General features: G+C 35.4%; 1 protein-coding gene and 1 long non-coding RNA gene across 12 annotated transcripts; both read right to left on the minus strand.

The window, feature by feature from the left end:
• Positions 1–19,548: 19,548 nt before the first annotated feature.
• LOC18435100 (kinetochore protein NDC80 homolog) lies at positions 19,549–54,682 on the minus strand. Of its 11 annotated transcripts, none has more exons than XR_016058107.1 (6): positions 53,872–54,663; positions 47,006–48,128; positions 43,535–43,781; positions 30,073–30,180; positions 20,348–20,494; positions 19,549–20,209 (listed from the first exon to the last, which is right to left on the minus strand). XR_016058107.1 is itself a non-coding variant. In XM_088870284.1 (5 exons), the coding sequence occupies exons 2-4, from the start codon at positions 47,185–47,187 to the stop codon at positions 20,377–20,379; spliced, it is 486 nt and encodes a 161-aa protein (XP_088726410.1). In that variant the 5' UTR covers positions 47,188–48,128; positions 53,872–54,663; the 3' UTR covers positions 19,549–20,209; positions 20,348–20,376. The 11 variants fall into 11 exon arrangements, 9 of the variants coding, with proteins under 9 accessions (XP_088726410.1, XP_088726405.1, XP_088726411.1 ...); XR_016058108.1 differs by having other exon boundaries at positions 20,348–20,433; positions 47,006–48,147; positions 53,872–54,614; XM_088870284.1 differs by lacking the exon at positions 30,073–30,180 and having other exon boundaries at positions 20,348–20,433.
• Positions 54,683–55,764: 1,082 nt separating this feature from the next.
• On the minus strand, positions 55,765–56,814 carry LOC148781729 (uncharacterized). The gene is made up of 2 exons (XR_016056866.1): positions 56,679–56,814; positions 55,765–56,486 (listed from the first exon to the last, which is right to left on the minus strand). It is a non-coding gene; the product is annotated as an uncharacterized LOC148781729 (long non-coding RNA).
• Between the last annotated feature and the right edge of the window lie 15,275 nt (positions 56,815–72,089).

Raw genomic sequence — 72,089 nt, forward strand, 5'->3', positions numbered from 1 at the left:
GATGCTTAGATCGATGCCTTAGAAGGATTTTTTTTCTTCTCTCATTCTTTTAGATGGATTTATTATTATTAGATGAACAATGTTAAAAAGAAAGAAATGATTTTGAGTTTGTAAAGGCAAAGATCTTGAAATTCACCAAATGAATGGTCTAGATTTATTGTTTGAGGGGACTCATTCTGGCTATATCTAGAGTTCAAATTAAACTTTTATTTTTTAAGGGATTGATTATTGAGATGAAAAGAGTGTGTGCAAAATTTTGGTTCATACAAATACCACAAACACGGTTGTCTAGAAGTGTGGTTACATTATATTATAATACAACCGTTTCATGAGATCATTGCCTCATACTAAGGGATCTTTTGTACTCTCTTTCCTTCGAATACATGAACTCTTTCTCATGTGCTCTATAAATATTTGAGCTCCATTCTCTCTCCCAACCATTATCTCTCTCTCAACTCTACAAAACTCTTTCTAGAAAGGGGTGCGTGCCTCTATTAGAGAGAGAGATTATGTTCAATTTGGGGGCCAGATTATCATTGTGTTTAGATGGATCATGTAAATCTTTAGAGCTTCATATCGTTGCCATCTACTAAAGAAAGGGGCCTATCAAATTTGGGAATTGATAGGTTGATTGGCAATTTTGTTTTGTCATGATGGAAGTGTGGTTTTTGGGCTTTCTCACTCTATAGTCCCTCTCTAGGGGAGAGAGTTATGTGGAAATTTGGATGATATTTTTTGCATTTGAATCAATCTCTCATAACTTTAAGATATATATATATATATATATTATCCTCTCTCTCTCTAAAAAGAGGTAATTAGATATGTGCATGTTGTGCGTTCTCTCTCTAAGATAGAGTACATTTGTGTTGGATGTATTTTTGAGCCATCAAACGAGGGGAAATACACTTAGGAAGATCCGTTAACAAAGGCAAAGGATAATCCTAAAAAATAAGAGCCGAACCGTTGCAAAGCCCAAATACACTTGACAGATGGCAGGACATGGTACAAGGTTGATAAACATAATTTCATAATGTACTCGCATAATATACTTCAAATATCATATCAAGATGTAACATAATTACGACTTCCCATCCGAGGCCTTGATATGCCCTAAAAGTCCTAACAACCGATCACCGTATACATATGATGAACAATCATTCATAAAAGATCATCAAATAATTTTGATATGATTCCAAACTCAGGGATTTATACTCCTACAACTCCTATATGACTCTCCATATGATATTGGGGGAGTTTGAATATAATTTGACATGTCCTTAGATGTATCATTCATCAAAGAGGGGTTTGAGGACAGAAATATGTGAAACCTCATCAAATTATTTCAAAATGGGGTAATACTTTGTTGATATTCCTAAAAACCTTATATACCTTTGGTTCAAGAATCATAAAATTAAACAAATTGAATACATACTCCAAATCCGTCAGTCTCTACGATATGCCCTGTCATAGGCCTCCCTCCTGCCATCCTGCCGTACTTCCCGGGGGGAGGGCAACAGGGTACGGGACCGCGACCAGAGGTAGCGAATGCCACTTAGGTGGGAATGCGCTCTACGCTTTATAAAGAATGAATCAAAGCACACCATGAAAGAAAAAGAAAACTCTAAACACAGCCATACAAGGAATTGGACAAATCAAAACTAAAATTATACAAGCTCCAAAATTTATTACAACTATGTTCAAGGCACCAAAGGTTGCCCCAATCAGAAAAAATACATAGCTTCAATATAAAACAACTACGTGGCCCACAACCATCTACCACTTGCAATCAAAAGAAATCTCCTCTTCGAGTGCGGGTCTTCAGCCACTAGTAGCGATTGCCCAACCGTCTGTCCTTGACTCGCAAGCTATTATTCTACATTGAAGAATGTCAAAGCGGTGAGCTATAAATTTCATAAAGCAAATCAAGCATCATGCATTAATGCCTATACAATGTTATTTCTAATCTTTCCCAAGATTCATCCTGGCGTCATAACATGGAGCCATGTATCATAATTCATTAACAACATTGGAATAAGCACAAATCAGATAACAGAATATTATACATCTCATGAGCTAACAGTCTATCCAATCTTTTTATCAAGATAACTGATTAATAATTCAGATAAATATATATATTAATTGCAGGTAATCCTAACATCACCTACTCTCGAAGTAAAAGTCCTATCAATCAAGCCAAATCAATCCTGCTATTTGGGACTTTTACCATTACTTAGGAGCGAAGACAATGACAAATGGATGACCCATTTCATAATGTCTTTACACACACAATCATCAACACGTTTTGGGGCTTTTGATAGGCAAAGGCCTTGCAAGACACGACCCTATCATTTTACCCTTATGGCGAGAGAGCATTACTCTACCATTGGATGACCCAATGCGTAGTGCCCATATAGATTTAGGGGGTGCGACCCTCCCAAATATTTCACTCACATCCTAACTTCCGTCTTATCATGGAGAGTCAAAGAAAGATCTCAACTGTTAGCACAATTTACTTATCATATCACATTACACTACCAACGGGTGACCCGTTGCGTAGTGCCTCATATCACATCTCAGGCATGTCTGATTACAACCATGCATATTTACTATCATATAGGTATGTCCTATTATAACCACGCACATTCATACCATATAGGCATGTCTTATGACAACCATGCACATTCAATAACCCATAAACATTCACTCTTTCATAAGCATGTCCTACTACAGCCATGCATATTCAATAATTCATAACAGAACATGATTTTTAGCATGATAGCCTCTTAGAAAATTTTTCCTATCTTCCAATCCATAAGGAATTCAATCATGATCCCCGAGCCAATTTGAAAATAGACTCCCTCATATTTCATTTAAAAGTGGTTTAGGCTCATTTGGACATGATTTAGTCAGCAAACAGTTCATTATAACAACATGCAGAGTTCTGAAAATTCACTGCAACCACAATAGTGATACCTTCATAAAAAAAAGAGTATAACTTCCAAATCATAGAGAATTTCGACATAGTTCCGAAATCATTTTTGAAGTATACACACTCATCTTTCATTTAAAAGTAGTTTGATCTCATTTGGACATGATTTAGTTAGTAAACAATCTATTATAAAAACTTGTAGAGTTTTAGAAATTCATTGCAACCACCACAATGATACCTTCATAGAAAAAAGAACATAACTTCCAAATCATAAAGAAATTCGACATAGTTTCAAAACAATTTTTGAAGTAGACTCACTCATATTTCATTTGAATATGATTTAATCAGTAAACATTCCATTACAAAAACATGCAAAGTTCTGAAAATTCACTACAACCACAACAGTGACACCTTCATAGAAAAAGGAGCATAACTTCCAAATCATAGAGAATTTCCACATGGTTCCAAAACCATTTTTGAAGTGATTCACTCATATTTCATTTTTAAAATAGTTTGAACTCATTTGTACATGATTTGGTTAGTGAACAATCCCAATTAAAAACATGAAAAGTTCCTAGAAATGTAATTTATAGCTTTGGCATACCGTAGAAAATGACTAATAACTTCCTAACCAGAATGGGCATTAACACAAGATTTTTTTCCATTATTAAAATAGATGCACAGGGGTACTTTTTCATAAATTTTCATAATCAATATAAATACTTTCAATACTCAATCTATCATGTAAATAAGAGTCACAGTCCTGAAAAAATAGGGCCCATTCTAGCATAAATTCAATAGCATGCAACCACATCCTCATTCAAAAATCATACTTATGACCATGCTTAAATTTCATGCTTCACAAAACTATGGAGACATGGATGTTTGATCTACTTATATGTACCCAAAAAGTACTCCAAATTCTCCACAGATGTCAAGTTTCCAAGCTTCCCAAAATGGTTCCAAGAGGCTGAGATTCTAAGTGTTTGAGGAGAGAGCAAAAGTCCTTGGAGGGGTGAGAAGGCCAGTATTTATAAACAAAGAGGGGGAGGCAGCAGTCAAGTGGCAAGCAAAGGGCTACAAGTGTCATACATATGGTGTCCAAGTGGCTGACAAAGGCACACAAGTGGCTTACATGTACCACATGACACTCATACACTCACAGCAGAAACACTCATGGCAGTAACCTCTCTCTTCTGGCGCGCACGGTGGCACTCTCTCTCTCTTCTGGTGCGCATGGCGACATTCTTTCTCTTCTGGCACGCACGGTAGTGTTCCCTCTCTTCGTCACGCACAACAACATTCTCTCTTCATCGCGCACGGCGGCTTGCTCCCTTACATGCACGACAACATGCCTTGCACGCACGGCGGCATCCCTTGCATGCACGTCGGCTTGCTCTCTTACACGAACGATGGCTTCACTTCATCAATTGCCTGAAAACCTTGGTCCTTACATGCCCGGAGCGTCGCTTCCTTCGTGATGTTTAGGTCTTGATCCAAAACTTTTGAAAATTATAAATAAGGTGTAATACCCCTTCATTCATACCTGTCGATAGCCAAGGCTCATATTTGTCGTTTGTTACGCGTATGCATATACTCAACAACCATGATGACCTCCAATCACTAAAATTATGTTTGCTTCAATTCTCTATCAACCATGGGAGGGTGGTACTCTTTGGATCTCTCATATAAAAGCGGTTGAAACTATAATAGTAACATAAAACTATGCAAGACTGACGGACGTAAATATTTCCTAAGACATAAAGATTTTTGGTACCAAAATTTGTAGAGATGTCCATCATGAGCCACTCTTCAAGATTATCAACTTTTCAGGTCCATAATTTCTTGGCAGCTGCAATGGTCAGATTTGCTGTCAGAATCTACAACACAAAGGGTTAATTTTTGATGGGTCATATCTCCCTCAATACTCATCTATTTGATGTGAGACTTGGGTCGTTGGGTTCATCTTTGAGTCCTCTATTATCATAGAAATTTTCAGGTTCAAGTGATCCATCATCAAAAAGTGGCACCAGTTGAACCTAGATAATGCATACTGGTTTGACCGACGGCAAATGCAAATAACTATTTTTCCTTGATTTTCTCATGTGGGTCTAGGCAAATTAGAATTGTTTTAGGTTTAAATTCAAATTTATAGAGAAATTAAATTTGAAACAAGGTTAGAAGGCATCCCCTTGAACCATTTTAAGTGTGGTTACCACATTCAACTGATCTATGAGAGTTTTTGTTTCAGCCATCATGTTTCAGATAAGTACAATAGTACTCCATGTTTATATTGACGTAATCCGCACTGATCTCTAGGATCAGATCTGCTCAAATATTAGCAAAACTTGTTTAAATTTGAAAAAACGTAGAGAATGTGAGGTTGCATGACATATGGGCCCAAGAATGACACATATGTATTCGGATCTGATTCTTTCTTGGGTCTACTGGCCGCACTAGCTTCTAGATCTATGTATGTGTATTAAAAACTCTTTGAAACTTTACAAACCAAAAAATAATAGAAAATATAGAAAATAAAAGTAAATTAAAGATTAAAACTAGCTAAAATTAAATAAAGAAAGGTACTTACCTCTGGGAACCCGGAACCCATTATATCAGGCTGCTCTTCTGATTTGTGCCACCATCTTCTTTTGGATGCCTTTGCTTGCTGGAATTAGTAGATCGAACTTGAGAAGTAGTCGGGGAATTTTAAGTAAGGTCTACTTAGGCTTTTCTGAGGGTTTCAAAGGAATTTTCCAGTCTTTGAGGGTAGTATTTATAGGTTTGAGGTAGGGATAAGTTGAAATTAGTCCAACTCAATTAAGATAATGATTAGGTTTTTTTTCGGATTATTTTGGGGTACAAAACAGCCTCAAAAAGCTCTAGTTGTTTGCCAGATTGGGCCGTGCCCATCGAGCCACACGACGAGGTGTCTGGTGACCCGGCGACATGCGGAGCATCGGCCGGGCCTGTTTGGCATGCTCTTGTCGTGCGGGTCACCCCAGGCCCATTTAAGCAGGGTGCAAAGTGTTATTTTGCATAACTTTTTAATCGTAAGTCCAATTCGGGTGATTTTTGGACCATTGGAAAGCTCTCGGGGTGTACTACGACTTGGAATAGGTTTTGGGCAAGTTTGGAACAATTTTATTGAGTCTAGGTTGCTTATGGCCTACTAGAGTTTGTGTGGCGTTTGGACTCATAATCGAGATTTTTAAGAATTCTCTTAACCAGAATTTCGAGAGAGGCGTCTAGAACTTATCATCTACAAGATGCTATAAAAATCCTATTAATGCGGTGATGAGGGGAACTGATTGGATTGATCTTGCACTTCCTAAAGACTTATTCATGAGAGAGAGAACAAGAACGAGAGAGAGAAAGAGATTTTACTAGTTCTTACACATCTCAAAAAAGAGAGAAGCCAACAGATAGTGTTGATTTCTTGCAAGTAATGACATTAACAGAGAGAGATAAACTTGATATTCCTATAGTCAATGGAGGCCCAGGCCTATGAAGGAGCAGATCATTGACAACATCTCTATGAATAGTCATGCACGTTGGGGTTTGTGCCCCTGTGAATTGGTTTTTCTTCCATTTTCTCTTTATATATTCTATTTACGAGGTCTATATGTACTTCAAGACCAGAATCAATGGCATTTGGACCTGTATAGAGGTCTGATGCAAAATGTAGAAAGTTTCAGGAACTCCCCAATTGATGTAAAAACTTTTATTTTATTATATGATTTAAGAGTAAATTTGTCCCTCTGTGTTGTTAGTTCTTTGGTTCTTTAAATATTTCAGAGTCATGATAATATATCTTCTCTGACGCATTTAAAAGGAAGACCATTTGAAAGTATATCTATCATCCATCTTATAATGACTCTATAATGGCCACAGATATATATCAATATATATTATCACACCACAAAGCAAAAAAAAAATTATGGTCATTAGAGAAAAGATAGAGCACGTATGATGACAACCGCTAAAGGCCATAGATAAATATTTTTCCACCACCACCCCATGTTTGGTTCGCGTAAAATTGTTTTCTAGAAAACAATTTTATATGGAAAAATTCTCTCGTCTTGTTGAGTGTGGGAAATGTTTTACGTTAATTAGTTATCAATTGGTGTGAAAAGATGCGCTAACACTAATTGGTATGAAAATATTCCTACATTTAACTACATGAAATTTGTCAGAAATTGTTTTCTAAAAAAAAATTTCACGAGAACCAAATGTGCAATAAGATAAGAGTAATCCCACATTAAAGTGAATATAAAAGGAGTTGGGACCGGGACGGTTCTTTTTGGAGTGTGAGCTCCATTATAATATTTTGAGTGTGAGCTCCACTAATTATATTATAATTATTATATGCAAATTACATAAATTGTAATTGTTTTATGATCAATTTATTTATATTTTATTTTTAAAATAATTTTCTCATTTTATATATGTAAAAAAGTTTATATAAGATTGCAACCTTAAAAATGTAGAATCAAAGATGCACCTAAAAAATCCATCATAAAAGGTTGTGCGGATGTTGAAAAACTCTCTAATTGATCATCTCAACATCGAGATGTATGAATATGAAAAGAAGAAAAAGATTTCGAGTATGCGAAAAAGTGTATCTTGCAACACATTATCTGGACCATCCATTTTTACGATGTTGATGAGTTTTTAGATCTAGTTGATTTGAACTAAGAATTTTTTATATCAAAATTATATGTATAATAACATTAGAGGTGCACCTTAATTGGATTGTTGAAGGTTTTAACCTTATGGAAACCACACCCTTATTTAAATTAAATATAAATGTTAGTTGACTCGGGTCCGGTTATTTCTCGCCTACCCCGGGTTAGGTCTCGATTGGGTGTCCTTGGACCCGAATGGATTTGAATTCAAGTCAGAGTTCACCTAATAAAGAATTGGGTCGGGTCCAAGTTGACGACAACCTAGTCCCGACCCGACCCGACCCATTACCACCCTTATTCAAGTGGATACACCTTCAAAAATTCCAAGACAAGTCCATATACACCCCATGAACATGCAGCAAAATTATAGAAAAGCATCAATGCAATGACACATATTATAAACACTAGTTGACATGAGTTACACGTAAGAATGAAATATGAAAATACATAAAAATAAAATAAAAAATTTGACAATTTAAAAGCCTCTAGTAAAATATAAAAATTAATCATGATTCTTGATAAATTTTAAACTTCCACACTAAATAATATAGATTTAAGAAAAAAATTCATGAACAATACAAAGCTGAACTTCTACTTTGTAACATTCTAATATTTATAGTAATAGTAAAAATTCATTATGGTTAATTATGGATACATAATAATTCAAAAAATTATATTTGAGTTTTTAAAATGATGATTACTAGTGTTTATATTAAAATTTAAAAATTATATTTTTAGACTAAAATTTATTACTTTAATATGTAAAATTTTTAAGATGCATCAAAACTCTTAAATAGAATTATGGATTATGTGTGGAGCACCTAAGAAATAAATAAAAAAATACATAAAACAAATATCTTCATAATATAGAGGATAATATTATTTTGCTGGCCAACATGTGCAATGTATTTGTATGATGATCGTACTATCTCAAGATGATTATAAGTATTTAAAAATACCACGATATGTATCATTCATGCAATTAAATTGCTCAAATCATATTTGCCATAAATATAGTAAATCAAGATTTTTTCACTCCAAAAAGTTTATTCATAATTAAAAGGAAAAAAATATAGAAAAGCTAAAAATTACTTTGTTTTAATGCTCTCAATGATTGTGCTTGGCAACTCTTGCGGTTTTGATAATATTTAATGCGGTTTTCTAATGAATGATCATTTTTCAAAAAATTTACATGTAATATGGTCTTTATCATTTTTTAAAAAATTTATATATATATGTCTAATAAGATTTTAAATGTGGAGAGAGAGACACCCAATTAAGAAAGAAAAACCAAGTTAAAAGACAAAATGAGAGACATAGAAAAAGAGAGAAAGGCTAGGGTAACTAAAAAAAGAGAGAGAGGAAGGCTACCTTGTAAATGTGAAAAGAGAGAGGTGCATATATATCTAATGTGAGATCGTTCCAAAAATTTCTACATGCATATCTAATAGGATTTTAAATATGGAGAAAGAGTTAGGCCATAAAAATTTTCATGTATATCAATGTGGTTTTATATATGAAGAGAGAGTGAGATGACATAAAAAAGTATTTACCTACATCTCTCATAAATAATAAACAATAGATAATAAATTTGAAAACTAGACACTTAATCAATAAAATAAGCACGGTTGGATGATGAGAGATGTTTTTCCTCAAATATTTTCATCTCTATTGATAATTTTATATCATATATTTATTAAAACAGAGAAAAAAACTGCCTAACTTGTTTTTGCAGTTCATATATTAGGGTATCAAATATTTGCGGATATTTTACTTGGAGAAAAAGTTTGGAAGTTAAAAAGAACTTAGTCTAAATTTTAAAAAGAAATTAGTCTATCCCGAAAATTGTGTGATTGTGTATAGAAGTTCTCTCTCTCTCTCTCTCTCTCTCTCACAAATTTGGTTTTCTAAAAAAAATCCCCACGTTCCTCAAAAATTGAAAAAAGATATGTAAGAGACAAAAACACAATTTACGTCATATATAATTGAAAATAAATGGAAGGCATCTAAAGTTCTTAAAAATCTGACCGAAAGCTCTTAGAATTTGGGATTTATCTTACTTTTTATTTGATTAGATAATGATCAATTTTATAGACTACCACTAAATATGATACCATCTCTCTCTCTACAATGTCGAGATACAAAATATGGTGTATACTATTTTATGTGCATACTTTATTTTTCTCTTTTATTAAATATGGGATTGTGTCCTACAATCTCTATTGAAATATGGCCTCTTCTTATTTTGGTGACATGTGTTCACCTCTTAACTCTACTTAATTTAACTAATAGGAAAATCTACCTTGTGAAGTAATGATTCTATTTAATCTTTCTCTCTCTCACTCTCTCTCTCAAATTTGATTTTCTAAAAAAAAAATCTCATCATTCCTCAAAAGTTGGAAAAATATATGTAAGAGACAAAAACACAATTTACATCATATATAATTTAAAATAAATGGAAGACATCTAAAGTTCCTTAAAATCTGACTAAAAGCTCTTAAAATTTGGGATTTCGCGTGCTTTTTATTAACTTAGATGATGATCAATTTTATATATTACTACCAAATATGACATCATCTCTCTCTATAGTGTCGAGATACAAAATATGGTATATACTACTTTAAGTGGGCACTATGTTTTTCTCTTCCTCTAAATATGAGAATGTGTCCTGCAATCTCTCAAGAATTAGAGCCCTTTCTTATTTTCGTAACATGTCTCCACCCCTTAACTCGACTTAATTTAATTAATAGGAAATTTTTCCTTGTGAAGTAATTATATTATTTACCCTCTCACAAAATTAAAATAAATTTCAAGAGTACAAAAGCGTGCCCTTAAAAACATAATTTTTTTTAAGCATTTTTAAGAATAACTCTTAAGTGCATGGATTTATAATTAGAAATAAAACATATAAGGTAATTTAAATAATCATAAAAAGTAATAAGAAAGGGATTGTCACAAAAAATATTAAATGTATTTAAAAATAAATAAATAATAAAAGATGGATACTTCTTTTATCTCATCGTATCAATAAAAGATTTTTTTATATATCTAAAAACTCGTAATAATAATGTGAAAATTGGTCGTAATCTATTTTTCAAGCATAGAACTTTCTAAAATTGGTCATAATCTATTTTTAAGGCATACAACTATCACCAAAAATTTCAATTTTATCTTCAATTTATTAACAAAGTAAGATGATGAGTTATGGGGAATAATAAAAAGCATGAGAAGATAATGTAAAAAATAAAAACTTCTTTGAGATTATCAACAAATTACATTATAATATGCATGATGTTAAAGTTATAAAAATAAAAAAAATTAAATAAAAAAAAAATTGACGGACCTTTAAAGGCCTATAGCGATGTTTATTGCATAATTAAGCATAACGATTTCAATATCAATACCTGCATGCACAAAAATAAACAAATCAAAATATATGAGAATAGACAAATAAATAAAAAATAAAATCTAAAAGATATCAAACACAAACAAACAAAAATAATAATAAACAATGCATACTCTCTCTCTCTCCATATAATGGGAGAGGTTTCTCACTCCTCTCTCAACCAATTTCTCTCACGCCTCTCAATTATTATATATCATATAATTTCCACCATGTCTACTATAAGATATTTATTTAGATTTTAATTGATTATATCTCCCTATAATTTTGGCTTTAGTTGTGGCTCTATCTATCTACGTAATGTATTTAGTTTGATCATATAAATTTCCTAAAAAAAAGTTCTCTCCCTCTGTCCCTAGTATATACCACACATCGTACAGGGTTTGAAACATCTCACCAATAATTAAACGTGCGGTATTTGTTACCTTGTATCATTTCCCTATAAAGGCCATCAATCGACTGCAATCGATATGGGAGACTCAAATATCTATCAAGGAGTTCAATTTGGTTTTTTCAACCAAATTTATTTGTCATAGATATAGCTCTCATTTTCCTAGGGTATTAGTTGATTCATTAATACGAGAAAAAAAATTTCTTCTGAAATGAAGTTCAATAAGAAATGACTAGCTATTAACAATATAAGAATTACCTAATTAATGTAAATCATGAACTAAAGTAAATAGACTACCGTACATTTTCCCTTTGATCGGATGAAGTGGATGAGCCCCTTATTCCTCTTGATTGTTATGGGTCTTGCATCGCTAAATCTATTTATATTATCAGAGTCCTACATGTGCATAACATATGAATTAAAAGAATATGTACATATAAATTGGCAAAAAATAACCACAAGTGGAGATAATATATGTATTAACAAAAAAGATAATAATAAAAAAAACAAACATAAGTATATGTGCACCAAAAGTGCAAAATTAACATAAGTGTAACAAACACTAAAAACAAACACCATTAATATATGTACTAACAAAATTTCCCACAAGTGGGCTACAAATTAAAAAGACGGAGTAAGGAAGAGAAGTGTAAGTATATGCGTTCAAGTGGGTGCTTTATATGTTGCCCTGTTATGACCAATTCATTTGTACTGACTACAATGAATAGGTCGTATGGGTACTTCCTGTGACTCGATGTACTTCTTTTTAGATCGGCCAGGGGGACGCCTTACATGAGGTGGAAGCACTCTTACTCCCTCTGGAAGAAGTTGTCCACGTAAACTGCTCACAAACAAGTCGATCAAGGTAATAGGCATGATAGCTGCGGAATATGTTTCATAAAAATTTTGCAACAGTGAAATATTCTTCACAATAGTCAATGGGATCCTTAATCATTCCTTGAGGGCTTTACAAGCATGCTTGTAAGGCAAACATGCTATTTGTCAGCCCTGACATTTACATTCTCTTGCAATAATATTTACCTTATAATTCATGTTATCACCCATTGCTTATATATTACTCCATTTGATGTCACAGACTTTCACGGAAAGGGATTGCTTTATGATCTTTCTTAATTTGTTTTGAGCTTTCGAGGTAAGCGTTGTAGTCCAAGTTTCTACTTTCAAGCTGCAAGTGGCGATTATTTCTATGATTTGTCTCTTAACCAAGTCAACACGTTGGAAAACTGGCATATCTCATGCTTCTAAAATCCATTTGTTATATGACTCAACCACATTGGTTGTTTCTTGGTCATATCGATTACCCCTGAACTATGATGTGGCCCATTGGTTTAGTGATGCTTCTATGAACCACTTGAATGTGTCCTCAGAAAGTGATTTAATTTCCTTCATCTTATCAAAATACTCTTATTGCCTATATTGTCTACATGCTTTTATAAAGGCACATACAACTGCCTCTTAACATCATTAGGCATGTGTTTTCCATCTTTTATTAAATTCTCCATTAAATGACGTTCACAAAAGGCATGAAGGGCATTTTAAAAAAACTCAACAGGCATTATCAATTAGACCAGGATGTCTATCTGACAAAAAAGTGATTTCAGTGATGTTTAGAGATTCCATACATCATAAACCATAACACTTATCGACATGATTTCATGATCCGTTCCAACAGCAATCTTTAGAGATTCCATAAACCATAACACTTATCAGTACTTTCATCATCTACAAATGCAAATGCAACGGGAAATATTTGTTCTTCTCCATCGAGTAAGTTGACAGCACGTAGAGTCCCAATGTATTATGCCTTCAGTGATGTCCCATAGACAAATAGAAGTGGACGACATCCACTTTTGAAGCCAGGTATTGACTCATAAACGCTTAAGAATAATCGACGAAATCTACTACTTGGTCATGCTTATCCTGTCACAAAACTACCAGGATTCATCTCCATTACACAGTTTACATATGTTGGTAACTAGTTGTATGCCTCCTCTTGCGAACCATATATGTCTTTGATGGTCATTTCTTTTCTTCGTCAAGCCTTTCAATAGGGTAATTCTAACCCATAAGCTCAAGATAAATCACTCTTGATTTCTTGAACCTTGTAATATGCAATGTCATTTAATTTATTCTTGACTAATAATGCAACAATTTTTTGTGACGCTCTTCCTTATACATCATTGCTTTTCCCAATATTTTATGAGTGATCTCTTTTCTATGTTTTGATTCTAAAACATTTGTCTTGTCAACCTTCGCAGTATATATTTCCCATTTGCATCCAACACCCTTGTATTTTGCCATTATACGATACACTTCATTTTTAACGAGACGATATGTAAAATGATTTGCTATAGCAAACTTGCTAAGGGCTTCTTGGAAATCTTCTAAAGATTCAAACAGCTACCCTATCCCAACAAGTGTTTCCTCTCATGTGCTAAACAACCTTGGTGCAGTACATTGTTCTGAGCCAGAGACCAAAATATTAGACGATTGTGGGGGTCTGACCTCTTCGACTGCTATAATATTATATGACCTACTTTTACCGGTACGTTCACTCTCATCAAATAGATAGACGAACACTTGATTCTCACTTTCATGGGCATTCAACATCCTAACAATATCATCGTCAATGAATAGGTTCTTGATAAATCCTCTATTTCGCTAGACAAAATACCTCGGTAATATCAAGTGCATGTCAAGTGAGAAACACTCTGCTATGTATTTTTGCATGTCATCTAACCTAGTTCTACAGTCAGTGAAAAAAGTAAATGCATCACCACCAATATAATCTAAAGTCTTATCGACACTTATTCAGAGTTCGCCACTGAAAATGCAATAAATTAATATGTTGTCACCCATTTTCTTTTCTCTTGCACAACATTTGTAATAACTTACTCCATATATTATATATACATCTTAAATACTGGCCTTCAACTTGCCCAAGTTTGGTAAGCTCAAGTTAGATTTTCTAAAAAAGAAGAAACTACTACTAAATTTTAAAAAGAGCTAGGCTTATTGTTTTTTAATTACAAATTATATTTTAACAAGAGCTTGGCAAAATTTAAAAAATATTTTTGTAAAAAGAATCAGTACTAAATTTTAACAAAAGAAAGGGGATGGATCATCATCTACAGAATCAACATAAAACAAATATAGTAAAAAAAAAATCCAAATATTATTACCACAAATAACATTCAAACCCTAAAATGACAATAAAGAGAAATGACAATCTTCATAACAAATTAATTAAAAAAAATGCAATACATCTTAAGCCATGAGCAATCCATTCCTTCAATTGTTATTGACAAATTACATACAACCTATTTCGCCAAATAAAAACCTAACAACAGATTTTGAGGAAAGGTTCTGATACACATTTTAATAAGAAACAACATAACTTTAAAGACAATCAACAAGCTTCTGATTCACATTTTCACTTCAAACGATTAAGGAAAAAGTTTTCATATGCCACGCTTTACCCCCAAAGTTGAAGTTACAACATAAATATTACATAAAAAATGTTTCTAAATATTATATTGAAATACACTTTCATCCCTGGGGCTCAGAAATCAAGCTTGGCCTTTGATGGGCTCGTTTCAAGAGAGAGCAATGCTCTGTGGGACCTTTATAGTGACAGTGAGAGAGTTTTAGGACCTTCGATCATAGAGAGATAGGGAGAGAAAAACGTGGTCCTTTGTAGGACCTTGGTAGAAAGAGAGATGGAGAGACAAGCTGAGTCTTTTGCCTCGGTAGAGAGAGTGAGTGGGGCCTTGATAGAGAGAGAGGAAGATTACAAATTGGTGATGAAGCTTTATAGAGATAGAGGGAGAGTAAAAAAATAGATCGTGAGAGATAGTGGAGCCTTGGTAGAAAGAGAGGGAGACAAGAGCTCGTGCTACGCCTCATTAGAGAGAGAAATGACCCTCTTATTATACCCATCTAGAGAGATAAAATACACTCATGTGCCCTGAAAGAAAGAGAAACGGAATCGTGTTGTGTCTTGGTAGAAAGAGAAAGGGAAAAATTGAGAGCCTTAGCAAAGAGACAGGGGAAAATCGTGAGTTTGGTGGAGAGAGAAATGGGAAAATCGTGAGCCCTGGCAAAGAGACAGGGGAAAAATCGTGATAAGTCCACTTGGTGGAGAGAGAAATTGAAAAATCGTGATCCCTATAGAGAGGGAAAGAGAAAAATTGGTGAATGCTATAATTCTTGAGATGTAATAGTCAAATCTTAAAGAACAAAACAAATTTGAGATTTTCACCATATATTGTATCAAAATAAATTTTTGCATTAAGGAACTTTCATATTTGTAAAATGTCTATTCACAACTTAAAATTCACAGGAAGATCTATGTATATATACAACTTTGATAAAGCAAAAGATACATAGAAAAATATATCCATGACTACAAATTCTTTCAAACTACTGTTGTTGTACATATGCATAATGAGACAGCGATTACTCTGAAAAGAATTCACGATCGTTTGATGAGTTTGGCTACTTAGTAAGTGATCATCATTATCCTTAAAAAGTATCATGGTTGGAAAGAGTAAATATTTCCTAAAAAATATATATTAAAAATAATATGAGGAACAACATACATGGAGAACGGTTTCAAATTCATAAACATAGAAATTAACATAATTCAGAAGATTTGAAGGCATATTGAATCAGTATGGAAAGTGCATACATAAATCATTTGACAGATATGTTCAATATAATATAATTCGTAAGATTTCACAAAATACCCTACTTGTGTCCCAAGTAGGTCACCTATATACCCCATCAGCGTCTTAGATGGGTCCACTTAATCCCTGCACGCCCACCTATACCTTACCAGTGTACCGGATGAGTCCACTTAATCCCTACCGGATAGGTCCACTTATAGCTCCCTGGCGTACTAGATGCGTCCACTTAATCCCTACCAACATACCAAATAGATCTACTGATACCTCATCGGCGTACCTGATAAGTCCACTTGTATACTTAAAATATCTCTGAAACTCTTAAACATCAGGAAGCAATAATATCATATATTCCAAATATCATTGGATGCATTAACATGAATTCACTTGAAGCAATTTATAGCGATCGCTTTCACTGACATTTCTATAAGTAATCAGTCAAAGGTTTGGATAATAATTTCCGAATGGTAGCAGTTCTGAGAGACATTCTTGAAATATAACATGATAAACCGTCTCTTATCAACAGAAAAACTCTTATGGAAATCCAGAGTTAAATATTGAATTTTCAACTATCAAATACCCTTAACAATAAACGGAAATATCACAAATTTATGGAAATATAAATTCTTAAATAATTATTTTATTTAAGAATTTAATAGACAGAAATATTGCATAAATACAAATTATGTTTACAGGAAAATAGGGTCACTTGCGCGTAACACTTACAGTATCTAAGATTTGTACTAATAGACGAAAATACAGAAATAACAGTTTTTAAATAACTATTTTATAGAAAAATGATATCACTTGCGCTTAACACTTATAACATAAAAATGGATGGAATTATCACAATTTTATTAAAAACAAACTATTTTTTTCAAAAAAATGAGATCATTTATCTTTATATATCACGAGTTGGGTATGTTGTTACTGCCTCCAGACCGGAGTCAAGGGCGTCCATCTTTCCAACAACATTTAAATATTACTGTATGTTCCGATAGCCTCAACCAGAAACACAGAAACCAGTAGTGACGGTATATAATTATATGAAGAGCATAACCCAAGCATTCTCCAAATTCTAGAATATAGCATAGCCCAAGCATTTTCTCTCATCAAGTACGCATTTTCCTCTCAAGCCCTATCGGAGAATAACATGGACTCTACATCACAACCGACCTAGATGTTCCATTTTTAACGAGACCTTGAGTTTTATTACTGAAATTAGCATGAGCATATGCAAATACATCGGTTTATTTCTTCATATGGGTTTTCCGAGCTTTTTCTGGGCCATTGATTGCACCGGATGACTTGCTTTTAGTTACTTGAGACTCCATGGCAATGGTAAAGGTCTTGGGGTCTGTTTATACCTCTGATGGGCTTTCCGTGGGCCATGGATGGCAGGGACGTAGAGTGTGGGTTTATTTAAAGGGAAAAGTTTATATAGAGCCGAAGGCTCTAAACAATCAAATTTAAGCCTACTTCAAAAATGAGGTTGTTTTGATGCCCAAATATCTTCAAATTGATCATCTCGACATCAAAAAGCATGGACATGAGAAAAAAATGGATTTCAAGTTTTAAAAATAGTGCTTTTTGTAAAGCATTTTTGGACCGTCAATTTTCAAGATTTTCAAGTTTTCATAGATATGTCGATCTATACTATTTTTAAAGCTTTATATTTTATAAATAAACATAAAAATATATTTTAAAACTATCATAAAGATTTTCAATATTGAAACTACATTTCTCGACACTATTTGAAGGTAAACTCTAATTTGATTGTTTAGAACCTAAGCTCTATATAAAACGCACCCTTATTTAAAATGTCCAAGACTTCATGGTGCATACGTCCTTGATAGGAAGATGGCATACTTATTTAACATACACATCATAGTTGAGGTATCACGGAGCTAACACACGAGAGTAATAACCAGCCAAGCCACAGGGTGACAGTAAAAAGAGAAAACGACAGAAGCAAAAAGAAAGACCGGTCCTCTTGGGCCATGCTATGTAAATAGTCTACAAAACGAAAATATGAAACTTCTTCTAAACTAACGGTGCCATGGTGTCTTATTAACACGATAGATTATCATTAAAAAAATTATTTCTTCATATAAGTATTTTGATTTTGTTTTTGTTTTTATTTTTATTTTATTATTATTGTTATTATTGTTGTTGTTGTTGGGTTGATGTGTGACAGTCCCAGGTATTTGGTAGGGAAAGATTCAACATCACATCCCAACCACGAGGTCTATGTAGATAACTTAAAAGAAGGACAATTAGTGCCAATGATTTTGGATTTGTCTATATTGATTCTGGCCCCAAAAAGAGGTTCATAAAGCTTCAAAAACAACCAGCATATTGTAAATGGCTAAGAATAATTCCATTACGCCAGGTAAATAGGCCTTGGATAATTCCACAGTCAGCTATGCCTTGCAGCATTTTGCTAAAGATTTCAGCTATTAAGGTGAAGAGAAAGGGAGAAAAAGGGTCGCCCTGACATATGCCCCTAGTTGCTTGAAAATAACCGTTGGTTTTACCATTGACCAGAACAGAAAAGTGGTCAGTTGAAAGGCACCCAAAAATCCATTTGCTCTAGACAACCCAAAACTCATGGACTCCATGATTCTGTCAAGAAAATCCCATTACAACCTCATGGACTCCATGATTCTGTCAGGAAAATCCCATTACACCCTGTTATACGCTTTTTCAAAATCAAGCTTCGGAAGCCATGAACCCAACCAATTCCATCACCCTTTGCAATAAAATGGTAGCCCAACCAGCATATGTGCAGGCTAAAAGGCACCTTCCAACAAGCATATGAACTCCAAGTTGTACCTCAAGCGTCCTTGCACACACATTGCATGCTTCATATACTCCGAATAGGCCTTCTTGTTGGTTCTTGGAATACAATGAGAAATAGTATTCTCATATTCAAGTATAATTTTTCTTGTTCTATTCACCACCGTCGGACTCAAAATCTACTCCTATAAATAACACAAAACAAACCTTCGAAAAATATTGATTCTCGTATCTTAAAATAACATCTAGCATTCTTTTATTAAAAAAATACAACATAACCACCAACATTAATGCAAGAAAAGAGTTAAAAGTCAACGCAGGCAAAGTGCTTTCTGTCGATGCAAATCACTCGCTCATTAAAGCCAAATTACTACAATAACCTGACGACATCAGGGCAATAGCCAATCGCATCTTCGTGAGGTTCTAATTCTTTTGCTGTCTCGTATAAACGTAAAATTGATATTTAATTGATACTATGAATATCATGTATTTTGTGGCACTCGGACAATAACTTGATTCTTTGTATTCACAACTTTTTTTATCATTGATTAAAAAAGCCATATAGATATCAATTATCTTACAGATCCACTTCATTTTAAGTTTAGAAATTTTTTTTGCCCACCCAAGCAAGGTTTTTAATCCTTGGATCACAAATATCATTAAAACAAAAAATATTTATCCGGACATGCAGGCATTTACATGCAAAACATGACGAAACCAAATGAGTACCAAAACTCAAAATATTTGCGAGCACACATGAGAAGTCGATTCAAATCCCCCTTTACTTGGATGCATGACATAAAGTCATCATCATGTACTGCATAAAATAACATTTTGTGGGAACCACTGAGTGTCAACTGCACAGTGAAAGAATCAAGCCCCAAGTTGTCTTTTTTTGGTTAGCAGAGGGATTCGAACCATGCAATTTGTGCTGTTTCCCTCAACACTCGAACCAACAAGTCCCCAGATCCCAAAGTGCCAAGTCCTTTTCTGTTTTTTTTTAATCAGATGACAAATCTGGTCATTCATACATAGGAGAGATAGAGAGCACTTCTCATCACGAGCCCATACAGGGGACCCCTAGTTTCCCCATCTTGTCAACCAGGAGGCCTTGTGGGAATCTACAATCTCATTTGTCGTTTTATTTACGGCCCCCATCGTCTCTGAGAATGTCAACTCCATCTTCTCCTTGTGCTTTGAGATAGAGTCAACCAGTTGAAGGGGCTCGCCGCCACATATCTGGATTTCTTCTTCATATCTCTTCCTCACAGCCCTTAACTGTAATTTAGACTTCTGTATGAAAAATTGAGCTCATTAGATTCCTTGAACCAATCGTGCAATATAACTTGCTGCTTTCACAAAAATTTAGTAATTGTTGAAACAGAAAAATCTAATGGTCAAATCAATAGAAAAAGAATAAAAGAGCCATACCTTCAGAAACCCTTCAGCCTCCACTTTTTTCACATCCAATTGATGTGATTTATCCTCAATATCATTTTGGAGCCTTTTACCTTCTTCTGCACAGTGAACAGTGTATTCTTGAGTCTCTCGCCTTAACATCTCCTGCTTAGCCTCAGACTGAGGACATGAAACTTTGGTGACTAGGAGTAACAAAAAGCAAAGAGAAACCATGCTGTAAACAAGCTAAAAGAAAGAGAAGTGCCATCTATATTTTCATATGTGATTAGATTAAACATAAAATGAAAAAAAACTATATTTTCATGGCTACAACTCAACTGAGGTCTATACCCTCTCCTTGTGATATTTCAATGCTTCATTCTAGTCAAATTCTCACCCTCTCCACCCCTGAATTCCCCAAAAACCTTGGCCCGTTTGCCTCCACCAGTTTTATAGAGACATATCATCAATGTTCTCAATATGCAGTGGCAATGACTAGATGATGGAGAATTGGCAAGGCAACTTACTTCTTTATGGCTAGTTTGGATGTACCCAAAACTAAAAGATTTGTGGATTGTCGTCCAACAAGCTCGCCATAGGCAGTTTAGATAACACAACTTTTTAGATAGAAAGACAAATAACTCTACTCTCCCAACAAGGCAAACAACCTCAACCAAAAAAATACAGAGTCCGACTTGAAATTTTTGGGATGACAAGTTTTGTCTCTTCTTAAACCTCTTAGACCAAGACAACCAATCAGCTCCCTCCCTCACTCCCTCCCTCCTCCCCCCCCCTCCGCCCTCCCCCCCTCCCTCCCTCCCAGTGTTTTAAAATGCGTAATGCAGCCAAAAGCTGTAGGGGGGCCGATGCGGTCTGGATGCAAATGCATCGCAACAATGTGGTCAATAAATGTAAAAAAATTCTAAAAAGTCTAAAAAATTAGGTTAATGCATAAAAAAAAATATGGAGGTGATATATGTGATAATAGGTATTTTAGTTTAATGATTGACTCCAAAATTATTAGCAGTAGAAAATTTTGTATCCACTATCCCCTGATTGAAACTAGAAACTTGAAACTAGCTTCATAAAACATTCAACAATCAACAACCATAAGCACAAATTTGCAACCACAAACTTTAAAGTTACAAAATAGTGATATTACAAACCAAAAGTCCATGTCTCCATTAAGATTAAAGAGTTTTGAAGTCAAGCTCAAAAAGAGTTAATAGCTAATACAATCATCCATTCATCATAGAAATAGAATTCATCTTGAGAGTCAATTTTGAAATTTGAAGTCAATTTTTCAAATATTAATCAGAGAAGTCATCTTGAGAATCGTCATGTGCATCATCAATATCATCCTCGATCTCCTCTAAATTGGCCTCCTCCTCCTCGACCTCTGGAGCTAATGTGCGAGTGCAACTAGACCCAGCTCCTCTACTCCTTTGTGCTCTAGTGTTAGGTCGATCTTCTTCATTAGCCCCTGTTGCTAGCTCTACATCAAGTCATGTAAGATCAACACCCTGAAACACACGCTCTAGTCTTGGATCCATGGCCCACTCACTTGTGGAATCACTATCTGCTTCATACAATTGAATAGGGTTGAGCTTCGTGCAATTTTGATACCTCTCCCTAAACCGCTCATTATACCACACATAAACCAAATCATTCAACTTCTTCTGGTCCAACCTATTCTTTTTTTTTATATGGAGCTGTGGTAGAAATTTGAAATTAGATTTTAGATTAGAAAATTGAAATTTGAAATTGAAATTCAAGAAATAAGGATTAAGGAATAAGGAATTAAGAACTTACATGCTCAAATGTACTCCAATTGTATTCACAACTAAATAAGCTACATGTAAGATTCAACACTCGAATAACGAGACATTATAGATTTGGTGTCTCGCTTCTATATAATGCCCACCATGCAACTGTATAATATTTTCTAATTTAGATTATAGATAAAAATTAAGGGTAAACAAATAAACAATGGAACTATACATAAATTCATAGACAAGTAAGGGTACTTTTGGCCTCTACCTAGATCTGTAGTGTCCCTATTTCAAGTAGCAGTCTCTCTCCCAATGTTTCCCAAGGCTAACTTGAACTTAATCAATTCATGGCTCTAGATCTCATCCTGAATATCTTTGTCAGGCACCAACCTCTCAAGCACATCTAAGAACCCACCATTTATTATACGATCTGACTCAATGGATGGATGGGTGCTTGTAGTGAAGAGATGGGTTTTAGAAAGTAACCAGCTGACTGGAGGTGCATGTGAAGTTGGGTATCTCATCTCCTATTAATAATTTCAAGTATAGCCTTGCGCATATTTTCATCATCCTTTAAAATATTCTTTATCTCTGCTCTTGCCCTAGTGGCGGGCTTCACATCACCATCAACCAGTCGAAGCACTCTCACTAAAAGGCAAGCCACCTCCAATGCTAGAATTATTTGATTCAAAAAAAATATAAAATCCTCATCATGCTTAGGACTATGGTGTGATTGTAAATAAATCCAACAACAAACATAGATCTTGAAATCACCCCACTAAATAAGATATTGTACCCCTTTCCTTAAGCATAAGATTAACACAATGAGCTGCGCAAGGAGTCCAAAACATATGCGTCCTTTTCAAAGTCAAGACATGCCCAACTGCAGCATAATTGGCACCATTGTCAGTGACAATTTGTACCACATTTTTCTCTCCAACAAACTCTACAATCTCATCCATCAAGCCACATAAGTATGTAGCATCATGTGACTTGTCTGATGCATTAACAGACTTAACAAAAAAAGTACTTGTTGGACAGTTAACCAAAAAATTTATGAATGCTCTCGACTTCCCATCGGACCAACCATCACACATAATAGTGGCCCCATATTTCTCCCACCCGTCTCTTTGAGAAATCAAAATTTTGTTGACATCAAATACAACATCCTTCAACAAGGGATCCTTAACCTCATGTAGTGAAGGAGCAACAAGTCTTAGGCCATATTACCCAATTGCTTGGACCATACATGCAAAACTATCGAAAGTTATAGAATTAAAAGGAATGCCGGCCATATAAGATTGGGTTTACTCTTACATTCCCAGAAATTCTGGCTAAGTGTTTTTTTGTCAAAAAATACCACCCATTTAAGTATTTCCAATGAGAAAGCAAATCACACAATTTCTATCTTTCGGATTTTTTAGTTTAGCATATTTTCAAGCCGGATCCTTAGTACTAGAAGATTGGGCAGAAGACATTGCCCCACAAACAAGTATTACTGTACAAGAAATAAAAAGTTACCGATTATTGAAGCAGTGCTCGATTTCTTCATGGCCTCTAAAACCCCCGATTTCTTGTCACAAATTCATCTAAACATCCCCAGATCAACAACCAAAAGGTTCAAATCACTATCCAAGTATCAAACTATCCCCAAATTCAAGATCTCAATGAAAAAAAATTTCAGGCTAAATTTTGTTTTTATCGATTTGATCTCAAAAAATCCACGAAAGTGGCTGTAAATGCTCGTTTAGGGGTTTTAATACCCTCCCAAAGTGTTTCCCCCAATTGTTGATGGCTAAAAAGACCATTTTGCACCTCCCCGAGGAGCACAATTGAAAATTTTTTTGCAGAAAACGATACGGCCAGATGCAGGGATGACGGGATGCGACGCATATGCGCCCGCATAACTCAAAACCGCATATGCAATATGTGTAGATGCGGTGCCCACCGCATACCGTGTGATGCAGCCACATATGCGGCGATACGGCCACATATGCGGCGATGCGGCCACATTTTAAAACACTGCTCCCTCCCTCCCTCTCAATGTAGAGCTATATGATAAAGAGACCCCCTACAGACCCAACACACCCAACCCTCTCTACCTTTTACCTCACTCTCTCTGAATGACATTATCATAGAGCGTCACTTTACACCAAAAGAGGCCAGCAAATCGCCATACGCAAGCATCTCCTGCCTGCTCTCCGCACCATTACTATGCATCCTAAAAATTGAAGTTGGCGAGTATGGATCATAGCTTTGACCACCATTATTACCAGAAGTACCTGGCTTATGAAGCCCATCTGCTAGCCCACCATTGCCTCCATAGGTGAAGCCGGAAAACTAGGCATTTGGCTTTGCTGAAATGTTAGTGTTTGTGGCATGGCCTTATCAGAGGAGGACCCACCATGGTTGTGACAGCGGCATTGGGGCCTGGGATGTATGAGGCCATGACAGGAAACAAATCAGGGTATGGTAGTGGCAATAGGGTCGAGCAACCGAATTAGGATTGATAGCACACATGAACTTGACCTTATAGCTTGCTGGTTCTCCCTGTCCCCTGGTTTTTGTAGCCAATTTCTCCAGATCAATGGGATGAATTGTCGGAATCAGGGCACAGGGAGTAACAGTTCTCCAATATTTAGGGGGGGGAGAGATCCCTGGAAAATTGAGATTTTCTGGTGCATGGTCAGCTACAAAGGCTGCTGCAGCAGACTTGTTGGAGATCTTTTAATTAAGGTTTGGGCAAACATAGGGGAACAGAGAGATGGAAGACCATCTAGGGGAGTGAGGGGTTTAGGGGAGAGTTTTGGTGAAGTTGCTGACTTGAGGACACAAAAATTATTTTCAACACTCCAACAATATAATATTAGAGAAACTCATTTTTTTTTTTTTTTTTGAAGACGATAACTGTATTGTCTTAAAGATAGAAGTACAAAAATGTGCTTCCTTAAAGGCAGTAAAAAACAACAAAAAATTGGCTCCCCCCAGGGGGGACGCAATATGTAGCTCATCTAGGAGAGGCTTGAATAATAAAGAAAGGAAACTAGAGAGGATAGGCAGGGGGTAGAGTGGTTGCAAAATTTACAAGTAGCTTCTCCAAGAGGACCACTCATACTCCAGCTTGGGAAGCACCAGCCTTGGCAACGGTATCTACCTCTGAGTTGCTCTCTCCCCACATGTTTCCAGAGGGGAGAAAATGGAGTTAGCAATTGGGTGATTTCGTTGAAGATGTGAAGCAAATACCAAGGGCATTCAGAGGAGCCTGAGGCCCAGGTGATGCAGTTCTGGGAGTCCCCTTCGATTATCAGTACGGAGCTCCAAGAGGGGTTGTAAAGTTTGAGCCCTTCAAGGAGAGCAACTGCTTCAGATATTTGGTCATCTGCATGGCCAATTGATTTCGAGAATTGGTGCTTTCGGAAGAGGCCTCCAATTCCAGCAGGACCTGGGTTGCCTAACAAGCATCCGTCAAAATTCAGTTTCACTAGGCCAATCTCAGGGGGTCTCCAGAGAGACACGTGAGAGGATTGCTGAAGGTCAAGGTAAAGCATTGTCTGCCAGTTTTGATAGAAAGCCGAGGGAGCGAAGCTTTTAAATATTAAGTAATTGGAGGCCCATGAAATGACCTGGAATTTAATTCAATCGAGAAGGGCTGTTGGGGAAGAGGGTTCCCCCGAAAATTCTGCTGTTGCGTTTGATCCAAATGTTCCAAATTGAGGCTGCATTTGACACCTTCCATAGCACTGTGCCAGATTTTGTTCAGGGAAAAGGGTGGAATGATGAAAAGGGGGAATGGACCGAGCATGGAGTTGCCCATTGCCAACCAAAAAGTTGGAGTAGGGCACCCCACGTGGATGAACGAAATGGCAACGGAGAAAAAGGAGTGAATTGGTTTCTTCCGCCTCGTAACAAAGGATGCATTGATTGGGGATGGGTATGCCTCTTCTCTACAATTGATCTACCGTGACAGACCTCTCGGCAAGGGCAATCCAAGTGAAAATCTAGATCTTTGGTGGATGGGAGGGGGGGGGGCGCACGCTAGTAGACCACGCTTCAAAGGGGGAGGATAGGGTATGAGGGAAGTGGGGGGTGCTATAAACTTTTTGTAGAAAGACGAAACTAAGAAATGACTGTTAGGTGATGGGCACCAGATAATCTTGTCGAGAGCAGATAGAGCGAAGAAGGAAGATAGAGTGAATAAGAGTGAAGAGCCGGCATTTCTGCCTCTGAAGGTCAACGCCGGAATGTAGGAGACCATGTTCTACAGGCCCAATGATGGGAAGTGATCAGCTACCGAGACCTCAATAAAGATCAAGGAGGAAATAGAGAGGGGAAGAGGTCTTTGAGAGGGGATTGGCCAATCCAAAGGTCGTGCCAAAGCCTTATATGAGGGTCGGCTCTTCGGTGGAGTTGAGTAAGGGCTTTGAAGGGATGGAGAATACCGAGGAGAGTGCACCAAATGCTAGAGGATCTCTTTGAAACTCTATAAGTAGGTAGCTAAGAGCAATGATCGATGAGGTTGTACTTATGGCATATTACAGTCTTCGAGAGATGGTTGTCTTGGGTAGCAAAGCGCCACCACCACTTTCCCAAAAAAGCTAAGTTTGCTGCTTAAGAGCCCGAATGCCGAAACCTCCACAGTTGTGTTGTAAACAGATTTTTTCCCATGAGATTAAATGAATTTTCTGGAGTTGGTCATCTCCGGTCCATAAGAAATTTCGAATGAATTGCTCAAGACGAGAGCGAATGGAAGCTACCATGAGAAAGAGGGACAATTGATACATAGGCAAACTGGACACAAGGTTTCAAAAAACGCTAGGCGGACCCTAGGCGACTTGCCTAGCGCTTAGAACCTCGGGCGCCCTATAATGCAAATACTTACCGTTTTTTAATATATTTGCTATCCAAATGCACATATATGCAGATATTTGTGTCAAATTTTGTAATTTATTCTATTTGAAAATATCACAAGTTGGCAGTATACGTTTTTATATACTAACATATCACATATCTCAGGTTGAGAATAAACTTATTCAAAATTTCAACCCATACAAAACATTTAAAAGTCTAATAGGCCATTTATTGTAAGGTCTCCAACTCTCATATGCTCCACATTCCATATCCATAAAATAAACCATAATAACATCCAAGTCTCCAACTCTCCAAGTCTTCAACAAACTGACTTCCAAAACTACAAAAAGCCATTAAACTACACAACAAAATAGTCCAAAAAGACAAAAAATAATATAAACCACATAACACAATAAAAAATGTCCAAATGTCTAAAGCCCCAACCAAGATAATGCAATAAAGTTACTACAAAAAAAGAGAAAAGATATCAATAAGAATCAAAATCATCATCTTCATTGCTTCCATCTGCATCAGAATCGAGGCCGTCATCATCAAAATCATCCCCTCGTCAATATATCCCTCTTCTTCCAAAGATTCTTCTGAAACGGCCTCCTCTTCCTCTATCTTCCTCAAGGCACTCATTAAAACCTTCCATAATTATCCCTTTTGACTCAATATGCACATCGGCATAAAAGAATTTGGGGTTCAAGTACAACCCCGCTGGATGCAATGGTCTATGGAGTTGCCTATCCCATTTGTCATCTCTAATCTCTTAAATTGGGCCGTACTTGATTGCATCATTGCCCAAATTCTCTGCAATCTCATTTTTAGTCATTTCCCTTGCATCATATATAAAGCCCATGGAGGGTTTATCAGCATCAACCAAGCGCAAGACCTTCACCAAGAGAAGAAATACTAATATCACATGCTTCACCCCACGTCAAAAATATTTCGAAAGAACAATATCCCGTACCTTCTTTCCCTTGGCATCTCTAGACACTTACACCTACTCCACTCCTCTGAAGGAAACGTAGACCTTAATGCGATACTCCTCCTATACATACTCTGTAGAAGGTAGATAGTGGCAAATCTAGTGACCCCAGGCCTCACTAGCTCTCTCTTCTTTGTAAAATTGCGCATCATGCTCAGGGTAAATATGCGATTGTATATGAAGATTATAACTTCCTTAGCCGTCAAAAGAAGCCTGAAGCGTAAGTTCTACGCAATGTGCAGCGCAAGAAGTCCAAAATATGCGAGGCCTCTTCTGTTGAAGCAAATGACCTGCTGCTAGATTGGGAGCAGCATTATCTGTGATCACTTGAATTACAAACTCCTCCCCAACCTCCTCAATGCCCTTATCAATGAAAGAAAATATATAATGGGCATCATGAATATCATTGGAAGCACCAAGATCGCAAGCAAATTGTTTCAGAGGGACAATTTACTAACGAATTCATGTTATTCCTCCTGTCACTCCACATGTCTATCACTAAAGAAACCCCAAATTTAGCCCATCCCTCCTTATGGGTCTTGAGATATTCGTTAATATACTCAACTTCTTTCTTCAGTAATGGCTCTCTAATCGCATAAGGAGTTGGAGTTTTCAAACCTGGGCCAAATTGCCCAATTGCTTTCACCATTGTATGGAAGTTATTCAAGTGCACTGTGTTAAAAGAAATGCCTTCATGGTAAAACCACCGAGCAATATATTAAATCACCCTGCCTCTTTCTTCCTTCTTAGATCTATTTTCAATTGTCACTTGTTTTTTTCTCTTTCCTCCCTTGCCTTTCTCAATTACTGTCTCAAGGCTAGGTGTAAAAAAACTATCTATAAGCCCTCCCATACGAGGCTTTTTAGACCTAAAAGCCCTTTTGCTCTTAGAGCTTTGAGTACAAACCATGGCTACCTCTTCTTCCCTATCTTCATTCTCTTCTTCAATGTCAATATTATCATAAAAAACGTGGACCCCTCACTGTAATTCTGCTATATCCTTTTTTAAAAAAAAAAATTACTACTTTCACCTTCAATGTATTCAGAAATTTCTTTCTTTACAAGCTTTAGGACCTTCTTAAATGGATACCGGCAAGATGTTTCTTAAATCTATTTATGTCAGCATTAGAAACATGTCCTAAAACATAGCACATAATTTTATTCTTATCATTCTTATCCGGGTTGACACAATATTTCCACCCCGGATCTCAACCCCTAGTAGACCCCACAGAAGACATCTCAAATTGGAAAAATAAAACTCAAATAAAGATTACAAACTGACTTTTTCTGCCCAATCTTTGATCTTCGATGTTTGTTACCTCAATCGAGCTACTAAATACTAATCAACTCAAAAGTCTTCTAATGCCACCAATAGTACCCTAAAAATAATTTCAATGAGAAAAGAAAACTTTTTCAATCAACAAAAAATACTTTCAATCCTTAGAAATTACTTTAGATTCTCATAAATAAGTTTAGAGATTGAGGGTCTTTGGGGTTAAATAAACCCCATAATGTTTTTATACAAACTTGGTGGTCAAAATGACCCCCTTTGCTCTTTTGGGCGATGTTAAATATCAAAAAAGGGCTTACGGCCATGCTCTTTTGGGCGATGTTAAATATTGCAAAAGGGCTTACGACCCTGGGCGCCCTCCCAGTTACAACCATCCGTGTAGGGCCGCCTGGGTCTAGGCGTGCGGTTTTTTTGTTCAGGTCGCCTAGGCAAGTGCCTAAGCACCGGGCAGACCGTTTTTTAAAATACTACAAGCTTCTGTACTCGACCAAGTAAACAATACTACAAGCTTTTGTCAGAGCTTACGAAGCATTTGTACACTTATAATTGTGGTAAAAATTCGCCATAGCAAGACCTTAACAAACTTTCCTGAAAATAATTATAGTAGAGCCTATGGTCTAAGAAGGGTGATGACCTTAAACTTTCCCTTAATCCATCTCATGCCGGTAAAAGGGCTGGGTTGTGTTAAGTAGGAAGTCAATGTAAAATTTTTCCAAAATTTATCATGAATCTTGAACCGACAATATCTGCTTATGCTAGGGTGTTCCCCAAAAGATACACATTGTACAGAAACCCAGGTACAATGAAAAATGAGCAAGGGGTAGCTAGGGTGTTCCCTAGAAGCAACGTGTTGTACCTGACACTGGGTACAGTGAGAAATGAGCAAGGCTTAGCTCAAGCGACCCCCGAAGCGACGCGCTACCGCGCTATTGCGGTGAAAAGTAGGCAAGGGTCCCACGATATCCTAGACGAGCACAAGAAAAGAAGTTAGTCCAAGAGAATAGGATTCATCAAACCACATGGAATGTAGGAACGCTTACAGGTAAGAGTATGAGGTTAGTGGATACAATGAGACAAAGGAGAGTAAACATAGTCTGTCTACAAAAAACTACATGACAAGGAGAAAAAGCTAAAGAAATAGATGGCTATAAACTTTGGTATATAGGAAAGCATAATAATAAAAATAACGTGGGCATAATAGTAGACAAAGATTTAAAAGATGATATGGTTCATATCAAAAGAATAGGTAATATGTTCTTATTTACTAAACTTGTATTAGGAGAAGAGATAATTAATGTAACTAGTGCTTATGCACCACAAGTAGGATTAGATGATAGAATTAAGAGAGAATTTGGGAGGACATAGATGGAATAGTCCAAGACAGAGCAAATGGAGAGGACCTTTTTAGGAGGGGACTTAGATGGTCATGTAGGGACAGATAGTAGAGAATATGAAGAGGTACACGGGGATATGGATTGGGGAAAGAAATGAAATGGGTGAGACTATTCTAGATTTTGTTATGGCCTACAAGCTAGCAATAGAAAACCCTTACTTTAAAAATCGAGATGAACATTTAATAACCTATAAAAGTGGATTACATCAAAGCCAGATAGACCTCTTCCTAGTTAAGAAGGTAGATCGACCATCATGTAAAGACTGCTTATCTCAAAAGAGAATTTGACTACCCAACAAAGGCTCGTAGTTATGGATGTCTGCATCAAGACATGGAAGAGAAGGGGTAAAAGTAATGGGTGTCCAAGAACTCGGTGGTGGAGTTTAAAAAATGAGAACATAGATTTATTTAGCGATAAATTAGTTGAAGAAGGAAAATAGAACTCTGAATAAAGAAAATAGAACTCCAAACATGATGTCAATGTAATATGGAATAAGATGGCTGACAGTATCAAGAGAGTGGAAAAAGAAGTTTTAGGAGAATCCATAGGGTAAACAACTCCGATAAGGAAACTGGGTGGTGGAGTGATGAGGTTCAGAAGGCCATTAGCGAAAAATGATCACGTTATAAAACTTGACAGTGTAGTAGAAACGATCAAAACGTTCAGAAAAATATCAAAATGCTAAGAAAAATGCTAAACAAATAGTAAGTAAAGCTAAACTTAGGGCATAAAATAATCTTTTTAATAAATTGGGAACAAAAGAAGGTGAAAAAGATGTCTTCAAATTAGCAAAAATAAGAGAGAAAAAAGTAACGACGTAATCTATATTAAATGCATTAAGAGTGAGAATCAAAGGACCTTGGCAGAGGATGACGAGGTCAATCAAAGGTGAAGAGTTTATTTTCAAAAATTATTAAATAACGAATACAATGGGAACATACCAATAAAAGGAATTGTTGGTACAAATGAAGGTAGAGGTCATAAATACATTCGTAGGATTAGGATGTCGCAAGTGAAAGAAGCTTTAAAAAAGATGAAGATAGGAAAGGCTTTAGGACTAAAAGATATCCAATAGAGGTTTGAAAATGCACAGGGGCCACTGGCATTGACTGGCTGACGAAGCAGTTCAACAAGGTGTTGAAAACAAAGAAAATGCTAGACGAATGGGACAAAAGTATTGTGGTACATATTTACAAGAACGAAGGAGAAGGAGACACAAAGTTGTGAGAACTATGTAGGGATCAAGCTTATGAGCCATACTATGAAGCTCTAGGAGAGAGTAATTGAGCAATGACTAAGGCATGAAACGAGTGTATCTAAAAACCAATTTAGTTTATGCAAGGAAGGTCAACAACTGAAATTATTTTCCTACTTAGGCAATTGATTGAGAAGTTTAGAGCGAATGGAAAAGACCTCCACATGGTCTTTATTGATCTAAAAAAGCCTATGATAGAGTAACTCAATATTTGATTGGCGGGTATTGAAAAAGAAATGAGTATCCAGAAACTACATTGACTTGGTAAAAATATGTACGATGGAGCGCTAGCTAGTATACGAACAACTAATGGAGAGACGAGTGAGTTTTCAGTGACAATAGGTATACATCAAGAGCCAGCATTGGACCCATATCTATTTGTTTTAATTATGGACAATTTAACTAAGCACCTAGAGGATGAGGCACTGTGGTGTATGTTGTTCGCATATGACATAATTTTGATTGATGAGATCCAAAATAAGTCAACACAAAGTTAGAACTTTAGAGAGATGCTTTAGTAATAATAGGAGTAGAAATGAGGAAGTTGTTAAGATCGACGGCCACGAAGTACAAAAAAGACTGCACTTTGGATATCTTGGGTAGATAATCCAAAAAAATAGAGAGATTGAGGAAGATGTCGTACACAGAATTAGAGCAAGGTGGGCAAAGTGGAGATGTGCAACTAGAATTTTATGTGATCGCTGCATACCAATGAAGTTGAAGGGAAATTTCTATACGACAGCTGTAAGACCAGCTTTGCTCTATGGGGTGGAACGTTGGGCGGACAAAAAATAATATATTCATACAATGAGTATAGAGGAGATGAGGATGTTGAGATAGATGAGTGGCAAGACAAGAAGGGATAGAATTCAAAATGAATCCATTCTGGAGAATTTAAGTGTGGCACCAATAGACGATAAGATGAGAGAGAGTAGACTTAGGTGAGTTAGCCATGTGTGGTCGCGACCAAGTACAAAACCTATTAGAAGGTGCGAGTTAGTGCAAGTGGAATGACTGCAAGGGCAAGGGGTAGGCCCAAAAGGACGTGGTTGGAAGTAGTCCGAAAAGATATGTGGACTTATGGCCTCACTAAGGTATGGCTTTTAATACAGCAGCATGGCGGACCAGAATTCGTGTAGCCGACCCCAATGAACTAGGAAAAAGCTATAATGATGATGATGATGAATTATAAAAGAGTTATATATATACTTATAAGTTAAACAAAGCCACCTTCTATTTATTGCTTGAATCCATTCAAAAGAAAGTAAGAGAGGCCAATGGAACTCAAGTGATTAAGAGAATGCCACAGATTATGTTAACACGAGAAATTTTACCCAAAGAAACAAAGGTTTATAGCTTCAATTGGGAAATATGTATCTCAAAGCTAAATTTATGTACTACAACACTAAAGATGTGTATTTATAAAGTGATTAAGGAAAAAAATAAATTAACCAAATTATTTACAAGCACCTGATTTGAGCAATTTTATGGATATAACATTGTTTTATACCCAACCATCTAACATTTTGTATGATTTTATTTTACATGCAACATCTTCATAAAGTTTTACAATGCAATGTAGATGATGCCTTCATTACTACCCAGTTCCTGACAATGGCCTACATGTATACTGACAAATACTGTAGCCGCATAACTAGTAAACATAACAAACAATTCAAAGGATAGGCTCAATAGGTAAAATTAATTCCAAGATAGACAATAAAAACAATCATTATTTGAACTTTAATAAGCACATAATGAAAACTTAAGAACTTAATTGGTGATCAGCAGGTAGCAAATGTAGATAATAACAAAAGTAGGGAAATATGGTTTGATTTGTTTGCTAAGGGTGGGTCACATAGCAATGTAATGGTGAGGCCAAATCACTGTTTCAAAAAGCGGACCGCCCAGCGCCTGGGCTCCCCCCTGAACCCGCCTAGGTGCCCGCCCAGGGCGTGCGCCCCACCCAGAGGCAGAAATGAGGCTCATTGAAGGTATTTTTGGGTCCTTTTTTAATACTAAATGGGCAAAATTGTGGATTTTAGATTCATTTGAAACCTAAAACCCATTAATATATTATTTTTTGAGATAGATATATTAATATATATATTAATATTGTATTAATATTACAATATATTAATATTACAATATATATTGATATATCAATATATATTAATATTACAATATATTAATATTAATATTGATATATTAATATAATATATATATATATATATATTACAATTAATATTGATATTTACAATATATATTACAATATTAATATTACAATGATATGGAAATTCTTCTTTGTTAGATGTAGTTTTGTCTTTTGAAAATTGAGTTATTCAATTTTATGTCAATTTCTGATATTTAATGATTAATTTAACCTAAAACACCATAAGGCACTTTGCTCATAATCTTATCCTCTTATTCTACTAGAAGAAAAGAGTGGTAGCATATCTAGGTACCCATCATATAATAAACAATATTACATTAGTACCACATCATTTACCAAAATTAATAAATTTGAAGTACCAATTTTTTTTAATAATATTTAAACTAGGTGAGAGTTGTTAAAAAGTAATATGGAATTCGAATACAAGGATAGAAATTAGAAAACAAGGAAAAAAAAAATTCACATATTCTCCATATTTAAAACTTCGATTTTAATGTCATGTGCAACAACTTCAGATTCGCACTTCCCAAAAATTTGGAAATAACATTTCGCACTAGTAGAATCGCATTTTTGTGTAGCTAAGAATCACGATGTCTGCAATATAGAATCTTGATTCCAAACAATATGGATTCGCAATTTCTAAAAATTTGAAATCAACGTTTCACACAAGCATAATTGTATTGTTGTGTAGCTAAGAATCACAAAAGTCTGCGATATGGAATCTTGATTCCGGGCTTCCAAGAACCGAGATTCATAAACTAAATTGAGTCACATTTCGAGAAACTTGGAAACATGATTCCTTTCTTTCATAATCGAGTTTCGTCTTAGGAAACGAAGAATCAAGATTCTGAAACGGAATCGCTACCGCAGTGGGCGATCCCGGTAACTATATTTTAGCCTTTACCCAATTAATTGGGGTCGACATGTATGTATATATGCATATGTACATATATATACACACACACACATATATATACCAAAAACTCTTCTAGGAAGTTCGAATCCATTTCATTCGGGTATTGACCGGTCTTGGTTTGACATGGTTCACACGTTATTGGTTCCCAGAAGAGTCAATACCTCCATTAACTAAAACCCTTTCTGACCCTGCCTTTGGACTCATATCTTGTTCATACACAATCAATGGAGGCTTCCCCAATAGATGTTGCAATGTCTCCATAACTCCTTGTTTTACAAAGTTGTCCACCAACCAGTTCCACTAGCTAAAAATGTCAAACCAGTGTTTTAAAATGCGGGATGCGACCCTGATGCGGCGATGCAGCCCGGACGCGGGTGCATCGTGAGGATGCGGTCAATAAATGGAAAAAAATTCTAAACAATTCTAAAAAATCTAAAAAAATAAGTTAATGCATAGAAAAAAATATGAAGGTGATATATGTGATAGTAGGTATTTTAGTTTCATGATTAACTTCAAAACTATTAGCTGTCGGAGATTCTGTATCCAGTTATCCACTATCCCTGATAGAAACTAGAAACTTGAAACCAACTTCATAAAGCATTCAACAATCAACAACCATCAGCACAAATTTGCACCATAAGCACAACTATAATTAAGCACAACCATCAACAACCATAAGTACAACCATAAGCGCAAATAATGATATTACAAAATACAAATCAAAAGTCAAGCTCAAGAAAAGTTAATAGTTAATAAATAATAACTTAATACAATCATCTATTTTGAGAGTCAATTTTGAAATTTGAACTTTATTTTTTCAAATATCAATTAGACAACTCATCTTGAGAGTTTGTCATGGGCATCATCAATATCATCCTCGACAGCCTCCATGTATTCTTCTTCATCGGTCTCCTCTGATTCAGCTTCCTCCTCGACCTCTGAAGCTCATGTGCGAGTGCGACTAGACCCAGCAGCTCCTCTACTCTTTTGTGCTCTAGTGTTAGGTCGATCTTCTTCATTAGCCCCTGTTGCTAGCTTGACATCAAGCCATGTAAGATACTCACCCTCAAACATACGCTCTTGTCTTGGATCCATCATATTGCACATCCGACAACAAGGGCTCCCCCTCTATAATCCCTTGTGCTTTTCTCCATCATATTGCACATCTGACAACAAGGTTTGATAGTAAACTAGCTAGTACATTTTTTAAGTTTTCATATTGTCTTCCCACGGACTGAAAACAGGCTTTAACAAGTTATATAAAGCAAAAAAGGAGATTCAAGAGAAAATTTTTGGTTGGATTATTCATTCACTATCCAAAATTTCTTATACATATTACTCAGATAGGCATGAGAAATTTCCTATTATCCCTTGGGATCGAACCATTGATATGTGAACATCTTTACATTCACAAGTTGTGTTGCAATGTTATGTTGAGAATGCTAAACAATGCTCCAAGGACAATATAAATCTTAACAATCTCATGGAATAAATAAATAATAAAATAAATAAAATACCTAAAATCATTTAATGAGCTTTGCCTTTCTATCCCAAAAAATACACGAGCATATCAACAATTTTTATTTTTATTTTGGCTGTTAGCATGATGGACATTCATACCCTCGATAAAACACTATCTAGGAGCATTCTTAGGACCCTAAATTTTGGAGACGTAACCCGCTCAGCCTAGAAATTAGTTTCCAAACAATAAAAAAAATAGAAAAATCACAGGCACTCTATAAGTACTTGGAAAAGTAATGTCTTACTATTGAACAAAGACATTCCAATTTTTGGATGACCAAATCTAAGTATTTAGGAACTTAGAATCCAAATGCTTTTCTTTTTGGGAGTATCCCTCTAGCAAATCAATGGTAGGTCCCAAACGTTTACACTAGATAAATCTTCTTAAGTACTAAGCAGCTTGCACCCAAGGGAGTAAATGTAAAACATACTCCCATGGAAGCAGCTCCACAAATAAATCTACTCTCATGACCAAAAATGGTTGGGCGCTTGTAAGTCTCAGATACTCACCCATAAACATTCACTTACATCAATACACTTCGAAGTTTTCGATTTGAGTAGTCCTTTTCACCGTTTTGCCTAAAGGGATGGGCAGTGGCAAGAGTATCCAAAATCTATGAAAGATAAATATACAAATATAATGATAATGATAATATGGTAGAGAAGATAAATAAAGAAATAAGAGTTGCAACAAGCATACATACGAAGAAAAATATAATATATGAAGGAAAAAAATGTAAAATATACAAGAAAAGATATATGAAGGAGAAGATAGATAAAAGAACAAGGGTAGCAACAAGCATATATAAAAACAATATATCAAGGAGAAGTGTACCCCACAACAGGAAGTACTACACCGTATACGGATGAGAGAGCTCGTGTTAATTGTTTGGGGGGTGGAGGTGGAGTGAGGGAGTACTTGAGAGAGAAATAGGAGCTCAAAAATTTAAGTGCTCCTATGCATGAGAGAAAAAGAGAGAGATCACAATGGGAAGAGTAGAAAGAGCTCAAAATTTTAAAGAACTTAGGAGAGAGAGCTCATGTGTACAAGATAGAGATAAAAGTTGGGAGAGAGAATGGAGCTCAAATATTTAAAGGACAAGAGTATAAAACAATAAATTTTAGTCTTATATTGCCCAAGTAGTTAAATGGGGTGGGGTGGATGCGGCTATAGAAGGATAATGGTTATTAAAGCTTTAGCCCCACATTGTTTACGTAGTGAAATGGGTGGGTTGGATGAGTCTATAAAAGAAGAGTAGTTAGAGAGGGAGTGCATCACATTATGATGTACAGTAGTATCATACAACAAAGAAATTATACCTTATCTTTTGGATTATTGAAAATAAACCCCAAACTTTCCAAAACCTCATCGATACCTCTTTTCTCCACTTTTTGTATTTTTTTAACCAAAGTAGCCTTCACAGTAGCCTTAGATCCGTGATGACATCACGGTAGACTCACTACTGTGATGTTCATGGGGGGTCCAAGGTTTTGAGGCATCACGGCTATTGAAGTGTTGTGATGGCCGTTGAGAGGCATCACAGTACTTAAACAGTCGTGATGGTTGTTAAGGGTTATTATGCCCTCGTTAGGTAAGAGTATAACAGTTAAATTAGAACCATGATAGTCCAATAAATCATTATGGTTCTCTAAGTGCCCTAATGCTTCAAAACTACATTTGACTTAAAACCCGCAATGACCATCACGTTTTTCAATTGACCGTGATGCCTTCAAAGTTCTAAGACTATTGTAAGTGCTATTTTCGTCAACTCACCCAAAAAGGGGTATGGATAAAGTTTTGGAAAGTTTGGGGTTTATTTCCAATAATCTTAAAAAAGTATATTTTTTGACAATTTTTCTATATACTGTTATATAATAATAAAATATATAAAATAATATTATAATGTATTATCTATTGTATTAAGTGACAAGGGGAATAATATATGATATACAAAATTATAACCATATATTATAATATATCTATTTGGTTTGGGTCAGGTACGGTCAACCTAGACCAGGACCCAACCCAGAAACTATTGGGTCAACACTTTTGGACACAGACCTAGGGTGGATCGCCCCACCAGATTAGCAAGTTGAACGGACCCACCTGATAGGAGGTAGCTCGATCTTAACCTATTCAAGATTGAACAATAAATTTTGCAAGACCTAACCCCAGCGTGTTAAAAGCGAAGCCCCCAAGATTGAGAGAAGTTAACTAGGGTTCTCTAGGACATACAACATTTTGATTAATTAATATTTTTAAGTGCAAAACTTTATTACATATTTCAAGAAAGTCCAAAAACTCTATAATATTTTAATATTTTCTTCTTTGAGTGTAGTTTATAATCTTACTAGGAAATAAAAAACAAAGAGTTGATATTTCACTAAAACAAATATAAAAAAAAATGATTCATTAGGCATTATACTAATTTTTTGCATTTCTTGAAGTGTAAGTGTAGTTTATGACTTCATGTAAAGTGGCAACAATCCTCGCCATCCTAATTCTTTGAATAAAAAAAATATTAAAATGAAGCCCCAAATTATATATACATAAAAGAAAAAGTTGTTTACACAGCACTTGCATTGCCACATCATCTTGTGCAAATTAGCCATCAGATAGCCACAGCAAAGACGGTACCCTTCTTTGTCAGAGATTAAAGTGGGTCAAGGAAATTTATGTCAATAATCTCAATACATTAGCTTCTAACTCTAGGTCTTGTCTTAAGGAGTCTCTAAACACACATTGGTTGAACCAATGTCTAAGAACCTTCAAATATGATTCTAGGGAATCTGGATCTTGTGTAACTCATAATCTAATCCCTTATAGAAGGATATAGATTCTAAAGTTCAAAAATCAAGTAGAAGCATGATTCCCCTCTTGAAGTGTAGAAGCAAGACTCTGGAGAGGTATCGACCCCTTGATTGGGCAATCTCAATAACACCATGGGTCGCCCCAACCAGTTGAACAAGTGACAATTTAGAGGTTACCAATCAGGAAATCAATTGAATAGGTTGCCATGTGGAACAAACAATAATTAATGGCAAGGAAGGGCTGCATATAAACCTCACATACACATATATGCAATAATAATAAACTTTCGACGTCATGTCTCTTTCGGCCTCCCTCCACTCTACTTTCCATGCCCTTTCCTGGATGGACACCCTAGTCTGGACTCCCTCCCCCACCGGCTTTCTTTCAGTGGCTTCTTTCTACAAGTGGCTCCTGCAACCTCGCACTTTCCCCCTCAACCCCAACTCTGTTTTACCCAAAGTTTGGTCCACCATCGCACCTCTTAAAGTGCAAGCTTTTAACTGGATTGCCAGCTCTAAACGTGCTCTTACCGTAGACCATCTCCAAAGGAGAGGAATCCAAATTCCCAACAGGTGTGTTATGTGTCTCTGCGAGGAAGAAATGAACTCTCATTTATTTATCCATTGCCACATAGCCCTTGAACTTGGAGCCTTATCATCCAACTCTTTGGACTCTCTTGGGTCAACCCACCCTCTATACCGGCGCTGCTTACCTATTCCTTCGATTCTCACTGGCCGAAGTCGGGCAGAATCCTATGGAAAGCTTCCTTAACAGCAATTTTATGGGTCCTTTGGCTCGAAAGTAATTCCAAGATTTTCTGTGGAATTAAACGCGAAGTCCCAGCTCTTTTCCATAGGATTACTTCGCTGATTTTCTTTTGGGCATCCAACCACAGAGCTTTCGCTGGAATCTCGGCTGCAACCTTCCTTCGCGACTGGGAGAACCTCATACACCATTGACCCCCTCAGGTTTCAAGAGCCAACAATTGGTCGCTTCCCCTGGTTGGTATCATGATGCTCCTTGGGTAACCCAGGCCCAGCTAGAGCTGGTGGGGTTTTTCGCGAACATAATGGCAATATTTTGGCCCCCTACTCAGATTACCTAGGCCATGCAGACTCGTAATTTTCAGAGGCTACGGTCCTTTTGTTGGGCATCAAGAGGTCCAACCTTACCTGGGCTCCTCAGTTGCATATCGAGCGAGATGCCAAAAACATTATATCCTGGGGCTCTGGAAAGGCCACTCTTCTTTGGTACCTTGTCCATATTTTTTACGAAATTGAGCATATTTGCATGGTTATAGACGTCTCATGGATGCATATTTGGCGGACGTCGAACGACTTTGGAGATCTTCTGAATAAAGATGCCGCTCAGGCCAACCTCATGCCCCGTATAGATGCGACTTTTCATTGAGCTGCTTAGACAATGGTTTGGTTGCTGATCCATCTCCATTTCTGCTCTAGACTTCTGTGGGCACTCCTTTTTTCTTTTGCACAGTTTTTCTCTCGTAATCGAGTGTGTCCTATAAGCCCTCCTTTTTTGCACAACCCTATCTCTTCTACTTGGGGTTATATTTTAGCCCTTTATTTTTTGTACAGGTCCACTGCTTGGTGGCCATTTTTTGGTTGAAAGACCTGGTATATGGGTACTCTCGACTCTTATTGATGTACTTTTTTAATACAAATTGTTAACCTTCTCAAAAAAAAATAATGACAATAATAATAATAACTTGCTCAAACTCCTAGGGGAACGCTTTGTAACTTCCCTAGTAGGGTAGCCTTTGCGACATTCAAAGGCACAAAGCAACCACCAAATTCTATCTCCCTTGGTACTTGTCCCAAGACCTAGGGTGTACTTCACCAACAACCTTGAGTCACAAACTCAGGTAACTTTTCCAAATTCTATAAAAAGTTGACAAAAAATAGCAACAAAACGCTGGGAACAAATATAGGTGCCAATGGTGGGATTCGACCGTAAGTGAGTTGACAAGTCATACTACATTCATACAATTTCACTAAATGCTATATTATATCTACATGACAAAAAAAAAAAATAATTAAATCCGAGTTTTTGAGTCATATAATTTGGGAACTTGCCAAGTCAACTCGGTGAGTTTGTCCAAGTTGGTAAGAAGTTTTTAATCGCGGGACTGGTTACGAGGGTTATGGAACACACGTGTGAAACTGTGTAATACACTGTGTCTGACATCATGTATTTCTGCGTAATCTCAATTTCCTGATGTTTGAGAAAACAAGTTAAGATTTGGGCACCTCAAACAATCTCAATTTCCTCATGCTTGGGTAAATACAGATAATTTTCAGGCTTCTCAAACAATCCACTTCTAAGATAAGAGATGGCCAGCACTATTCAAAAGGCAACAACTTCCAGCATCATGTATAAGGGCATTACATTAATCGCCACAAAAGAGGCCCTACCACTCCATAGGGGCCATGTGATGGATGATGTCAGCTCAAACTTCGGGGCATCAAGAAAATGCTGAGAATAGTTGGGGTAGCTAAGAAAGATGGAGTAGTTGCCCTGCACCCGCAGCACAAAAGTAGTACCAAGAGATGCTAAAGGTCTTTTTTGCACAAGTAACTTCACAAAGATTTAAGTCTAATTCACAAATTCATTACAAACGGAATTCAAATTTCTTTTGATGCTCATGATTTGCATCCATAGGGAGGAAAAAAAAGTACGGACCAAATAGTATTGGGCAAGAAGTGAAGACGTTTTTGTAGTTGGATGATAACAACAAAGTGATCGTCCTAGGTGCATACGTCACCAAGAGGATGAGTATCTCAAGTCACAAGTAACAATCAATAGTCACCATTTTAGGATACTTAATATTGGTTTGTTAAGAAATACCAATATTCACATACGTTAATAGTGTCTAAGACAGATTACAAATATGAAATTGGTTCAGATAATTAGCAATGAGATTGCCAATGCTCGTGCTATCCCTTCACCTTCCCTTTCTTTACTCATCATGAGCACTATTACCTTCCGCTAGTGCTATTAATGATCTATCTCATATTCTATTGTATTCTCCATGAGTAAAAAAACAAATCTCCCAGAAACTTGCTTTCTTGATTCCCACTCACTTGGGCTATGAGTGGTTCATTACTATCTGATAAAGTACTATCCAAAACTGAAATTTGTTATTAGGTTGCCACATTTTTTTTCAAGGAAGCAGTGCCCAGATTCTTGAGCCTAAGAGAGTGGAAGCCCCAAAAGAATGTTTAAAGAAAAGGATTGAGGATCCAAATGGGTTCCTCGCCAGACAGAATTGAATTGCAATACCTATCCAGATCACGCGAATCATGGCGATCTAACAAAAATCTATAAAATAATAAAAGTTAAAAAAAATGGAACATTTAACTTTAAAAGAAAAGGTATACAGAGAATTGGCAGGTCCTTTTTTTTTCCCTGAAGAAACAGGGAATCGGTGACTCTACACTTCGAATCACCTTGTTCTCTGACAAAACCGGGTGATTCGTTTGATATCGGGTTGAGTTCAAGAATCGTAGGGAAACCTGGATCTGGGGTTTTGTTTTGGCGGCCTATCCGCCCTGACTAAACCAATTCCATCTAAGGGGAGGCCTTGGTCAATCATCTCATTGCCATTGATTGACCAAGGGAGGGGGAGTGGGAGGTGGGCCCCCCTCAACAGTCAGTGACAAGCCAAAACCACCTGAAGAACTCGACGCCCTCGTCGAGCTGCCGTGCAAGTACTCCTGGACTTTGTCTTCGAATTGCCAAAGAGTCGCATCCCGCTCCCAGCTAGCCTCACTCTCTGCTAGCCTTACCTTAGTGCTAAGAAGGGCTTCACACCTCAACGACTACAGTCCCTTGGGAATCCCAACTCAGATAGGGCAATTTTGATCCAGATCAGCAATTTTTAAACATTGCCCCAAAATGTGATTTCGAATAGAAGACAATAAAGTGTCATTCATTCTCTATTTAATATTTAAAGAACACGCACCAACAAAGAGATGTAATATGATATTTTGAATTATTCATAAGACATACAGAGCAGTATGATTGATGAAATACATTTGAAATGCATTACAGGAAGAACAATGAACAGTGCTTCTCTTGTAAGCGAAACAGTCATATATTCAGAGATTTATAATATAAACAGCAGAATCTAAATATGTTCAAATACAAAAGAAATCGAACTTAAGCCATACATGCACCAACAAAAGACAATAACTAGACTATCAATATTAAGGATCTGAAGCTGTTACCTCTTCTATCTTTGCTAGACGAATGGCATTGTCACTTTTCATTGCATCTTGTTGTAAAAATTTCTCATGCAACTGTTTCTGGAGGGCAACAAACTCTTCATACTTCTTCTTGCCATTTTTCTTGGAGTCATCACCAAATACTATTAGTGCAGGTTTCAGTATTGATTTGTAATCAATGCCCAAAACCTCAGCAAGTGATGATCCACTACTATTAAGCTTGAACTTCAAATCATTTCCAATCTTTAACCTGTCAACCAAGACAGATAACAAGCAAACCCATCACACCAATTCCCTTCATATCAGGATGAACAAACAACAGAAACAAAGTCACCCGAAACAAAGTTACCCAGATGACAAGATTGGACTGAATGCAATGTGTTCACTTTTTTAAGTTAATGATCATCAAAATGAAAACATACACAAAAGAGTTAAGCTAACAGGAATCAAGCAAAATTGTAACAAATAGGTGACGAGGATTCTCAAGATCTCACTAAGACACCCACTAATAAATACAAAGACTTTCCATTCAATCCCAGCTAGCTAAAATCCTAAAACATAAATAGCCATGTTCTCCTCACAGGGTACATAGATGAAGGCAAATTATAAGACACATTTAAGAAAAGCACTTCTCAAAGATGGTTCCATTGGGAAGTGACTTTCATCTTGTAGAAAAGAATGAAAAACTAAAAGACATGGTTTCTGTCCACAGAGAAGCTTAGAAAGGACAGAATCAAAATACTCACTACAATGTAAAAGTAAATATCAGGGAAACTACAGTTGTACCATTGTTGACTGAAATTAAAAGGCATGTTGGTATATCAACATACATACTTAATAATATAAGAAAAACAGTCAAAATACTTACCCATACCAGAATAATAATCCAGGAAGTTCTTGCAACAGAATAACAATTAATTGCAGAAAGGATGAAAGAAAAATCATAGAAGATCATCACTAATTCCAACTGGCCCCAAACAAATCGATATTTTAAAGAAATAGCTAGAGATAATGCCTTTAAAGCATGTCATTGTGGCCCACACAGTAATTGTGACCCCACTGATTATGGTGAACACTCAATGTTTGATAACCTCAAGGATGAAAGGATGCGAAATGCCTTGAATGCCTTTCTGGTTGATTAAGGGTGAGCCACATCCTAACTATATAACCATTGTGAAGAAAAAGGATATATGTAGAAAGGATTGGTCTATGGACTAAAAGGCACGATTTTAGACTCCAAAGTTAACATATTTACATTATTGTTTGGGCATTGATACTTGTGCCGGTGTGCAGATAGAATATCTTCCAACAAAATGGCCAAAATGACTGCTGATAAAATGGCATCATGCACCTTTCAGATATTTTTAGTAAGGTCTATGACCTTCCAAGAGAGTTTTCATCAATCAACCCTAGTAATACTAGTACCAGGTGTTCCTAATGAGGTCCCTTTGACCACCAAAAGTACTTAGCCAGGGGATTCTGCTGTTTCATAATAGTGACAACACTTTATAACAGTGACAATATGATTCCATGGGATTTTAACTGGGTAAGTTAATTAAATTACATTCGATACACATATATAATGCATTATTAATTTTTAACTGACATGAAATTTCAAGTTTCTATTATTTTTAGTAATTCCGGTTCTTTATAAAAGCAGAGAATATATGCTTTACACCAAAAACACAGAATCAGTTTTGAGCAAAGGCAGCAAAGTGAGAGAAACTAATCTAAAGGAAAGTGACTAGATAGTCTAGGAACTGTCATACATGTGGTGTAGAAATCTAAAGAAATCATAAAAATCAAATTCTTAAACCCATCAACACAATCCTGAAAGAAGATGTCAAAATTTGCAATATCAGGGTTTACGGACCTGCATGTTAAGAGCATGGGAAACCATAAAGGAATTCTTTTCCAAAATTAATTAGACTATCCTGGATTTTGAAACCATAGCATTTATGTTTTGCTACTCGAGCTACAGTAACAGCAAAAAAAAATGCAACACTAAAAAGAAAAAAAAAAGTCATTTGAATATTGGAATAAGGCCCAACCCTTCACTAACCCAACAAAGTCATTTGGAATATTGAAATAAGACCCAAACCTTCACTAACCCAACAAAAGGGATAATGTAAAGGAGACCGGTATGATAGCTCGGCTTGGATGCCTGTTGGAAAGATAGTGTCTTCATAAACTCCATGAATGTGACTAGCGTGTAGATTAGTGACACTGAGTGAAGAAACATGGAGGGAAACAACAGCAATGTTGCTTGCAATAAATAAATAGAGAGAAGCAACATAATTGTTACTCATCAAAAATAAATAGACAGAATAAAGGAGAAGCAAGCAGCAATTTTAAGAAAATGATTCCAATCATGATAAAAAAATTCAGCAGATTCCACTAGATCTCAGCCGAGCTCAGTCCCTTGACGAGTATAGTACATGACTTGGGAGTTGGCACAATAAAAAAACATTAAAAGTGTATTAAATTGTGCAATTAATGATAAATGTTTGAATTTTTTTTATGGTGATGAGTTTTTCTTGTCATATGCGTTGTTTTTAAATTTTTTCTTCTTTTTTTTTGGATAGTTTGAAATGTCTCCACCTACAAATCAATTTTTTTTCTAAATACATGTTTTATATTATTTTCTTCTTATTTGGACTTTTTATATTGTTTTTAGTTTTTTTTAAGCCTTTTTATATTTTTTTATTTTAGTTTATTTTTACCGCTTTTATTTTATTTTTAACAAATTATTTGATTTTTTTAAATTTTTTAGGGCTTGTTGTGGCCCCGTACACTACTCGATGGGTGAGACCACTTGGACTCGTCCAAGTTATAAACCCAGTTTCCAAGGCCGAGCTGATTTGTTAAACCTAGAATCAAATCTTGTAGCATGAGTACCATGTTGACAATTTTTTTTTTTCCTGAAACTGGAGTACCATGTTGGCATTGTTGACTGAAAATAAGAGAGGTGCTGGAGATATGGAAATCCAGAAGAAAAGCTATGATCAGGGATTGATTCCTTGTCCAATGGTACTCAAAAGAGAAAGAGAGAGAGAGAGAGAGAGAGAGAGAGAGAGAAAGAGGAGATGGCCTTATAGGAAATTACCGAGAAACCTTGATATCAGAGATCCAAGTTGCTAAGATACTGAGTTTCACTTGCCATTGCCACAAATATGTGTGTGCGTCAGAGAGAGAGAGAGATTGTGTAAAATAAGACATTAAGAGAAAAAGCAGTAGAATCACTTTATCATATGACTTTAAAAAACAAGTATTTTAAACAATTAACAAGAAATGGAAGTTCGATCATTCTCACATTCTCATCTTCTCCCTTGTTGATCAAGGGCTAGTAATGGGAATAAGTCACATACAGCAGGATCAGGAAAAAAGAGAGAGGGAGAGAAGATTAAGGATAGGTGAGAAGATGGAAACAGAGAGAGCAGATAGGTGAAAAGAAAGAGTAAGAAACTCTTGTACCTTTCAATGGCCTCGTTACAGTCCCCAACCAATCCAATCATCTCCTTAACCACCTTCTCTATCTCTTTCTCCATGTCCCACACCTTATCCTCCCACGACCCCCTGGCCAACTCTGCCTCCGCAATGTCCCTCTCCACTGCCTGCAGCTCCCTCCTCATTTGCTCCACGTCCCTCACACTCATTGCCTGACTCTCCACATCTCTCCTCAGCCCCTCATTCTCCTCCCTCACTCTCCTGCTTTCCCCCTCCACCTCTCTCAACTTCTCTCTCCTCTCCTCAATCCCCTTCTCCAGTGCCGCAATCTTCTCCAAATAGCTCTCCACATATGTCTCAAACTTATTCACATCTCCCCTAAACGACGCCTTTTCTCTCTCTAACTCTATTTTTTAAGGCCTGGATCGTAGAGCAGCTATCTGCCCCTCCGCCTCCTCCAGCTCGCGCTTACGCTCGCGCACCAGAGCCATCGCACTCACGCTTTCCTGCTCAACTTTCCTTAAGTACTCTTTGTCCAGTGCATTGACTGCAACCTCATCTCCCTTCATGAAGTGGTCATAGCTAAGTGCAATGTAGACGAGGAGCTAATTGAGGCCATGTGAGTTCGAGGAGATGTGGTCCTTGTATTTGATGGCCTGGACAAGCCAGTGCATAGAGCAAAGGCGAACAGGCCACAAGTGAGGGGAAGCAGGTGCTTTTAAATTGCTCTTGCTTAGTTTGAGGGAGCATCCAAGGTGGTGGAGGAGAGGGAGGAGGTCTTGGTCAAGATGAGAGATATTGAAGTCAAGGCAACTGGAGAGGAAACGAAAGGTGTTGGTAATTTCGCGGGCAGAGGCTCAGTGTCTTAAGGGGGAGCGGTGAGGAGAAAGATAGTCATTGAGGGAGCGGAGGGCAGCAGCTTGGTACGATAGGTCATTGACAAATGGGAAGGGTCTTGGGACCCGCCAACAGCGCTGCCATAGCTGCTAGTGGATGAGCGGCGTGGGGCGCGGCAGAAAGGGGGATCAGGTGGCAAGGGAGGGTCAGCCATGGATTTGCGGATCCACCTGTTCATAGGGGGTGGCACCGCGCTGGTCTTCTTCTTCATCTAGTCTTCACGTTGGTTTTCACCTGTTTGGCAATGGCAAAGCTAGAAACTGCCTGTAATACTGTTAATTATGTATTTCAATGACATGTGCAAATTGCAATCTTTTAATAACATTTTGTAATTAAATAAGGTCCCTTCCATTCATCCAATACAATTCCAAGCTTGTAAATAGATTCAAGGAATACTTTTGTTCTTGGAGCTTCATAAAAGTGTGAATCTAGCATTCGGAACCCACACCACTTTCATTCCTAAATGTTATGTTAGCTCCCTTACCCATGAACAGAGAAAAAATACTAACAAATTCGTTCTTCATAAATTGAATGCAGCAAAAGCACGTCAACCCATAGTATTGTTGTAACATACCACTGATTTATAACATGGCCAAATGACATAATTCGAATAAGTCTAGCCATACTATCAGATACACTTGACACTTCTAAGCTCTTATGGATCAAATGAACATAAGTCAAGCAACTACCATATGTTGGGTGAACTCTAGGCAAACAATGGACTTTCAAGTTGATTTGAAGCAAGCTTTCTAGGATTTCAGCCATTCAAACCCAAATTCAAGCAAAATAATGATCCAGATATAACAAAAGATAGCAAAGGACAGTATGGAAGCAGAGATGAACATACAAACATGCAATACAGGAACATTCTCTAAACTTTTTGGAGAGGTAGGTTGTTGAAAGTGAGAGAGAGATCCTCCATTAGTGGGTAAGAAGAGAGACCCTCATAATGTCTTCTTTGCCTCTTAACGCTTGCTCTCCTTTCTGTTTTTTTTTTTTTTTTTTTTTTTTTTTTTTTGACAACCTTAAAAAGAGAAAAAAAATCTCTAAGATCTCATCTTCAAATCAGCAAATCAACCTTAGTCTTTCTAAACTCCAACACACTTCTCTTCAATCATCTATTTAAAAGGTCTTGAATTTCTGTCTAACCCTCCCCTACAACAACAGTTCTCTTCATGTAAAAGTAAACAAGTTGTTGAATTTCTCTCTCTACTGCCACAAAATCACCCATCAATCTACAATCAACTAAGTCCTCGAGAGAAAAACAACATATTACTGCCACACCAGGATATATTGATAAGCAAGATCTTTCTCACTGTAACCAACTCTTCAACCAATCGAAAAAACCCATAAAATCAAAATTGATCCCAGTTCTTACTCATAAAATCAAAATTGATCCCAGTTCTTTCTTTCTATGAAAAGTCCAAAACAATAAACCTTTTCTCTCTATAATTGTTCTTCTTGCAGACTTTGCCCTTTCTTAGCCTTTTCTCTCGATCAAATGAAGAAAAGGTTTGAGACAGAAAGAGGATGGAAGAAAAAGGATAAAGGAGAGAGGAAGTGTAAGAAAATTTTTATCCATTCCATTTGAAGAAATGAGGACCATCTATTCCATTTTTGAAGAAAATTTTCATTCAATTCATTATGAATCAAGGAAATAAATCAGATTATATAGGAACATTCTCAGCTTTGCTATGTATCGAACATCACCAAAAACCATAGAATAAACAGAGGAATTCCAACCACAATTAAAAAAAAATAAAAGTGACAGATTCCAAACTGTAAACTGAAATTTTGTGTCTCCCATTTCAACCCACGAAATAAAGAACTAATGTAGCTCTCTCAATGTTTTAAAAAACGGTCTGCCCAGCGCCAAGGCGGCCTAAACAAAAAAACTGCACAACCTAGGCGGCCCTACATTGGTGGTTATACTTGGGCAGGTTAGGGGGGCGCCCAAGGCCGTAAGGCCTTTTTCGATTTTTAAAATCACTCAAAAGGGCAAAAGGGATCATTTTGACCGCCAAATTTGTATAAAAACATTATGACGTTTATTTTTAACCTCCAAAGTGAAGAAAAAAAAAAAACTCAATCTCTAAACTTATTCTTGAGAATCTAAAGTAATTTCTGAGAATTGAAAGAACTTTTTGTGGATTGAAAAAGTTTTCTTTTCTCATTGAAATTATTTTTAGGGTGCTATTGGTGGCAATAGAAGACTTTTGATTTTATTAATAGCCCGATTGAAGTAACCAACATCGAAGATCAGAGATTGCACAGAAAATGTCAGTTTGTAATCTTTATTTGAGTTTTATTTTTTCAATTTGAGATGTCTTCTGCGGGGTCTACTAGGGGTGTAGATCCGGGATGGAAATATTATGATAACCCGGATAAGAATGATGGGAATAAAATTATGTGCAATTTCTGTGGCTATGCTTCTAATGCCGACATAAATAGATTTAAGAAACATCTTGTCGGTATTAGAGGTGATGTTGCCCCCTGTAAGAAAGTCTCAGAGCTAGTAAATAAAGAAATTTCTAAATACATTGAAGATGAAAAGAGTAAAAAAAATTCAAAAAAAAAGAATATAGAATAATTAAAGTCAGGGGTCCATGTTTTTTATGATAATATTGACATTAAAGAAGAGGATGAAGACAGGGAAGAAGAGGTAGCCATGGTTGGTACACAACTCTAAGAGCAAGAGGGCTTTTGGATCTAAGAAGCTTCGTATGAGAGGGCCTATAGATAGTTTTTTTTACACCTAGCCCTGAGACAGTAATTGAAAAAGGTAAGGGAGGTAAGGGGAAAAAACAAGTGACAATTGAAAATAAATTTAAGACGGAAGATAGAGGCCGGGTGATTAAGTATATTGCTCGATGATTTTACCATGCGAATATTTCTTTTAACACTACTCGCTTGAATAGCTTCCATACAATGTTGGAAGTAATTGGGCAATTTGGGTCAGGTTTGAAAGCTCCGACTCCTTATGAGATTGGAGAGCCACTACTGAAAAAAAAAAAATTTGAGTATACTAACGAATATCTCAAGACCCATAGAGAGGGATGGGCTAAACTTGGGGTTTCGTTAATGACAGACATGTTGAGTGATAGGAGAAGGAGGAGTAACATGAATTTGTTAATAATTGTCCCTTGGGTACAGTTTTTTTGTGATCAATTGATGCTTCCAATTATATTCATGATGTTTATTATATATTTTCTTTCGTCGATAAGGGCATTGAGAAGGTTGGGGAGGAACTTGTACATTCAAGCAGTCAAAAATAATGCTGCTCCCAATCTAGCTACAGGTCATTTGCTTCAACAGAAGAGGCCTCGCATATTTTGAACTCCTTGCGCGGCACATTGCGTAGGTCTTATGCTTGAGGCTATTGGTGATTTGCCTACTATTAAAAGAATTCTTTTTAAGGCTAAGGCGGTCACAATCTTCATATACACTCACATACTTACCCTTAGCACAGTGCGCAAGTTTACAAAGCAGAGAGAGCTAGTAAAGTCTGGGGTCACTAGAATTGCCACTGCCTACCTAAGTCTACAGAACATGTATAAGAGGACGATCGCATAAAGATCTATGTTTGCTTTAGAGAAATGGAGTAGGTGTAAGTAGTCTAGAGATGTCAAGGGAAAGAAGGCACGGGATATTGTTCTGTCAAAATATTTTTGGCATGGAGTGAAGCATGCAATATTAGTATTTCTTCCCTTGGTGAAGGCTTGCTCTTGGTTGATGTTGATAAGCCCTTCATGGGCTTTATATATGATGCAATGGAAAGGTTTAAGAATGAGATTACAGAGAATTTGGGGAATAATGCAGCCAAATACGATCCAATTTGGGAGATTATAGATGACAAATGGGATAAGCAGCTCCATAGACCATTGCATGCAGCGGAATTCTACTTGAACCCCAAATTCTTTTATCAAATGCGCATATTGAGTCAAAAGGAATAATCATGGAAGATTTTAATGAGTGTCTTGAGAAATTAGTTCTCGATCCACATATCCAAGATAAGATATCAACTGAAGAACTTATTTGTACAAGTTTTCTTTGATGTCATTTGGAAAAGATATGGCATTAAGACAGAGAAACAAAGACGAACCAGGTAATATACTTTTGACTTTTGTTTTATAAATTATAATTTTCTTTCAAGTTTCAACTTTCTGATAATGTTAAATACCTAAATTAATTATAAAGGTTGCATACATATTGCAGCCCAATGGTGGAAGCAACATGGGAGTAGCACTCCAAACCTCCAGAAGATGGCTATACGGATTTTGAGTTTGACAACTACCTCTTCTAGTTGTGAGCGCAATTGGAATCCGTTTGAGATGGTATTTTAGTATTTTATAATTTTATATGCTTTTCTTATTTATAAGTTCATTTTTCTAATATAGATTCATAGAAGGTAAGAAGATCATAGACTCATAGTAGTTACTTATGCATTTTTCCTTATAGGTGCATACAAAGAGAAGAAAAACCAGCCAAAGAATGATCCTATCTCTTCTAAAGACATGGAGAATGCTTCAAATTGGCTAGTTGATGACCCTGGTACTGAGGAGGTCTTCCCTGGGGAGGGTTTGACATGGAAAATGGTCGAAGAGGCTTCGGGGAAAGCTTCTGATCCTAGGAGGGCCACTCGAGCAACTTCTTCTGCTGGTACTTCATACTCACGGAGGGAGATACAGGAAGAGGAGGCATATTTAGAAGAATCTTTGGAAGAAGGGGAATATGTTGAAGAGGGTGATGATTCTAATGATGACGGCGTCGATTTTGATGTAGATGGAAGCAATGAAGACAATGATTCTGATTCTTATTGATGTCTTTTGTCTTCTTTTGTAGTAACTGTATTGCATTATCTTGGTTTGGGCTTTAGACATTTGGACTATTTTTATTTTGTAATGAGGTTTATACTTTGGACTATTTTGTTGTGAGGTTTAATGGTTTTTCATAATTTTAAAAGTCAGTTTGTTGAAGACTTGGATGTTATTATGATTTATTTTATGGATATGGACAATGGAAAATATGAGAGTTGGAGACCTTACAATAGCCTATTAGACTTTTAAACGTTTTGTATGGTTTGAAATTTTGAATAAGTTTATTCTCAACCTGAGATATGCGATATGTTTGTATATAAAAAGTATGTTGCGAACTTGCAATATTTTCAAATGGAATAAATTATAAAGTTTGACAAAAATATATGCATATATGTGCATTGGATAGCAAATATATAAAAAAAATGCTAAGAATTTGCACTGCAGGGGCGCACGAGGTTCTGGGCGCCAGGCAGGCCACCTAGGAGCCGCTTAGCATTTTTTGAAATCTTGAGCTCTCTAGAATTAGTAAACTAGAATCACCAACACATAAATATATGAATCAAGGTTGCTGATTTTTTACATACATTTGGAGCATCATATATTATGAATCCATGAAATAAACCAGATTATACAGGAACATTCTCAACTTTGTTATGTGCAAAACATCACCAAAACCACCGAATAAATGGAAATCCAACGCACAATAAGAAAGAACAAAAACAAATCTTTATAGAGGAACAATAGCAAGAAGAGAAAGTGCCATACTGTAAACTGAAATTTCGTGGCTTCCATCTCAAGCCACGAAATAAAGAACTGATGTAGCTCTCTAGAATCAGTAAACTAGAATCACCAATACATAATTATGTGAATCAAGGTTGCTGATTTTTTACATGCATTTGGGGCATCAAATATTATGAATCAATGAAATAAATCAGATTATCTTGTTCACTTGTGTATGAAAAGAAATGGAGCAAGAAAGCAGAAAACAGAATAAAATACAGGAGATTTACAAAGGAGAAAAACTAAAATTTGTTTACGGTAGATTTACAACAGAGAAAAATAAGGAAAGCCCTAAACTCTTTTACAGGGTTTCCTAAAAAAATCCAGAGTATCCAGAAACCTAAATTAGTAAATTACAAAAAGAAAAAAAAAAGAAGGGAAAATCTTCATATAACTCACTTATTGCGAGGTTGCTGCTCTTGCTCGCACACGGTGCGAGAGCGAGAGATAACGGAGGGAAGGGAGGAGGGAGATTGTGAGAGGGGAAAGAAGAGCACCTCGCTAGGGTTTTTGATGGAGTGAAAATAACACGCAAGTTTTCAGTGAAAACTCGGGCACATCCCACCCGATGCGCAGACAGTTTCTTAAGAGCAAAGTGAAAAAAGAAATGGGTGTTCCGATTTCACCCCTTTACTCCATTTCCAAAAACGTACAGTAAGTGTGAAAGTCGGGCACTTTCACCCTGTTACAAAGTTATCAAACGCCTCCTTAAGGCGCGCCTTCTTCTCTCAATTAGAAATCTCCAACTCTTCGCTCTTCTACCATGAATCTCTTTCAAAACTCTTTTCTCCCTGAATTTGATTCTATGATTTATTTGCCCTGGTTAACGCCTTCTTCTTTTTGTTCGTCTTTCTATGTTGTTGGCTTCTGGTTCCTCTCTCTCTAAACTATGATTTTTTGGTATCCTTTCAAAACCCTCACTCCGTCTATCTCCTTCTTCTAATTCGAATCATGGATGCTCGTCTTTTGGCCTCCTGTTCTTCTCTCTCTCTGAATTCATTAGGATTTCTTCTCTTCCTTTTCTCTGTCATCCACTTTCAAATCTATGCATCGGGTTTGGCCATTTTCATTCTCGCTGCTCTGACGTGCTGTCACTCCTGCTTGTTTGCGAGAGGGAAATGGCATTCAAAATTGAAAAGATAGAGAAGGTGGGGAGAGGCGAAACCTGCTTTTGTACCGAACCCCGCAAACGTAGAAATGCGGTCTTCCTAATAAAACCTAATTTTGAGATGGATTTTAAGATTTAATTTTGAAGGACATGTAACATGAAAAAATAAAAAAAATAAAATTTTATACAAATCCGTTATGCTTTGCATTATTACAGATGTATCAAATAGTTTATGTTATTACATGTATGTCTGTTTTTTACCTTTTGTAATGTAATTTTAAAAAAAAAAAAGACTTTATCCTTTTTCGGATGTTGAATAACCAAATTGGAAGGTTTTTCGGATGTCCGAGATCCGAAAATAGGCCGAAAGTTTAATGTTCACATTCCTATTATTGGGTGTTGAACATCCGAATTGAATGGTTTTTCAAATGCTGGACATTTGAAAATGGTTTCGAATGTTGGACATCTGAAAATGTCATATTTTCAGATGATCAATATCCGAAAATATGACTTTGAATTTTCAGGAAGTCTCTGAAATTTCACAGTCATTTTCAGATGATGAACATCCGAAAATATGACATTTTCGGATGTCCAACATCCGAAACCATTTTCGGATATTCAACATCCGAAACCATTTTCGGATGATCAATATCATATTTTGGATGTTCAACATCTGAAAATATGACATTTTCGGATGTCCAACATCCGAAATCATTTTCACAAGGAATACAAAGTATCGACATAACCCTTCAATTCGGATGTTCAACACCTGAAAATGGGAATGCGAACGTTAAACTTTCGGCCTCTTTTCAGATGTTGAACATCCGAAAAACCCTCCAATTCGGTTATTCAACATCCGAAAAAAGGTAAAGTCATTTTTTTAAAAAAATTGCGCTATAAAAAGTAAAAAACGGACATACATGTAATAACGGAAACTATTTGGTACATCTGTAGTAACCCAACGTATAATGGATATGTATGTAATTTTTTCTAAATTTTAATAACTAAAATGATAATTCTACTTAGAAAATATTTTGACTATTAGTTTCGATTATTTTTAAAGGAAACACCAACCTACATGCATCTTTAAGATACATGCTTTACATTATCTTTAAAATATTAACTCATTGATTTGGGTTTATCGGTGAGTTAACTCACTGATTTGGGGTTTATAAGCAAAAATCGCAGCAAAAAAAATTATTTATATAGTCATTTGGGGTTTATCATCATAATAAACAAAAGAAAAAAAATACTCAATAATTTGAGATTCCTGCTCTGTGATGATGGCGATGGAGCAAGCGACTGCTACAAGTGAATCCCTTTCTCTTCATCAACTGAGGGTTTGCAAAGGGCAGCAACTATGAGCGTGAGTTTTCGTAGAGAGAGAAAGAGAGATGGGCCAAGGGAGAAGAGGGCTTCTACAAAGAGAGAGAGGGGCGAAGGGAGACGATTGGCTAAGATAAACAAAGCTTCCACAAAGAAGACAAGAGATGGAGAGAGATTGTCCTAGGGTTTTGCATAGAGAAGAGAGATAGAAAGAGAGAGAGAGAGAAAAGAGAGCTTTATATGGTGAGAGGAACCAGGAGTAGAGAGAGATAGCGAAGAGAGAGCCGTTCAGCAAGTCATCACGCGAGGAGCAAGCTTTATCTAGAGAAACATGTTTTTTGTTGAACGTCTTCAGGACAATGTCCACCCCTTAACTATTGCTCGTATATGCCTAAAACAAGGCCCAATCAAAGCCTCTAATATGAATGTAGTATATGCCTAAAACAAGGCCCAATCAAATTCTCTAATATGAATGTAGTATATGCCTAAAACAAGGCCCAATCAAAGCCCCCAATATGCCCCAACTCTGTTTTCCATTGAAAACCACAACTGAGGTTGCATCACGTAAGACTATGTGCACCTGTACAAAATTTCAGCACGTGTATTATAAATACAAGAATCTAGAACTTATATAAACCCATACAACAAATACTTTTATTATAATATCAAGGTTACAAATTCAAAACATGTAATATGCCATCGAAACAAGGAAAAGCATAAACTATAATAGAATGCCCGAGATTACTTCAACAAGATTTACCAAACTACATACCAGAACTTCACCTAAGATAGTGCAGATCAGAGGGCCACCTAAGCTTCAAATTTGGGAAGAGGGTTGGTTTCATTCACTTGAAGATGACTTTAAGGTTCAATGGAGGTAATGGGGTGAAGTGGTGCAGTGGGTGACAAGATTAGGGCAAGTATGACGTACACAACACTATGCTCAAAATACTAGCACCATAGGTCAAGCTTCAATGGCCATAGCCATCACAAGTGAGGTGAGAAGGTAACCAAGGTGCGGCGTGGGGCCTAAATAAATTGATGGACTAACTTTTAACAATGCAAAATAGACTGATGATAGATGAAGTGCTCAAAGTTCCTATTTATATATATAAGTGAGGTTTATATGAGGTGTCAACAATAATTATTGAAGTAAGGTGTACCTCAAAACTATGCCGAAAATGCAACTTTGGTGCCGCAAAGCCTTGCAATGTTATGAAAATCTATTGTTTTTGCTAATTATGAAATTTAAAGTTCCAGAAAATGGTGATGATGAAGCAAAGCTACAAATACTTTAAAATCTTTAAAGTAGACAGTCTAGATAATATATTAGAAGATGAACACTTTTTAGGACTAGAAATCCCCTTTTTTCATATCAATAAATCTCAAGGTTGAGATGGCCGATTTAAGGGTTTTCCAGCATTGGAACAACCTTCTCTAGTGGATTTTTAGGTGCACCTTACTTGTACAATATAAAGTTGACACCTTATAATCTTTTTCTTTTATGTATTGCAATTAAGATTTAGTGGGATTCTAGAACTTTCTTTTTAACTTGGAGTAATGTGGGCCATTGATTATGGAGATCTATAGAGTGAAGAGATGCTTCATATAAATTATCAATTTTTGGTGAGCTATCGTTATTCAAGGTGGAGATTGACGCCTTATCCTCAAGCCATTTAAAACCTAATTCTATTAATTCAAAACCATATAAAAAAATGATTTTAATCAATCTAAAACACAAAGGTGGGAGAGAAAATATAGAGAACGAGAGAGAGGTGGAGCAGCACGCTAAGTCTATCACATCTCTCGCCTTTCACATGAAAGAAGAGCGAGAATTTTCTTAAGAGTTCTCTCTCTTTTTTCTTGACTTCTCTTTATTACTTTAACTAACTCACAAATTGAAGAAATTTAGAGAATGATATTTGTGTAAAATTATCCGCACTTATAGAGAGGGATGTGGGTTCTATTTATAATAGTGATGTGTTTATCTTTGACTGACAAAAACCAAGGATGTAATTATAACAAATCTGTATAGATATGAAAGCGATTACTATACAAAGCGATTACAATATATCATGTTAAATCTTTATCTTTCTAGAACATTATATGTATCATACAAATCCTTATCTTTCTAGAATATTATCATTCTTATTACTCCCCCTCAAACTATGGTCAATGTGAAACATAGACAACTTGTTTACTATCGAATGATGTTGCGATGTAGGAAGACTTTTTATAAAAATAATAGCAAGTTGTTTGGTAGTTGAAACATAATTAGAGGTAATCTCTCAACTTTCAACCTTTTTTCGAATAAATGATAATCCAGTTCAATGTGTTTGGTCCGTGCATGAAGAACTAGATTAAAGGCAAGCTTTATTGCACTCTAATTATCACAACAAATAATTGCATGTTGTATTTTAATACCCAATTCTGATAGAATGTGACAGTACTAAGTGATTTCAGCAATCGTAGCAGACATAGCTCACTATTCTGTTTCTAAACTTGATGATGAAATAATCCTCAAGACACTAGAGATTCTGCAAAGAAAATACAAAATCCAGTTACTGACCTTCTTGTATCGGGACTTCCAGCTCAATCTGCATCAGAATAAACGATAAAGCTAATGTCTTTGACTAATGAAAAAGAAAAGACCATCACCCAGGGTACCCTTTACATATCAGAGAATCTTTTTAACTGCTATGAAGTGCATCTCATGATGATCATGCATAAATTAATTTGACAACATAGGTGATATCAAGTTCAGCGAATGTAAATGTACTATAGACCACTAATAAGACTTCTATATTTTTCTAGATCAATAAACACCATCTCTAGTAGATAATTTTTTTTGTTGTGCCCATTGGAGTTGGTGATGGTTTACAATCACTCATTCCAAATTTTTCTAATAGGTCTAATGCATAGTTGTGTCAATTTCATACCTTGTCTCGCGCGTCCAACTTCCACATCTAAAAAATATTTTAGATTTCAAAGATCCTTAGAAAATTGTGCTCCGAGAATTATCTTTAGATGTTTTATTTCATCCTTATCATTCATTGTTTCAATGATCATCAACATAGAGAAGCACCATTACCAGCTTGTATCATTTCTTTTTGAGAAATAGGAAGTTGTTTGCAATACTTCAATAATAACCCTCTACAAGAAGAACTTTGCAAAAGCTTTCAAACCAAGCTCGTGGGGCTTATATGAGACCATATATCGCCTTCCTTAATCTACATACAAGATCAAAATCTTTGGATTCTCTATACCTTGGTGGTTGGTCCATGAAGACTTCTTCGTGGAGATCACCATACAAAACATCTAACTGATGTAATCTCCAACCATAGAGATATGTCATTGTTAATGCTAGTATGACAATTCCCATATTCATAAATGGACTAAATATTTGTTCATAGTCCAACCCATATTTTTTATTATAATATTTAGCTACCAATATAGCTTTGTATCTTTCAATAGTACCATCAGACTTGTACTTGATTTTATAAACCTATTTACATCCAACAACATTATCATCTTTTGATCTGGGAACAAGATCTTAAGTGTGGTTTTGACAAAGAGCAAGCAATTCCTCATTGATGACCTCAATCCACTTGGGTTTTTTTGTATCTTCTTTGTAGGTACTTGGTTCTGTATGTTTAGTAAGTTCAATGATAAATAAATAATGTTTAGGGAAATGTTCGCATATGATGCCAAATCTTATATCTGAAAGAACCTTCATGGTTGAACACCTCTAGAGAACCGACGTAGTTGATTATTGTGGGTTGGTGTACTTGAAGTACTTTCTAAGGAGAGATTAACATTGTCATCATTGCTCGGTACTTGGCCAATAACTGCATCTGTCAAGAACTTCATACTACCATGTAACAATGATTAAGATCTAACCAATAAAGTGTCCTCGATAGGCAATATAATAAAAGCAAATAAAGGTTGTGGGTCATTCTTTTGGCAATTTTTCTTTTCATCCTTGTACAATTGTCCCTCATCAAAGGTCATAGGACAAGAAACATGTATATTCTCACTAGCAGGAGAGTAGTATCGATATCCTTTATGCTTGTCATTGTACCCTATAAAAACATATTTTTCTACCGTCACAGAGAGTTTCCACCTTAAGGATTTATCAATATGAATATAAAACATGCAGTAAAAAACATGCAAAATTGAATTATCGAGAACTTTTCTTATGAGCACGTGACATGGGGACATATTGTTTGGATTGACAAAGGTTGGTAACCGATTAATAAAAAACACAACTATATGAAATGCCTCACTCAAAAAATGCACCAGTATCCCACTACAAAATATTAAAAACAACCCCAATTCACTGATGTGTCGGTGTTTTTTCTCTACTACACCATTCTGAACAGGTGTATGTGGATAAGAAAATTGTTGTTTAAGACCATGAGTTTGACAGAAGAATCTAAAAGCATGAGAAGTAAATTCACCACTGTTATCACTATGAAGGAATTTAATTCGCAGTCGATAATGGTTTTTAATGAAGTCTTGGAAGGATTGAAAAACTTGAATAGCTTCAAATTTGGATTTTGGAAAATATATTCATGTAAAGCGATTGAAATCATCAACAAAACTAATATAAATCACCCATGCCTGTATCTTCAATGTATCTCTTTTTCTCAAAAAAATCTCATTTGTTCACCCACATCTCTCTCTCTCTTGATCTCTAGACCATTCTTCTCTGTCTTCAATCCCTGTTAGAGAGGAATCTTCCCTCTCTCTCTCTCTCTCTCTCTCTCTCTCTCTCTCTCAAGATGATTCCTCATCCCATAACTACTTCAACTCCTCAAGCCCCAACCGAAGTTCCTCAACTTGAACGTTCCTTCTTTAGTAAAGGAAAGAGATACGATATTTAATCTCTCTCTTTCATTATAACTTTTCCTAACCCAATAATCTTGGGTACCTCATTGCTCATCATTCCCATTTTCTCTCTCAAGAAGCACGCTTTCGCATTTCTTTAAAATTGTTTTCTCTCTAAAATCAAAGAATCTATCCCTCTCTTTAAGGTTTAGGAAGCCCCTAAAACTTGATTCAAAAGCTCTTTTTGAATATGTAGACCCCAAAACGTATATATGTCTTCCTCTTTAACCCAATTTTCAAAACCGTATTCATTACTTCCGAATTCCCTCTACAACTTGCAAAGAAGAAACCTAGTTTCCCGTGAAGAGGGCAACCTCTGAAACTTTGTAACTTTGAAAGTTCAAATCCCAATTCTCTCTCTCTCTTCATTTTTCTTTCTTTAACTGAGAAAGCTGTGGCCATCGCAAAGACGAGAAACGTTGTTCTCTCTCTAACCCTATAAACTGAAACTTTCTCTCTATTTCCTTCTATTCAAATCATATAAATCTATCATCATCTCTAAAGTTGCATATTAAGTCTTTCTCTCTGTAAATCCACTATCTACCTTTTGTTTTTCTTAAAAAATTCTCTCTCTGAAAAAACTACTTCTATCATGCCTTCATTTATCCAATTTTTGTACTTTTTTCTTCAACTTGTGACAATCAAGCTCTCCAATGACAATTTTCTAATATAGAAAGGCTAAATTATTCCTATTGCTAGATGTCAAGGAATCATGGACATCTTGATGGTTCTACACCAGAGCCCTGTAAGTTTATCCTCTTTGATAAAAATGCTCATAATCCAGAATATGAACAATGGTATGCTCGTGATCAACTCTACGTTATCCCTTGATATTCTAGCACAAGTTCTTGACATTCTTACTGCAAAAGATCTTTGGTCTACCCTTTACGATCCCTATGCGCAACAATCTGATGTGCGATTGATGCATCTTGCACTAAGGTTCAAAATTGCAAACGTGTGGCACAATCTATTCAAGAGTATTTAAATAAGATAAGAAAAAGTTCGTTATTTATTACATAGGCTTGGTAAGGAATACAAACTGTTTGTTACTTCAGTTATGGCTCGACTACCACTCCCATCATATTCTCTCCACCCTCTCCTACTTGAACATGAGTTATTGTTCAATCTTTCCCTTCGGGAAACATTGACTCACCCACTCGATTTGGACCCACACATGAGGTTTTTATACATCCTCTCAAATGCCCAAAGGGAGAAAAAAAGGAAGAGGTCATAGAAGAGGAAGAGGAATTCGTCGTGGGAATTTTTGTGGTGCTCAAGGTGGTCCACCACACTATATAGGTTGAGGAAGATGACTTTAACAACACCACCAATACATCATATAAATAGGACTGGTGTTGAATCCTGTCAAATATATGGTCGCACAAACCATCTCGCTCGTCAATGCTATCATTACTACTCTCGACAGAACTCTCAAGACAACCCTAATACTTTGACTCATTCTCTTAGGTCTAGTTCTATCACCACCCCGTTTGAGGCAAGTTGGATTCTAGTTACTGGAGCTATAAATCATGTAGCTGATGATTTAGGTATGGATGTTATTTCTTATAATGGTTCTTATCATATCATAGGGGTCATGGTTTTTTAGTTCCCATCTCACATATTGGTAGTGCCTCTGTTGCTTCGTCCATGAGATCTTTAAAAGTGCTTAATATTTTTCTTGCGCTTAAATTTAAAAAAAAAAAATTTCTTTGTATCTCAATTTATTGACCACTTTAATTGTTCATGCATATTTACACCCACTCTCTTTTGATGAAGGATCTTCGATCCAGGAAGCTCCTTGCTAAAGAAAAACGTCGGGGAAATCTCTTTCTTAAAAATGATGAAGTACATGCCTTGTTTGTTGTCGTCCTAACCTCTACGTAGTCTTAGAGTATGCAGAGCTATGACATCATCGGTTAGCTCACACCAACTACACCATAGTAGACTATTTGAATAAATGCAAGGCTTTGTCTTCTTTATGTAATAAAGTGCCAAGCAACATTATTTGCAAAGGTTGACAGCTTGAAAAACATCACCAATTGCCCTTTTTTTGTGCAAATAAATGTACTTCTCGCTTTCTTTAACTTGTTCATGTTGGTTTATGGGAACCATCTGATGTTACCTTTCTCTTTAGCTCTGATACCAAGAAGAAATTTAGAGAACGATATTTTGTGTAAAATTCTCCACACCCATGTAGAGAGATGTGGGTTCTATTGATAATAGTTATGTGCCTATCCTTGATTGATAAAAACCAAGGATATGATTACAACAACCATGTACAGATATGAAAGAGATTACCATACAAAGAAATTACAATGTATCATGTTAATCCTTATTTTTTTAGAATACTATCTGTATCATGTTAATCCTTATCTTTCTAGAATATTTTAATTCTTATTAGACATGTTGTAGCCATAAGTGATGTATCATTGTATATTATGATATGCATCTAGTATTGGACCAATGACACAAATGCCTCTTGAATATTTAGTAATTGAATATTTAGTATGGAGAGTAAAAATTGAATATTTAGTATGGAGAGTAAAAATTGATAGTTTTCCTGAAAATTACAACTCTCTTGAGCAGTTTGGAAAATTACAAGTCTCTTGAGCAATTAGGTGTATCTTAGCTATCACCCTCTAAATTTGTTACAATTTTAAACTCGATTACAATTAATATTTGTCTCATTTGCTACATATGCCCCCACCAATACTTGAGTAGGAAGCTCTCAAAGTTTCTCTAGAGAGAGATAGAGAGAGATGACTGCAAAGGAAACACATACAATGGAATTGGATGGCATTTGTCTATAGAACCTACTAGAGAGAGAGAGCTTTTTTTTTCTTCCATGGAATGAGTTGCATGGTTCCAATGGATACTACCTATGACTTAATGGTTGTGACTTAATGGTTGTATCTTTATGTCTTTCTTTCTTCTATAGTTATTTTATCGTAAGGTTTTGTATTTGAAATTTCATTTGACTATAAAATGAATGTAATGGTCAACAAACACTTGGATTTGAAACATATTGTGAGTATTGTCTACTTTGAAAAAATAATAAAAAACTATAATGTAATATTCCCATTTGGTGAAAATATAAAAAAATATACTTTTAAGAATTTTTGAAAGTGTGTGTGCGTGATCATTTTTTTTTTCATGGAATGGGTTGCATAGTTCTAATGGATACTGCTGACAACCGAATGGTTATATCTTTATATCCTTTCTTCTTCTATTGCTAAGTTATTGCAAGATCTTGCATTTGAAACTTCATTTGATTATGAAATAAATGTAATGGTTAACAAACACTTTGACATGAAGTATGTTCTAAGTATTTACATATTTTGATAAAATAAAAAAAAAACTATAATAAAATACCCCCATTTGTTGAAAGTATTTAAAATATATTTTTAAGAATTTTAATAATTTTTGAAAATTTTTAATGCCAGATTGATCGTATCATCGATTCATAAATCTGAACTAGCTTCTTAGAAAACCAATTGTCTGGCCGATCCAGATTTTTAAACATTAGCTTCAACTAAGCACCATATGACATTAGTCTTCTCTTGCATGGTGTCAGTCAAACGAATAACAATAATCGTTTAATCAAAATATACTAATTTTAATATTGAGAATATATATGATAGATTTATTTTTCACCAAACAACCCCTTGGTATATGGTACACTTTCCTTGAAATATTAGGAAGGAAAATAAATAAATAAATCCTTAAAATTAATAATAACAATTTAATAAGCTAACTTCTAGAGAAAAACAAAAAAAAGAAAAATTTTTAAATCTATTAGGGCCATATGTTTTGATTCCTTAGATCTTATCTATGATTTTTTTTTAAGCTCCAAAGATTCCAGGGACTCTTGAGAACTTAAATAAAAAAAGAAAAAAAGGTTACACATTTTTTTAAAATGAAAAAGTTTATGTAAGGATGAGGCCCTAAACAATCAAATTAAGGTGCACGTAAAAAAATCACTAGAAGACGTTGTTTTGATGCGGAAAAATCCTTAATTTGATTATCTCGACCTCATGATGTATGGACAAGAGAAAAAATGGATTTCAAATCTTGAAAATATTGTATCTTGTAATGTATTATCTAGACTATCAATTTTCAATATTTTCAAGCATTTATAGATTTGCTCGATCTATAAAAAATTTATGAGAAAATATAGAATGAGACCATGTACCTTTGTTATAAGGTGATCACATTAATCTTGACTAACGAAATTGGGTGGCTACAATTATTCCATTGGCCAAGATCAAATTTCAAAAGAAATTTTTTCGAGCTTTGTGACACATCCAAGCTATCAAACTTCACATCTGATGTAAGTAATTATGATATCTTTTTATCAAAAGTAAATGGTGCCATTGTGTATTATCCCATAATTTATTTTCAAGCCATCACAATGAGATCTAATACTTAAACAATTGAAACTCTCCGAAGATGTATCTTATTTTGATTATTTTAGGTTTCGGCCTCGTACAAACCCCACTTTTTTTAAAGAGTAATGATCTTATAGGACCCTCTCCCACCCATATGTGTATAACTCCAAATGATTACATTTAATGTTGGCACAAATCTCTAAAAAAATTATCATATGGGTGTGGGATTTAACTTTTTCAGAGATCCATACCAACTTTAATGATGATATTTTGGGGTCTTATACATATGGATGGGAGATAATCATTTTTCTTTTAAAAAATACTTTACATAATTTTGCTTAAGTTTAGGTTGCTCCCACGCATGCACGGGCTATATAGCATACAAAGTACAACTTTGCAGTAAATTTAGGTTGCTCCCACGTGTGCACGAGCTATAAAGCATACACAGTACGACTTTGCAGAGAATGGGGAAGGTATGATTTTTCTACCATGTGCGAGTGTGAGTAGAAGTTTGTACAGGCCTTTATAGCTTGGGTTGTGTCAAAAGTTTGAGAAATTTTATCTTAAAATATGAGCTTGGTCAACCAAATAAATATAGCCATCCAATTTTATATCCAATAGTCAAGATTAATTGTGACTTTGTAATAAAGATAAATGATTTCATTATATATATTTTACTTATTCATATTAATTATTGAGATTTTAAAAAGCTATATAGTTAATGATAACAAATATTTTGTAATTTATATTTTATTTTTTAAAATATTCATCCGGATTTTCAAGTGTAGGTTTATTTTTATAAACAAAAATTAAATAAAAATAATCTAAAATTATTTTCAATATAAATAATCGAAATATCTCTAAATTTATTTTGAGAGAAAATTACATATATATCCGTTATACGTTACGTTATTACGGTACACCTAATAGTTTCCATTATTACTCATATGTCCGCTTTTTATCTTTCAAAAAAACACACTTTTGCCCTTTTTTAGATGTTCAACATTCGAATTTATGAAAATTGCAGATGTTCGACATCCGAAAACAGCTGGCTATTTCGGATGTTGAATATCCAAAAGTTTGAGAATTTTGGATGTTGAACATCCAAAATTTTACGTGCTAAGACTTCCCACGCACAAGTGGAAACTTATATATTTTTATTTTTATAAAATTTGGACAAACTGATCATTACAAAAACATACCCCTTTTTACTGTCCCTTAATATAATAACCCATAAAGTTGAAGAGATTGACTCACTATTTGAACGTGATTGGTACAGTTTTTACTCTTTCTTTATACTGTTGATTAATTAAAGTTTATTTATTTGTTATTATTTAGAATATTTAATATTGTTAATAACATTTGTTGTGTATTTGAGATTAATAAATGGAATTTGTTTAATATTGATGAAGTTGTATTTTTATATAATTATTTGTTGTTTGTATCATGTTGATACATTGTATTCTTTGTTTTGGCGAAATAATTGTTAAACTTGTTTATTTGTAATAAAATTTGTTGTTTATTTTGTGTTTATGTGAGTATTACTCTGTCACACCCCAAGAATTTACAATACTATTATTCCTGAGATGTGACGGACAAAACATATATACATCTATTGATAGGACAAATTTACAGTGGCGAGGTCTTATATAGTAAATAAAGAAAGCTAGCACAACAACTTCCAAGGTTGATCTTGACTAGCACTCAAAAATGAATCCGTAGTTATCCTGAAAAAATGTTTACCATAGTTTGATGAGTTTGGCTACTCAGTAAGTGATCATCATAATCCTAAAAATAATCATGATTGAAAGATATCAATAATTTCCAAAATGAGATCTATTAACAGAAATGCATCAACAGTTTCACTTTCAATAAATGCATAATTTAAGTATAATCCGAGAAATTGAAATGCTTATAACACTTTTAACGGCAGTACATAATTCAAAGGATTTCACAAAATACCCTACTGGCGTCCCAAGTAGGTCACCTATATACCCCATCAGCGTCCTGATGGGTCCACTTAATCCCTATCGGCGTCCCAGATAGGTCCACTTAATCCCTGCAGGTCCACTTATACCTCACTGACGTACCGGATGAGTCCACTTAATCCCTACCGGCGTCCCAGATAGGTCCACTTATACCTCACCGGCGAACCGGATGAGTCCACTTGCATACTTAAATTATTTCTAAATCTCTTTAAACATTCGAAAGCAGCAATATCATGTACTCAACATATCACTGAAACCATTAACAAGAATTTCACTTAAACCATTAATAACAGTCACTCTCTATAATATTTCAAAAATAACCAATCAAATATTTTGGGGTCAAATTTAGAAACGTAGCAGTTTGTAAAGGCATTCTAGCATAATTGCCAATTTAATATGTATAGAAAAACTCTTATAAAAATTCAAGAATACGGAATTATCACAATTTATGGAATATCAATTCACAAATAAACATTTCACAACAATACTATAATCAATTGCAAAAATTTCAATTTTTAAATAATACGGCAGTCATTTGCACATGAATTTTACAATGTCTAAATATTCAAAACAGTAGAAAGAAATATCACAATTTTACTAAAAGCAGAAATATCACATTTATTTCTAACAATAGACAAGAAAAATAAATAAATTTATTTTTTAAAAAGAATGGATTATTTTTCGAGACAATGAGGTCACTTACACATAAAACTGATAAAATAAAGATCCTAGACTGAAATATCACTATTTATTAAAAATAGACTATTTTTCAGAAAGACGATGTCACTTACACATAAAACTGATAAAATAAAGATCCTAGACGGAAATATCACTATTTATTAAAAATAGACTATTTTTCAGGAAGACGATGTCACTTACACACAAAACTAATAAAATAAAGATCCAAGACGGAAATATCACTATTTATTAAAAATAGACTATTTTTCAGGAAGACGATGTCACTTACACACAAAACTTATAAAATAAAGATCCAGAACGGAAATATCACTATTTATAAAAAATAGACTATTTTTCAGGAAGACGATGTCACTTACACACAAAACTTATAAAATAAAGATCCAGGACGGAAATATCACTATTAATTAAAAATAGACTATTTTTTAGGAAAACTATGTCACTTACACACAAAACTTATAAAATAAAGATCCAGGACGGAAATATCACTATTTATTAAAAATAGACTATTTTTCAGGAAGACGATGTCACTTACACACAAAACTTATAAAATAAAGATCCAGGACGAAAATATTACTATTTATTAAAAATAGACTATTTTTCAGGAAGACGATGTCACTTACACACAAAACTTATAAATTAAAGATCCAGGACGGAAATATCACTATTTATTAAAAATAGCCTATTTTTCAGGAAGACGAAGTCACTTACACACAAAACTTATAAAATAAAGATCCAGGACGGAAATATCACTATTTATTAAAAATAGACTATTTTTCAGGAAGAGGATGTCACTTACACACAAAACTTATAAAATAAAGATCCAGGACGGAAATATCACTATTTATTAAAAATAGACTATTTTTCAGGAAGACGATGTCACTTACACACAAAACTTATAAAATAAAGATCCAGAATGAAAATATTACTATTTATTAAAAATAGACTATTTTTCAGGAAAACGATGTCACTTACACACAAAACTTATAAAATAAAGATCCAGAACGGAAATATCACTATTTATTAAAAATAGACTATTTTTCAGGAAGACGATGTCACTTACACACAAAACTTATAAATAAAGATCCAGGACGGAAATATCACTATTTATTAAAAATAGACTATTTTTCAGGAAGACGATGTCACTTACACACAAAACTTATAAAATAAAGATCCAGGACGGAAATATCACTATTTATTAAAAATAGACTATTTTTCAGGAAGACGATGTCACTTACACACAAAACTTATAAAATAAAGATCCGGGATGGAAATATCACTATTTATTAAAAATAGACTATTTTTCAGGAAGACGATGTCACTTACACATAAAATTGATAAAATAAAGATCCTAGACGGAAATATCACTATTTATTAAAAATAGACTATTTTTCAGAAAGACGATGTCACTTACACATAAAATTGATAAAATAAAGATCCTAGACGGAAATATCACTATTTATTAAAAATAGACTATTTTTCATAAAGACGATGTCACTTACACATAAAACTGATAAAATAAAGATCCTAGACGGAAATATCACTATTTATTAAAAATAGACTATTTTTCAGAAAGACGATGTCACTTACACATAAAACTGATAAAATAAAGATCCTAGACGGAAATATCACTATTTATTAAAAATAGACTATTTTTCAGAAAGACGATGTCACTTACACATAAAACTGATAAAATAAAGATCCTAAACGGAAATATCACTATTTATTAAAAATAGACTATTTTTCAGAAAGACGATGTCACTTACACATAAAACTGATAAAATAAAGATCATAGACGGAAATATCACTATTTATTAAAAATAGACTATTTTTCAGAAAGACGATGTCACTTACCCACAATTATTTGAGAGGGAGCTTCCGATAAAAAATTTCGATTCGAGAGAGAAGTTCACTATGTTTCGACCAGAGAGAGAGATTTCAAAATTTTGTTTTAGGGTGGGAGTGCTCACATCCCCTATTTAAATTCTTATAACGTATTATTATATTGTTTTCTTACGCTCTACCTCATACCTGAGGTGTCGCGTTAAAAGCAGACTTTTATCGTACGAAAACCACGTCCGCTAAAGGACGCTGCCAGCTGCAAGCAGCATGAGGCAAAGCGGGCAAAGGAAAAAAGTAAAGGCAAAGCAAAAGTTAATTCAAAGCAAAAGTTTTTGAAAACATTGATGGTCCCCAAGGACCGTCATACTCAAACAGAACATCACCTATTTATAAGCATATTTTCTCCTTTTTTTTTTTTTTTTTTTTTTTGAAATTTTAGGATTGTTACATTCTTCCCTACTTAAAGAAATTTAGTCCTCTAAATTTGTGTACCTGATTACTGAAAAAGATAGGGGTATTTTTCTCTGATTTCGTTTTCTCGTTCCCAAGTCGACTCTTCTCTTGAATGGTACTGCCATAATACACGGACTAAAGGAATCTCCTTGTTACGCAACACTTGCACCCTTCTATCCAGTATCAAAATTGGCTGCTCAATGAAGGATAGGTCCTTCCTGATCGGTAAAGGTTCATATTTTAAGATATGGGACGGGTCGGACTGATATTTTGGTAGTGAAGATACATGAAAGACATTATGGACATTTGCCAAGGCTTTGTGAATTCCTTCCATATTGGCTTCAGCTATTCTGGATCTTGACTTTATCCCGGTCTGTACACGCAATAAATGTGATTTTTAAATATATTCTTTTTAAATTTCCTAAGGATCTTAAACCTATTGCTCTGATACCATAATTGTCACACCCCAAGAATTTACAATACTATTATTCCTGAGATGTGACGGACAAAACATATATACATCTATTGATAGGACAAATTTACAGTGGCGAGGTCTTACATAGTAAATAAAGAAAGCTAGCACAACAACTTCCAAGGTTGATCTTGACTAGCACTCAAAAATGAATCCGTAGTTATCCTGAAAAAATGTTTACCATAGTTTGATGAGTTTGGCTACTCAGTAAGTGATCATCATAATCCTAAAAATAATCATGATTGAAAGATATCAATAATTTCCAAAATGAGATCTATTAACAGAAATGCATCAACAGTTTCACTTTCAATAAATGCATAATTTAAGTATAATCCGAGAAATTGAAATGCTTATAACACTTTTAACGGCAGTACATAATTCAAAGGATTTCACAAAATACCCTACTGGCGTCCCAAGTAGGTCACCTATATACCCCATCAGCGTCCTGATGGGTCCACTTAATCCCTATCGGCGTCCCAGATAGGTCCACTTAATCCCTGCAGGTCCACTTATACCTCACTGGCGTACCGGATGAGTCCACTTAATCCTTACCGGCGTCCCAGATAAGTCCACTTATACCTCACCGGCGAACCGGATGAGTCCACTTGCATACTTAAATTATTTCTAAATCTCTTTAAACATTCGAAAGCAGCAATATCATGTACTCAACATATCACTGAAACCATTAACATGAATTTCACTTAAACCATTAATAACAGTCACTCTCTATAATATTTCAAAAATAACCAATCAAATATTTTGGGGTCAAATTTAGAAACGTAGCAGTTTGTAAAGGCATTCTAGCATAATTGCCAATTTAATATGTATAGAAAAACTCTTATAAAAATTCAAGAATACGGAATTATCACAATTTATGGAATATCAATTCACAAATAAACATTTCACAACAATACTATAATCAATTGCAAAAATTCCAATTTTTAAATAATAAGGCAGTCATTTGCACATGAATTTTACAATGTCTAAAAATTCAAAACAGTGGAAAGAAATATCACAATTTTACTAAAAGCAAAAATATCACATTTATTTCTAACAATAGACAAGAAAAATAAATAAATTTATTTTTTAAAAAGAATGGATTATTTTTCGAGACAAAGAGGTCACTTACACATAAAACTGATAAAACAAAGATCCTAGACGGAAATATCACTATTTATTAAAAATAGACTATTTTTCAGAAAGACGATGTCACTTACACACAAAACTTATAAAATAAAGATCCAGGATGGAAATATCACAATTTATTAAAAATAGACTATTTTTCAGGAAGACGATGTCACTTACACACAAAACTTATAAAATAAAGATCCAGGACGGAAATATCACTATTTATTAAAAATAGACTATTTTTCAGGAAGACGATGTCACATACACACAAAACTTATAAAATAAAGATCCAGGACGGAAATATCACTATTTATTAAAAATAGCCT

This window comes from Amborella trichopoda, chromosome 6 (genome assembly GCF_054954075.1).
Source record: "Amborella trichopoda isolate Santa Cruz 75 chromosome 6, AtrichopodaSantaCruz75HAP2 v2.0, whole genome shotgun sequence".
Taxonomy (NCBI): Eukaryota; Viridiplantae; Streptophyta; class Magnoliopsida; order Amborellales; family Amborellaceae; genus Amborella; species Amborella trichopoda.

Coding starts and splice junctions, on each gene's coding strand:
- LOC18435100 (XM_088870279.1), bottom strand. CDS start 47,187: ATGAGTGTGAGGGACGTGGAGCAAATGAGGAGGGAGCTGCAGGCAGTG. Junction 43,782..47,005: donor TGTAACGAGGCCATTGAAAG/GTACAAGAGTTT, acceptor CTTGGTTGACAG/GTTAAAGATTGGAAATGATT. Junction 20,495..43,534: donor GTCTAGCAAAGATAGAAGAG/GTAACAGCTTCA, acceptor TCATGTCCTCAG/TCTGAGGCTAAGCAGGAGAT.